Source organism: Brachycentrus maculatus, unplaced genomic scaffold (genome assembly GCF_059751285.1).
Source record: "Brachycentrus maculatus isolate JH-2025_06_01 unplaced genomic scaffold, ASM5975128v1 h1tg000261l, whole genome shotgun sequence".
Classification (NCBI taxonomy): Eukaryota; Metazoa; Arthropoda; class Insecta; order Trichoptera; family Brachycentridae; genus Brachycentrus; species Brachycentrus maculatus.
Genome location: NW_028281012.1, coordinates 2436819 through 2508907, shown reverse-complemented (window position 1 = coordinate 2508907; position 72089 = coordinate 2436819). Strand labels below are relative to the sequence as shown.

The window sequence follows — 72089 nt, the reverse complement described above, 5'->3', positions numbered from 1 at the left end:
TTTCCAAATACTTGTTCACAAAATCTTGATTATATCCAATTACAGGAGTTATTTTCGTATTATTTTTTGACATCTCATCAAAGACGAAGAAGAATATGGAAGTCTGGGCATTTTCGGGGCTGACGACCGTCATAGACTGGTTAGGGTTGTTCACTTAAACCAGCCTATGACGGTCGTCAGCCCTGTAAATGCCCAACTTCCATATCCTTCTTCATCTTTGATGAGATGAAAAAAAAAATGATAATACTGAAAATAACTATTTAGTTTGTTATTTTTTCGCATATAATAATAAAATAAATGTTGTCATAAGAGTACAAAAAATTTAACATCGTGGATATATTTGGCATTATAGCCTTCAGTTACGGACTATTTAAAGAATATGTCGTTTTAAAAGAATTTCCATACTGCACAAGCATCTAAGTAGAACTGTTTTTTAGTGATCAATGTAAAAAAAAATGCATCAACAAAACATGTGAAAATTTTCATTTACAGCGTAGAAAACTAACTAACTAACTAACGATCACGCCGCTTCCCCGCAGGGGTAGGCAGAGAGAATCGAACGCCACACCACTCTGTCCTTACAAACATTCTTCGCCTCTTCCACGTTCATTCATCTCCTCATACATACCCGCCGATTGTTACGACTCCAAACCTGACCGCTTTAAAGCATTTGGCATACCTGATCGTGCCATGTTTTTCTCGGTCTTCCTCTGCTTCTTTTCCCAATAACATTCGCCTCATAAATTTGTTTTACCGTTCTTTCCTCACTCATTCGTTCTACATGTCCAAACCATCTCAACAAACCTTTCTTAATTTTATCGATAATTCTTGTCTCAGCTTTGCATTCCTTCCTTATTTAACTATTCGCACGTCTATCATACATCGTTTTATCTCACATTCTTCTGAGAGATCGCATTTCGACTGCATTCAGTCTACTTTCATCCTTCTTTTGCCAACTCCATGTTTCACTTCCATACATTAGAGTTGGAACCAGGACTCCGTTGTGCACTGCCAGTTAAGCTTCCGCTTTTCCATGTATAGGTTAAAGAGCCACGGTGACATTACACATCCCTGTTTAACACCTTTAGAGATGCTAAGCCACGATGAAAATGAACCACTTACCCTTATGCATGCAGTGCTATCCTCGTACAAGGATGCAATGCCTTGGATAAGTTTACTGCTTACCCCATACTCAGATAACACCTTCCATAGTTTCGTTCTATCAACTCGGTCATACGCTTTCTGCAAATCCACAAAAGCACAGAAAAGCTTTTGGTTTTTGCCCAAAAACTTTTCCGTAATGTTGCAGCGTATATATGTACTTTTCACGCAATACCGTGTGAAAAAAGTATGCTAACAAATAAATAAATATGGTATATTACTTACTTACAGCACTGGGTGGTAAATACATGCGAGAGATGTAGGAAATTCCAAATTACTGTTAAACATTGTTCAACGATTTTTTTTCTTTTTTTTATGCATCTTGTTATTTCGAGATCACGTGAAATAGAGTTCAGTGTGTTTAAATATTATTTATAAAATATACTTATATGATTTATTTCTCTCTAAAAACAGCAATTAGGTATTTTTTCGAAGTAATTAGTATTGTATGTTATTGTAAGGCAATATCGAAGGCTGCATAATAACAAGACATAACACATGTACAGTCAACCCCTCTATAAATTTGAGATAAGTACCGCGTTATCAGAAGAATCGTTTTAGGGGGCTAATGTTTTATATTACATTTTAATTTTATAATTCCATTTAATTAATTTAATTCTAAATAAGTAATTCATTAAGTCATTTCCACTGGTTAAAATATTAAAATACAATTTAAAACATTAACCGCTTATAACGTTTCTTCCAATAATACGGAACCTATCTCAACGTTATACGGGGGTTTACTGTACATACGTATGTTACATACTCGTAGCCTAGCAACTGTTTAGAACCGCTACGCGCTGCAGACAAAGTAAACATGATAATGATGATATTCAACCTAAAGCGTGGAGTCGCACAATGAGAAAATAAAAGTTTTTTTTATTCGTTTTATCAACAAGTAATGCAAAAATATTCTTATGATATTAAACAAATTTTCCAAACGCGTTTGAAGTATGGACATTTTAAATTATTGTATTTCCAAAATATTTCTTTAAATTCATATTTTAGTGCGACTCCGCAGTGTAATGGTCAACACGCTCGGCTTCCGTACTGGAGGTATCGGGTTCGAATCCCATCAAATTAAGTGACTTTTTCACTGTATCTTCCCCTGTCCTCTATACCATGTTTCCCTGGACTGGTACCTGAACCGGAGGGATAATCACCTTTCCTTGATGTAAACGATTAAGAACACTGCGTTTATATACTGCAGTGCCCTATGCACCATCGGGTACGGATTAGGATTTAAAGATATTTATAAAAATTGTATTGTAAAATATAAATTTTATATGCACAAACATAGTAGCGTAGTAACTACTTAGGTCATTAGTTAGATTCCCTGAGTCCAGGCGGTCTCTCAAGAGTGAGTTTCGCGATTTTTCAATCAAATACTTATTTCAAATTATCCTGGGCTGGTTCCTGAAGCACAGGGCTCATCACCTTTCCATCGTGTATTTAACGATCAATAAAACACTGCCCCTATACGATGCAGTGCCCTATGCATCATTGAGTAAGGGTTGTAAAGAGAGACAGAGAGATCTCCGCCAAAGTTAATCCGTAAAAGTGTACTATCGTGTTTAACATACATGCATATACACGTAAAAACTGGACATGGTGAACATATCGCTCACTCCTTTCAAGAACGTCATAAATCAAAAATCGTCAATTTTCAGTTGTGTATGTTTTCGGAATGCTCAGAAAATTTACTATATCCCAGCAAAAGCGGCATATTTTGAACTTAGTATTTACCAGCTACAGGGCAGAAAGTGTTGTTTTTGCATTTTGAAGAAAAGGTATTGTTTAATTATTTTTTTTAATGTACGTAATATTTTTCAAATGGAGAAAAAAAAAATCAGGTTTTACCTAAAAAGATCTGTTGCACAGTAAAAAGTTCAATAAGTTGCTTGATATTTATTCTTAATAAATTGTATTATATTTTAAAACTTCAAAAATGTCCTCCTGAGAAATCAAGTTTTTTTATTTATGACGTCCTTGAAAGGAGTGAGCGATATGTGGCAGCATAGGGATTGCGTTTTATATTGTAATTTTATCACACTTTTATGACTAAGAAAATATATGTGGCGAATGTGAGAGGGAAAACAGAACGTGGACGACCGAATAAGACTTGGCACGATCAGATCAATCAGAACCTAAAATCTGGCGGTGTCAAAAGTCTGCGTAATCGGAGGGCATGTATGACTAGATGTATGGATGTGAAGGAGGCGAGGAGTGTATGTCAGGACAGAAGAGTGTGGCGTTCCATCCTCTCTGCCTACCCCTGCGGGGAAACGGCGTGATGGTAGTAGTAGTAGTAGTAGTTATCACACTTCGTGTGGTCCCTATTTTATTTTTTCGGTCACTATTTTTCTACTTCTTTTCCCATTTTCTTACATCTAGATAATACTGCTTCTATACGATGCAGTGCCCTATGCACCATTGGATACGGATAAGGATTAAAATATTTTACATACATGAAATTAGGATGTGAAAGAATTTTTTTTTAAATGGTTCTACTAAGTATTTTAATGTACTGCATATAATTTATCCGTGAATAAGATATTTTCATAACTTGAACTGAGCTATCTCTGGGTTATCTACATTCTGCATAATAATAGCCGTCATAATCGGGATGGCGCGGGGCATGCGAGGGGATGCGGCCAACACTCTGGCGCCTCGTGACACATCCAATGACCAGATGTTATATACATATACCGCTACTACTACCATCACGCCGTTCCCCAGCAGGAGTAGGCTGAGAGGATGGAACGACACACTCTTCTGTCCTGACACACACTCCTTGCCTCCTTTACATCCATAAATCTAGTCATACATGCCCTCCGATTACACTGACATTTGACCCCACCAGATTTTAGGTTCTGATTGTGCCAAGTCTTTTTCGGCCTCCTCGTTGTGTTCTCCCGCTCAGATTCTCCACACATATATATATATATATATATATATATATATATATATATATATATATATATATATATATATATATATATATATATATATATATATATTGTATATATATATATATATATATATATATATATATATATATATATATATATATATATATATATATATATATATATATATTTTGGGTCAAGGGATCTTGCATCCCTTATGTCACTGCGACCATATTAGGTCTATTGTGACTCTCCTCTGTATTACAGCTCACTGCCAAGACCTACATGAGTCATGTAACTCACGACCTGTCTATCACGACCGGTAGGAGCTTATTTATAGAATCTTATGTTTTCTTAGTCGTTCTCTCGTTATCCATTCGCTCCACATGTCCATGCCACATGAAAGAACGCTTCTTAATATTTCCAACTATCCCTAGTTCAGCCTTAGGGCGTTTGTCCACTATACGGAATTACACAGAATTTTACCGTCCGGCACGTCAGTTAGCGTTTTAAAACGACGATTGGATTGGATTGACTTGTGCTTTTGTACATCTTTTTTTGGATCGGTGCTCTTGATCGGTGCGTGAACACGTTTCGTGTAAATTCGAAAAATCGCGCTAAACTGTCGTAGTCGCTTTCATTTTACAAAACCGGACTGCCGGACGGTGAAATCCCGTGTAGTGGACAAACGCCCTTAGGGCGCAAAGTAACGTCGTAACACCTCTCGCGGCGAGCATCAGCGAGCATCCGAAACTATGGATGGAGCGCTCGCTCGCTGTACGGACTATACGAATGCTCGCATAGTAACGTGTTACATTACGACGAAATGGCTCCGGTCAGTCATCACCCTTTCATTTCTTTCTTTTATCTTCGTTTATATACAATGACTTTCCACATATCCGTCTGAAGGAGCGTATTTCAACAGCGTTCACTCTGCTTACATCCTTCCTTTGCCAGTTCCATGTTTCGCTTCCATACATCAGTGTTGGCACCAGCACTCCGTTGTGAACCGCCAGTTTGGCTTCCATGGACATAAATATTTTTATTTTCAATAACTGCTCAAAGCACCATTTATTATATTCCCTGCATTCACTCTTCTCTCAATATAATATTATAGAAAGGTAAAATAATAAAAAAAATCATGATTTTTTTCTAAATTATGTATAAAAAAATAAAAAGGTATTGTTTACCATGTCCGCCTCCGTAGTGTAATGGTCAGCACGCTAGGCTACCGTTCTGGAGGTCCCGGGTTCGTTCCCAGGGGGGTCAACAAAATAAACGTGATTTTTTCACTCTAATATTTATTCAATATTACCCTGGTATCTGCAGCGGAGGGCTGATCACCTTTCCTTAATGTGTTAACGATCAAGAAACACTGCGTTTATCTGATGCAGTGCTCTATGCACCATTGAGGTGCGGATAAGGGTTTGAATACTGTTTACCATACGTATTAAAGTTTTTTTTTCCAGTATTATTTCGAAATTGACTTTTCGGAACATTTTTTTAGTTTTTGAAAAGTGTATAATTGAAGGCTATGTTTTCTAGGAACGGAAAGATTGATATACATATGTAAATTAGAATGAATGCTGATTGCAGAGTAAAAGGTGCACTGAAATCAGTTATAGCAAATAAAAATCGAGCTAAACTAGCAGTACACAGAGGAGTCCTGGTCCCAACCCTAATGTATGGAAGGCCAGCTTGCAGTTGGCAAAAGAAGGATGTTGTAAACTGAATGCAGTTGGAATACGATCCTTCGGATGAATGTGAGGCAAAACGATGTATGATAGATGCTCGAATGGTGAAATAAGGAAAGAATGCAAAGCTGAGATAAGCGTTATCGATAAAATTAACAATGTTGTGTCAAGATGGTTAGGACGCGTGGAACGAATGAGTGAGGAAAGAAGGATAAAATAAATTTATGAGTTGGAAAAAGGAGCAGAAGAAAAGCGACAAAAACTTGGCACGATCAGGCATGCCAAATATTTGAAGGCGGTCGGGTGGGGAGTCGAAATAATCGGCGGGTATGTATGAATGTGGAAGAAGTGAAGAATTTTTGCAAAGCCAGATAGGTTCTATTCTCTCTGCCTATCCCTGCGGGGAAACGGCTTGATTGTTTGTTGGTTAGTTAGCTAGGTGTAATGCAAAATTATACACGGTATTAAATCTAATGATGCCACTATTCTTATGACAAAATGTATACATTTATATAAATTATTAGTTATTCCACGAAGTTAAGTAATGTAGGAACTACACTTAACGAATTCCGGAAAATTTCTCTCGCTCAAAGTTAGCACGTACGTTGCGAAATAGCCATCCCTACAATAGGGAAAGGTGTTCTGGAACTATGCAACTCGAATGCATTTGCATGGAAATTACGTTTTAGTGGAAAGGAAACTAGTCAGAGAGATCGTTTGATGTTACTGTGAAGATAGTCATAAAGTGTTAGGTCGGGTCAAGTCAATGCTTACCTGACTTGAGAGCAACAGTTTTCTAACGTACAATAAACCCTCCTATAACGTAGAGATAGGTACCTCGTTATAGGATGGAACATTATAAAGGGTTAATGCAGAGGTTCCCGACCCCGTGCCCGCGGGCACCATGGCGCCCGCGGAACAATTCCTATATACCCGTCACTATTCGATAAAAATGCGAATTATTTTGATTTATTTGTTAGTTTTTTTTAGTGCCTAGGTTTATTAAATACGTTCGTATGTTTGCGATATTGTATGTATGAGTGGTTCCTTTGCTGACAGTACTTAAAAATAAGTCGATTAAAAATGGGTGTTGCTTGCCACCCTACCGATATTTTAGACCAAAGGTGGCCAACCCGCGGGCCGCGGCCCGCATGCAGCCCGCCGGGTGTCTACTTGCGGCCAGCGGAGCAAATTACACATTTTTTCCTTTGGTGTACACAAAACCACCAAAAGAACATTCCATTGTGCGTAGTTCGTATAATATCCCATATATGGGAGTATTTCACTATCCTGGCAATTTCAAGGCCCATAATGGCGTCAAGTAGTAAAGACGTTGGACTAAAGAAGAGAAGAGTTATAGAAGAACTGAGAAGTTTTTAATACATTTTATGGACTATAAACTATTTTTTCGTGGAATTTACAACAAAACCAGCATGTCTGATATGCAACGATTCTGTTTTATCTTGAAAAAGTATAACATTAAACGGCATTACGAGGCTAAACATGCAAATAAGATTAAAAAGTACCTAATGTATGTGTATATATTATATATATATATATATATATATATATATATATATATATATATATATATATATATATATATATATATATATTAGCCATTTTTAAATTAAATTACAATTTAAATATTACAGTATTATTGTAATAAATTTATACAGAGTTGATTTCGCATTTTTATGAGCAATTTGTGTTCGATTCATCGATAACATAGAGTTTGTTTTTTCACCTATTGATGAGAACACTGTAGTTCTCGAAACAAGTCGTGATTACATTCTAGTAGATTACTTAAAAGAGGACTTATAATAATGATCATAGCTTTTTTAAACAAAAATGTCCCGAACTCATATCATGTTAAGCTTTTTAGAAAAAAATGACATTACATATCCATATTTTATCATTTTGATGAATTATATATAAGTATAAAGATTGTAAAATTGTAAGATCAAACATCATTCTGTCTAATTGATTTTAAAAAATTTTAAAAAAATCCGTGATAAAAGGTGCCGGAACGCCGTTCCACCGAGTTACATGGAAAAAAGCCCTGATAATAAATTTAGAAAATTTATAAAGCGCTATTTTCGTAAAATACTAAATTATAAATATCACTATTTTTATTAAAATCATAATATTATACCATAAAGTAAATGTCAAATCAAAAAATAATAACATTTTATTTTTATTTTTCGTAACTCCTTTTGTTAAAGCCAATGTGAGCGGTGATAGGGCTGCCATCTATTGAAAATACTGATAAGCTTTTACTAGTCGTTTTCTAAAATGGTTTCCGCTGCCTTCGTTTGCTTTACGATCCATATTGATTATTCAGTTCTTCCAACGTACCAATAGATGGCTATAACGTCGTCTAAACAAGACAAAAAAGAATGATATTGTTTTTCGAAATAATATGCCAAAATCGTAAAAAACCATTTGTCAATTATGTAAATGTAATTTTAAGCTTAATTTTTTAGATATACGAGTATTTGCCAAGTCATGAATTGACGTGGCAAATACATCTTAAAAAAAATGAAAATACAGTTAGGTTTATTATATTCTTCTAACCCTTATCCGCACCCAATGGTGCATAGGGCACTGCTTCGTATTGACGCAGTGTTATCTTGATCGTTACTTACATGAAGGCAAGTCGATCACTCCTGCGCTTCAGGGAACAGTCCAAGGTAATGTTAAATAAATATTAGAGTGTAAAATCATCAATATTTATTTTCACTCCTCCCTGGGAATTGAAGCCGAGATCTCCAGCACGGTAGCTAAACACGCGAACCATTACACCACGGAGGAGGAGTATACCATAATTAAGTTTTTAATGATACCTTGATTTTTTTTAAACATGCAAAGTACAGTTAGCACATTTCGATATTTCAAATGGTCATAACCATAACAATCTGTTCAAATAAAAATATAATGTTAGTTTGTTTAAAATTTAAAATCTCAAGATAATTTCCGATTTCTTTGAATATCTGACACAGGTTGCATTCAGACACGCGCTTATTTTTATATCTGTGACAGAAGTTCTTTTTTTATATGAGAAAGACAACCTTACGTTTTTAAACAGCTTTTTGACGTCAATGGCGGCGCCATCTGTTGAATGTAACAGCAACACACCTTATACTAAACATTGTGTTTGGTAAACAGCGTTATTTTAACGTCTAGTCTCATTTTACATTTTCGATGTATATATTTTTTTTATTTATTTAATAAAGTTATAATTTTTATACAATTTCTATACATTTCTTCGTAATGCAATCTTATAATTTCAGTTGCGCTGAGCCTGAGAAGAGTCTGAGCCCTTGTGCTTGGAGAGGGAATAATTATTTCGTGATTTTTATTTTTTTAGCCTCTCACAATCATTGCGAAATTAAAAACATAAAAAATGTGTGCTTTCTATTGTCCAACTATTCCATTTAAGCAGACTGAGCCACAGCAACGCGTTGCCGGCCAAAGCAAGTTTTAACCGCTTCTGTGCCAAGAGCGAGATTACTCGCATTCTTGGCCGTGCCCAGCAGGCCGGCTATAGAAAAAGAGCGAGTATTCTCGCTCTGGTTTGAGCCTCTGTGTCATGTCACGTCCCGTTTTTTTGGTTAATTTAAAATATGGAAAACACAGAGACATCTATTGGGATAATTTTGTAGTACTTCACTAAACAGACGAAATTACAGTTTTCTGATATTATCGATTTTACAGAGATCTACCCACGAGCTTCGTTTGACAGAAGACAGAGTCACTAAAATAGGGTTGTCAGTTTTCGCGGGTCTATTGTCGATATCTGATGCGCGTCAATAAGTTTATTATAATTTATTGATTTTTTTTAGTTTTTGATACTTGTGCGGAACAATTATCAATTTTTTAACTTGTTTGTGTGTTTTCTGTGTTGTTTGTACATTTGTTTACCGTTTTTTTCGTGTTTCAACTCTGCTCTGTGTGTTTTCTGTGTTTTTGATTTACGTAAATTGGGACATTTATTTAGCCGACAATGGAGAGTGAACCAAATACATCTGGACATGAACAATTGGATGAAGATTTCATGGAAGATGCCGGCCGTACTCCGGATTCCGATGACAGTGATGTTGATTTTGAGATTGGTGATGACGAACAAGATTTTCCTGATATATCTCTGATCGACGAATCCACGCCAGTTTTCGATTGGAAAACTGATGATTTTATTCCCAAAATTAATACTTTCGATTGTGCAAGTTCAGGTTCCAATATTGAAAATGTTGGAACAAGGGAAGTAGACTTCTTCAAACTTTTCATGTCTACTACCCTAATGAGTTACATTTGTGATGAGACAAATAAGCAGTACCAATATGTAAAGAGCAACTGCAATGAGTTGACTTGGAGGCTAAAACAATGGACTGACACAACAATTGAGGAACTATACATTTTTTTGGCTTTGTGTCACTTGATGGCCTGCAATTCGAGAAATAAAATTCAAGACCACTGGTCAACTGACATTCTACTTTACTCCCCCATATATTCAGATACCATGTCTCGAAATAGATTTCAAATAATCCTTCGCATGCTCCACTTTAGTGACAATACTCAGCAAGCAGGTGGGGACAAAATGTTCAAAATAAGGTACATAGTGGATAATTTTAAAAAAAAATTTGGAGAGTACATGTTTCCTTACATGAATATTTGCATTGATGAAAGTTTGCTTCTATTCAAAGGCAGACTGTCATTTAGGCAATATATTCCATCAAAAGCAAGCCGTTTTGGGATTAAATTTTTTGTACTGTGTGACTGTGCTACGGGATATGTTCTGAACTTCATTATTTACACTGGGAAAACGACAGAATACGTACCACATCCACATGTAGGCATATCAGGGAGCTTAGTCATGACACTCATGGAGCCATATTTAGATCGGGGACATACACTGTACATTGATAACTGGTACACTAGTCCTCTTTTACTCCAAAGGCTCCATGATCGGAAAACGAATGCTTGTGGTACTGTAAGAAGAAACCGAAAAGGTATGCCAAAGTTCACTGAAAAACTGAAGAAGGGGGAAATGAAAAATTTTCATACCGACACCCTTTCGGCCCAAATTTGGAAGGATAAAAGGGAGGTTTGTATGCTCACAACTCTTCATCCACCTATTCTAAGCGAAACAGGCAAAACCACATACCGGAATGAACCAATAATCAAACCTGAAAGTGTTCAAGACTATAACAAGAACATGGGTGCAGTTGACCAATCTGATATGGTTTTGTCGAGTGTCCACTCATCGCGGAAGACAATGAGGTGGTATAAAAAAATATTCTTTCACCTAATGGACCTAGCATTACTGAATGCCCATTTACTTCACCGACAAAAAACAGGAAAACGTATGCCGCTAGCACAGTTTCAGATGGAGGTGATAAGGCAACTGATTCAACAACATAAACCTAATATACCCTCGAAATGTACCCATAGGAAAAGAAAGGCGGATCTGCCATCACGTCTAACCGAAAGGCACTTTATGGACAAACTACCTCCAACTGCAAAAAAAGCAGCACCTACGGCCAGATGCGTAGTATGCCTATCAAAAAATAAAAGAAAAGAATCGAGGTATCACTGCAAGCAGTGCAAAGTGGCTCTCTGCATTGAACCGTGTTTCGAACAATACCATACATTAGAAGACTTTTAATTTTATTTTCAAAAAAAAAAAAAAAAGAAAAAAAAAAGAAAAATATATATATATATATTTAGTTTACAATTTAAAAAAACAATCGATCTTAATAATAGAGTCTTTTAATTAATTGTTAATATTTTTCTAATGCAAGTTCCCATATTTCTGTGACAAGTTGTGGCAACCCTGACATTTTCTGAAAAATTAAAGTATGTTTATCTAAGTGAAGGGAAGCAAATACGTCGTACATTGAATAAATTTGGTAAGTCATTTAAATATCCTATCAAAGTGTAATGTTTTTAATTGATAAAAATAAAATTTAAAAATGATTTATTTTGATTAAAAATTCACGGCCTGCTGTGCACAGCTACAGTTCTACCTACTGGCATTTAAAAGGTTAAAGAGTGACATTTTGTTGCCAAGCGCTCATTTTAATGCATATGTACCTACTCGTATTTCTATTCGCGGTGGCAGTATGGCCACAAAGCACATTTCAGCGCTCTAAAACCGTATCAGTAGCGAATGTGATTAAAAAATTTAAATGGACCTTAGACACTATTAAATTAATAAGAAAAAATAGAAATGATAACAATTTGTTAAACTAGTAAGGTATATATATATATATAAGGAATACAAAAGGTACCCTGACTCGGACGGTACCTGCTGCGCAGTCGTCTTCTTCTGTACCTCACTTGTGAACCCCTTTCTGGGCCTCCTAGAACTAGTGGTCTTAGTAATGTTAGTATATAACTACTCACCGAGATGTTTTCGAGACGTGTCTGTCTCTTCGTCCGGACAATCACTATAACAGCATGCAAGCACACGTCACAATACTTACAACTACTAAGTGTATGAATGTGTAGTATTGTTCCCATGCTGTTGTAGTGATCGTCCTGAAGAAGAGGCGGGTACGTCTTGAAAGTGGTAGATAAAAATCTCAGTGAGTGGTTATATGTATTATATTAACATTACTAATATTTTAATGAAAAAGTAAAAACGAGTAACCACGAATTGAATGATTCAAATGAATATCAATAATAACGTAAAAAATCGTTTTTATATACAAAGTTTCATGATTTTCACATATCGCCCACTCCTTTCAACTACGTCAGATATCAAAAATCGTCAATTTTCAGTTGTGCATATTTTCGGCAGTGTTCTTTTTGCATTTTAAAGAAATGGTATGTTTTAATTATTTTTTTTAAATATACTAAATATTTTTCAAATGGAGAAAAAGCCTTCTGCTTTTATTACCTAAAAAAATCTTTTGCACAGTAAAAAGTTCAATAAGAGGCTTGATATTTATTTTTAATACATTTTATTATATTTTTAAACTTTAAAAACGATCTCCTGAAAAATTGATTTTTTTATTTTATTTATGACGTTGTTGAAAGAAGTTAGCGATATCTCAATTCGTATTTCCAATGAGTTAATCGTTTCAAAAAATATAATGCAAATATCACTTTGTAATATTTTGAATATTTTTTAACTTATCAACTGATTTAGAATTAAGGGAGATATGAAGGTTTAATCTTTAGATATTTGAATAAAACGAATAACATGCTTTCGCATACGTCATCAAATTTCCGTCATCGAACGTTTTATGACGTCATATGGTGTATTGTCTATGGTTTATACAGCTGTTATAGTAGTAGTGTGGATTGTTTATTTACCACTACACTACTATACGAAAATAACCTTTTTTAAGACGAATTTTCCAAAAGAAAATGATAATGAAAATATTTATTATATCGACTGTTATAAACACAAAACGAGTAATACAATCCTTTATAGGTTGAGTATGTTAAATTAGATATTCCTCCCGACTGACAAAGATCAATTACTCAGACTTCATTTACTGCAGGTCGAACGTTACATCCACTGCGATTGTAGTGGCTGGTAGGGTTAGACACCAATCAAGAGTACATATAATAATATTATGACATCTTTTTACGCAATATTTAAACTTGTTTGACAAGCTAACATTCGTTTATATTACTTTCTTAAGTACCTACGAGTATGTTGGAGTTGTTGCTGATTATAGAATGTCTCCGTAGGTAGCTATACTATCTATATTTTTTTATTGCTACAGTCAATGTGACATTGCATATTGTCGATTTTTTAAACTTTATTTCTCTATGAATATAATAATATGTATTCGTACCAGGGGCGTGCGGTGACTTTTTTTTAATGAAGGGATTCTCATAATAATAATAAAAAAGGTAGGTATTTTTATACGATATAAATGGTACAAAATACATATTCAAAACTCAAGGGCAGTGTCAATGAACCAAGTGACAATAAACGTAAACATTTTGTTGTACATTGTAGTCGATTAGCTATTTTTGGATTTTATGAAGTGTTATAAGAGTCGGTTTTGCGACATGGATGCGTTATAAAATCTGCATATTTAGGTTTGCAAGATATCCTCAAAGCTCAAAGCGCATGCGCAGGAGAGTTCACTTTTTTTTCACAAAGGATCGGATTCGATTATGACGAGAGCATCTATCAGAGTGATCAGCACGCTAATGCTGAATACAATTTTAATTTATTTGGGAATTTAACAGGACAGTTACTTCCAGTAATACAAATATACGAGTATTACAAAACAATTACTTGTTCCGTTATAATTACAAAATTCCACATTTGCAAAAATACCCGAAAGAGGGAAAAGGGGGAAAGGGGAAAGACGAAAGTTAAAGACAAATTATAGAAAACGAGGAATATACTATAATATACATAAATATCGACTTCAGCACTGACAATGTCGAGTTGAGCTTATCAAAATAAAGAATTTGAGGATCTATAAATATAGGTATTTTTTCCATTCAATTTATGATTAGATTCACGGTATTTTTAAATATGAGGTTTTAAAATTTATGGGATGCCTTATATTTTGGATCATACATTACATACGTGAAACATCAGAGATATTCACTCATATTTGTCATAATAATTATCTCATATAGGGTGAAATTCTAATATTTACATTAAAATTTATTTTAATCTAACGAACAACTATCACCTGCCCCAGTTAAGACGACTTATTATTTACAACATATTGAGTGTGTCCAAATAGTTATTCACAAATCTGGATCTATCTAGAGCTATTTTTATATTTGATTTATTGGGTTGTGAATCAAGGGTAAAATTGGTAAATGTTACACGTGTATAAAGTGATGGCTTAAACTAGCCTATGACGGTCGTAAACCCCGTAAATGCTTAGACATCCATATTCTTATTCACCGTTGTTGCGATGTCAATAAATAATATGACTTATTATTTATCATATAAAAAAATGCAATTGCGTTCGTTTTGTTTTTATTATTTTTTTACTGTTACTTGCAAAATTGATTGTAAATTGTAATTAAATTGAATATAAGATAATACTTCCACGGTATCTTGGCCGACTATACAAGATGTGACCTCGCACCGCCTAAGGTCAATGGATACAACCCATTTTATAAAGTCAATTACATTTTATACACTTATACGAGATATGTGCTGACACTGCTGACAATTCCAATGACCCCAGTGTTAATAAACTGTTGACAATATAATCATTAAAAAACGGGGATAGCGTTTTAAAAACACGGAATATTTAAAGCGTATTTTTTTTGCGAATTTGACTTTTCATATTTAAGCAATGAGTATGTTAGTAATAATAAAATAAAAAAATAATAAAATAAAATGAAAATAACTCCTGTATTTGGAGATAATCCAGGTTTTGTGAACACGTATTTGGACACACTCAAAATGTTGTTAATAAATTATCTGGTCAAATTATAAACTTAAATAATAAAAATGAAAATGGTATTTTCTGGCGTTTCTCATGTGTGTGATTATAATACAGGATTCGGACCTCACAAACTAATATAAGAGTTTCTTCTTTACATCTCACCAATAGATGTTTCTAGTGAAGTTCTAGTGATTCAAGAACAAGGTTTCTAAATTGGTTCATATATACAGAACTTCCAAGAATTTGAGTAATGTGGTTGTCAATAATGGGTAGAATTGGTGAATGTTACACGTGTGTAAAGCCACGTGTTTCAGCCCCGTAAATGCTCAGACTTCCATATTCTTCTTCATCTTTGATGAGACGTCAAAAAATAGTATGTAATAGTATCTAATAGTAGTAGTTACAAGTATACAGTGTAAAATTTTTACTCTAGTCTTTATGTTACTTTAGTTTTTAGTCATTATCTTTATTCGTAAGTTTTGCAAATACTTTTTTTTGTATTCTTTTTTAATAGGCATAGGGGTCCTGAGGGGTGGGGACGAAGTGTCGGTCTCTGTCCTTACATCCTCCTCCCCCCTCATTAATCTGCATAGTTTTTTTCCTTAATAATGAATTAAAATTGTTCCTCTATGCGCAGCTGACAAAGAGTCCCCCAGGACTCTATAACCGCTGCGGGTGGATAGTGGGTTTAGAAGAAAAAAAGTACACTGGGGCATATTTTCAAACGCATAAATGAGATTTGTTAAACGTTTTATTTATAAGAGACTGGGGCAATTTATCCGCATTATTTATCGTTTAGCTATCCTCCCAAATAACTTCTTAAAATCAGTCATTTTTAATACGTGCACAGAGAAATAACAGCAATAAACAATAATATAATACACGTGTATGACATAGGTCATGGCTCTCAAACTTTTTCTCCCCGCATACCACTTGTAACTTTTTTTCCGCGGACCTGCCTAACGTAATACAACGCAAAGCAGATAGATACTTACATATAATACAGTTACTTCCTTATGTGAAACTTGCGCCACAAAGCGAAAATTACTCCTAAAGTACGTTCCTATAACGCATTCGAAAGCACGGGATCTAACGTTTTTTTTAGTTAAATTCAATGTCAATCAGGCCTAATTTTCCTTCGACCGCTCCATCGTCGCAACTCAGCGTGAAAACTCTTTTCCGAACGGCTCATCTTTCTTTGGGCAATCTTCAGTGGCCAACGCGGTCGCCTTTCTCAACACACCTTTTTTTTAACTTTGTCGATAATACTTATCTCGATCTTGCATTCTTTCCTTATATCACTTTTCGAAAATTTATAACAGATATTTTGCCGACTCTTTGCTTCACTTCATACATTAGGGTTGGAACCAGGACTCTGCCAGTTAACTCGTGTGGATCATTTACATTCAGTACTCTCCTATTTGATTTTTTCGGTGACAAAAGCGAGTCGAAATTGTCCTTTGGGGATCTGTGTAGAACACTTTGGGAAACTATGATATACTTATGTACTTATGCTCTTCGCGTTTATGCATGTGTTGACAGAGCACTGCGCAAAACGTCTCAGCTTAATTGGTGTTTGGGTTACGAATCAATTTTATGACTCAATGTATGTGTTTATGTCAAATAAAAACCTTAGTGGGCTCTAAGGTAACAACTAAACTCGCTGTATTTTTTAACATCGGTTTTATCTTCAAGATATGTGAAATGTAAAATTATAAGAGATTCTTAGTAATCTTTTATATTATTATTGTCATCGTCACAGTAGACGCTAAACACATATTATCCAACGCTAAACTCAGTACTCGTATAAACGAAAAAAAAAATTCACACGTTTTTTGTAATTAAAAGTCTTCAATATAAAAGGATTCAGCTTTACTCGAAAATCTGAATCAGAATCTAATGATCATAATTACTACTATCACAACGTTTCCTGGAGGGGTAGGCAGATAGGATTGAATGCCACACTTTTCCATGTCCTGACATACAATCCTAGCTTCCTTCACATCCATACATCTAGTCATACGTGCCCTAAGATTACGCAGAATTTTGACACTACCAGATTTTAGGTTCTGATTTATCTGATCGTGCTAAGTCTTTTTCAGCCGTCCTCGTTCTGTTCTCCCGCTCACATTCTCCACACATATTTTATTAGTCATTCTCTCTTTATCCATTCGCTCCACATGTCCATCCCACCTTAAAGAACACTTCTTCATATTATCAATTATCCCTATTTCAGCCTAACACATTCCATTCTTATGTCTTCGTTTGTCATACAATGATTTTTCCACACATTCGTCTGAGGGAGCGCATTTCAACAACTTTCCTTAGCTTTCATCCTTCCTTTGCCAGTTCCATGTTCTACTTACATCAGTGTGGGTACCAGCACTCCATTGTGAACCGTCAGATTGGCTTCCATGGACATTTTATTTTTCAATCACTATGTTCAAAACACTATTAATTATGTTCTCTACATCCACACTTCTCGAATTATCTTTTTCCGTCCCTTATGAGCTTCATGATATGTAATAATATGTAATATAATTTAAAGAATAGCCAATTGATTCTTTGTACAAAAAATTGCTTCAAGAATGCTTAATAGTGTCTCCAATCACTCAAAAATCGGTTAGACATACATATTGTTATTTTTTATTGACTACCTACTATTTTATTTCATAAACTCAAAATGAACTTTGAAATGATTAATATTGTGTTAAATTGTATTATATTACATTACAGATATTATTTAAAGTTGATATTACTAAAATGAAATTGTAATGATTGTATGTACAAAAATTGCAATGCCTACTTGATATATATATTATGCACTGTTCCATAGAGATGCGACACGGTTTTAACGTTTTTGTGCGGCCGGTTAATCGCAGGCGGTTTGTGACGACCGTTTTAGCGCAATCTAAAAGCCTTTTGCATACTCTATACCAGAGGTGTCAAACTCATATTATGTACATAAGGTATTTTGACACAAAAACTCAAAAATCTTATTTTCATTTTTATCTAACTTTAAGTGAATAATTTATAATCAAATACAGTCATATAGGGTACAGGAGATCCAACTTAATGATTTTACAAAAGAATATATCGCTCACTCGATATTAGCCTGTACAAAAAATTATTTAAATGAAGGCCGTGAGTTTGACATGCCTGCTCTGGACTGCAAATGATATATGTGATTTTTTTTAAATTTTATTAACTAAAAATTGATCCATATATTTTTTGTGATGTTCTTTTAGTACATTATACTGAGTACTTCCATGTAAATTTTATTAAATTATTGAATTAAAAACTTTAAAATACTCATTTTATGTCACTCATTCGTTCCACGTTTCAAAACCATCTCAACACACCTTTCTTAATTTTATCGTTAATGCTTATCGATATGTATCGTTTTGCCGTCGGAGAGATCGTATTTCGACCGCATACTTTCATCTATCTTTTGCCAACTCCATGATTCACTTTCATACATTAACGTTGATACCAGAACTTCATTGTGTACTGCAAGTTAAGTTTACTGTGTTATTTAAATTTGAGATTGTACATATTTGTATGTTTTATATTTATTATAATTATATGTAAAATATATATTGTATAATTTAATGTAAAATTGACATTTTTCTATAGTTTCAGTAACTTCAGTTTTATTTTTGAAGTATTAAGATATATTATTATTATTATTCTACCTTAATATTATTGCTGTATCCAGCCACGCCTTGCGTGGCTCAGTCTATTAAAATTTTAAATGGAACTAAAAAAAATACACATTTTTAATGTTATTTTCACAACACTTGTAGGTATACAATAGTTTGACAGCTATCAAAATGCATGCTGTCTGCCATAAGCAAATGTTGAGTATTCCTTGTAATGCGTTAAGAGATGGGTTGTTTGTAATACGGTTAAAAGGTTGTATTTCCAATAGTGTTCCACACCCACACTTCGTGATATAAGTAACGTCTCGGCTATTATATAACAAATGTATACAACAGACAATGGTGATCCAAGAACATGTGCTTACTTCGACATCGATTTGTGCAATTTATTACTGAGCTTCTTGGAAATGAGGATTATTGCAACAACATTACACTGAAACTATAAGGCGTCGTCCTAATACAACGCGATAATGCAAATTTTACTCCACGAATCCGCGATTGAACATACAGATCTCGAACAAGTATCCTAATTGGCATTCGCGGGATGCTATCGCACGACAAAAATGTTTGATAATCTATTCGCACGAACTAAGTTTGTACGACCAGTTAGACAAGCACGACTCCTAGTTATATTAAATAAATAAATAAATAAAAATAAAACGTTTAAAATCCTTAAACCCTTTAGTTTGAAATCTCCATATTTACATTTTGAGGAGGGATGGGGGCGCTATCTCAGGGTCCTATGGAACACTTATGCCAAAAGTTAAAACTATTTTGTTTCATTAACTGGGGACAATTGAAAAGATTAGAAGAGTTCTTTCAGGTGGTATGGACATGTGGAGCGAATGGATAGCGAGAGAATGACTAAGAAAGCATATTTGGCGAATGTGAGCGGGAGAACAGAATAAGGACAGCTGAAAAAGACTTTAAAAAGACTAAAATCTGTTGTTGTCAAAAGTCTGCGTAATCGGAGGGCATATATGACTAGATGTATGGATGTGAAGGAAGCTAGGAGAGTATGTCTGGACAAAAGAGTGTGGCGTACCATCCTATTTGCCTACCTCTGGGGGGAACGGTTTGATGTTAGAAGTAATAGTAGTAGTTGTTTCATTAAATTTACTTTTTGTACTGACATTTCTTGTTTGAGTTGCATTTTTATAATAAAATAACAATTACTTATATAGTTTATTTCCACAAATATTTAATAATGTGGAAAAAACTACATGTAAAGTCGTTATGGTCTTTGCCGAAAATATTTATGAATGGTTTGGTTTATAGGTGGCAGTGAATATCAGCGCCAGTATTTGATTTGAATAAGCCAAGATTTGAATGTGTAAATGTCAAGGAGTTCAAGTGGATTTAAATTTATTTATTTATATGTGTAGTCTGGAGATGCTTATCGATCGGAGACAATTTCATAGCGTAAACTGAAAAACCTTTAACCTGACAAATTTTAAAGTAAGTTAACCCTTGATTACTATCCTACGAATGGCGTTGTTAGTAAATATTCGCAAAAAAACGTAAAATATGGCATAGAAATATAACGGGAATAAATACGATAGTTAAAAAGTATTATTATTTTGGAAGTAAAATTATTATTTACTATTGTAACATTCTTTGTATTTAAGATTCTTTGATCACGTATTAATGAAAAAAAAGTACATTAGAAAGAAACTGTGAATCAGGGAACGCAGGAACGACACGAACATTGTTTTTATCAGAAATCGTCGTATTGGCGTCGTAATTTTTACGATAGTTTAATATTCTAGGGTTAAGATATCAGTTTTTATGGACAAGAAAAAACTACATTTAACTAACAAACTAACTAATCATCACGCCGCTTCTCCGCAGGGGTAAGCAGAGAGAATAGAACGCCACACCACTCTGACCTTGCAAACATTCTTCGCCTCTTCCACGTTCATGCATCTCCTCATACTACATTTAAATTTATAATATTATGAGTGTCCAAATACTGTTCGCGAATCTGGATTATCTCCAAGTAGGGGTTATTTTTTGCTTTGTTTTAAAATAATGTGAAAAATAACTTCCAATTGGAAATAATCCAGATTTGTGAACAATTATTTGGACGTACTCAAAATGTTATAAATAAATTAAGTGGTCAAATTATAAGCTTCAATAAAAATTGAAAAAAGACTTCTTTCAGAAAAAGAAAAAGAATTTTCAAGCGTTTCTCAAGTACGTGAATGTAATCCAGGATTCTGACCTCACAAACAAATGATAGAGTCTCTGCTTAATAAAAAGCTTTCCTTATCCCACCTAATAGACGCCTCAAGTGAACTCTCGCATACTGTGTTTCGTGTTTGATAAATACATCTAGAAGTTTCATGATTTGTGTAGTGTGGTTATCAATCATGGGTAGAATTGGTAAATGTTGAAAACTTGTGTAAAGTGATCACTTAAACCTGCGACGCTATTGCCGTATAGCCAGTAATCTAGCGGTCGCCAAATTTAGACATTTCCGTATGAGAGTGATCTTCGCCAAATGTCCACATTGGGCCATCTCCATCATATTTTCATGTGCATTCATTATCATATTGGCAGATGTAGATTCTGCATCGTCCGGTAACAAAGTTTTCTTAAGATCTTGATGATCAACGTATTTCCTTTTAGCTCTTGTGAGCTAAGAAGATTGGGATTGATAGCTACAGGGATTTTTTTAAACATTCAAGCTTTTTACTAAAAAATATATATTTTCAAATATCATTTGAATATTCATTACAATACCAAATTTTATAATTTTGACGAATTATATAATATAAATGAAGATTGCAATTGCGTAAATACAAACATTGTTTCGTGTAGTTGATTTTGAAAATTAAAAAATATGTATCAGTGAAAAAAGGTGCCGGAACGCAGTTCCACCGCGTTACATAGAAAAAAGCTCTGGATGGCAGTGATGAATAGCTTATTGCATGCATCAATTTTTTCATATTTTTCTAAATCTTTTTTTAAAAAGTTGAAACAGAAATATTTGTGATACTATTACTTACAAAAATACTTAAATTCCATGCTATTTCTGTGAGCCTAAGCGGCTCATTATTAAAACTACATTGACCTTCAAATTGTGGTAGAGTTGGTTCGAACCCAGAAACTCTGACTCAAGAGTCCGTGCCACTTACCACGAGACCACAACCCGACACAACTTCTTCTGTCTTCTATAGTTTTGAAGGTCCTCACCAAAACGTTACATTTCCATTATAAATTCTAGCTGGTAAAATTGTTACGTTTTGGTGCGATTTAATCATTTCATTTTGGTTTAACGCAGGATTGGTCACGTTTTGTCGCAACATTAATTAAGATTTCGATAGAATACAGTAAACAGAAAAGATTTGCATTTAAAGGATTTTTGTGCAATATTGGAAATGTACCTTTTGGTGAGGATCTCCAAAGTTATATAATCATGTTAATTCAATTTGAAATCGCGCTTGTTGCATTGCTATACTTACATATGTTGATTCATACGACATGTCTCCAGACACATTTATCATATATTGTTATGGCGTCTGCGAATTGGAATATTTAGGATTCATTCGTTGAGCATACGTGTTTAAGGTGGCTGAAGTCGATAAGCAGGCATACAGCTGTACAATAAATAAAAAGAAATAAAGATTAGCTTCAGTGCGAAGCCATAATAGGGGGCACATTGACGATTTTAACGCCTCACTTCGCCAGTCTGGACGGAAGAGTAGGTATGTCTGTAAACGTCATAAAATCCAAAGCTTGACGCTGGAGTCGAGAGTTCTAGGACCACGTGCTATATGTTCTTCCATTTCCTTTCTTCATCATACATTGTTGCTACACAAATTGATTTAATATGCTTATAAGTTAAAACGGAAAATAATAACATTTCTTTATAATCGTTTTCAATATTCAGTTTTTCTCTTTCGATGATATTACTGTTGAATCATCAGACATATGCTACAAACAAAAAAATAAAACCTTTATTTGACATATCAACATAGATAAATAAGAAATATATGGAAGCCTGGGCATTTACATGGCTTACGACTGTCTTATGCTATTTTAAGTGATCACTTTACACGTGTTACATTCACCAATTCTTCCCATGATTGACAACCACACTACTCAAATTCTTGATCAAATCCCACCGTAAACTCACGCATACTGAATTACGAGTGTCATCAATACATTCTATTTTAATGTTTCAATATTTCATATTGTGCTATGTTTATAAATTTTTAAGCCAAAAATTTTTTAATTAATAAAATTAAATGTATATATTTCTAAAAATATACGTAAGTTATAATGAGGCCATTATCATTTTAAATCAAAGACAAATAAATAAATAAATATGTATGTGTATACATACAAATTTTATTCAAGTATCATTTGAATAAATTTTAAAGCAACTTTTCTCATCATTTTGACGACTTTTATAAATACTTGTATTTACGTAAGCGCATTTTTTAAAATTACCGTCCAAGTGATCCTAAAATCTAGCTACGACCTATGCAACACCGGTTATCATGTCCCTACTCATTCTTCAACTTTATAAGTTAATAGCCTATGCCTACTCGCGAGTGGATTTACTCTTTATGTTTGAAGTTACTGTAATTTAATGTAATTCATGAGTGAAAATTCTAGGCAAAAACACTCGCGACGTAAGCGCAGACAACGATCCATTCATTATCTAATTGACGACCCCTGTACTTACAAATTATAGTTTGGATTTTGTGATAACAATTTTGTTTCTCATAGAATTAAAAGTATTTGAAGCATTGGTCGAGATATAGAGGCTAAGTAAAGTGATTAAAAATAGTGCTTTCCTTAAAATTTTAATTTAATCGTTAAATTATTATTAGCTTCTCGGAAAAGCTTCGGACTTTCCTTGACTGAGGGAATGACTGATGCGTCGTTTCTCGTTATTATATTACTATAGCAGGGATGGTAAACTTTTTTGAGCCTGAGTACCGGAATGATTCTGATTACGTTTTATATTTTGATTTTATTGTATTTTTTGCTGTCTATATTATATATTTTCATTCACTTTAGATGTTTTCCTTCTCCTCCAGTTTTCTTATATGTACACCTTCCTTCAAAGTTACTTTTAATAATAATAATAAATTATAAATGTCCGCCTCCGTAGTGTAATGATTAGAACGCTCGGCTACCGTTCTGGAGGTCCCGGGTTCGATTCCCAAGGGGGTCCAATAAATATATGTGATTTTTCACTCTAATATTTATTCCATATTACCCTGGACTGGTACCTGAAGTGGAGGGCTGATCACATTTCCTTCATGTGTTAACGATCAAGATAACACTGCGTTTGTATGATGCAGTGCCCTATGCACCATTGAGGTGCGAATAAGGGTTCGAATGAAATTATAAATAATTTTTAATAATAATAATAAGAAATATGCGAGATCGAAGATGTCGTCAGGTGGGGAAAGCAACGAAGGAGACAATGGTATGCGCATGTGAGGAGAATGGAACCATCCAGACTCCCCCACATCGCACTGTACGGCCAACCCCATGGTAGACGACTCCCGGGCAGACCACCAAAGAGATGGGTCGATAGCTGGGAATCGACATCGCAGGAGGCTAATCCCTCTTAAAAACAAGGCCACAAGGACTACAACAAAATGGAGAAGAAGAAGAAGAAGAATAAATTTGGATAATTTAAATAGCGACATTTTCTTGTAAAACTACCTCAATTTTAAACCCTTTTTTTTCAAAATTACCAAATAATAAAGCGACAACAGTGAAAAAAAAACAAGTAACAGTAATTTGAAATTTCTTACATCCCTCGTATGTGCCTACTTGTTACATACTACGAGAGGTACGGGGGGCTAGGTGAACAATTTTTGTTATATTTGTTTTATTTAAAAGAATTCCTTAAACAAAATTGCAATAAGGTTTAATATCCTAAATAAACTAACTAACTAAGCATCGCGCCGCTCTCCCGCAGGAGTTGCTAGAGAGAATAGAACACTACGCCACTGTGTCTTTACAAACATTATTCGCCTCTTCCACATTCATGCATCTCCTCATACATACCCGCCGATTATTTCTACTCATAACTTGGCCGCTTTCAAGTATTTAACATACTTTTTCTCGGTCTTCCTCTGCTCTTTTTTCCACTTACATTCGCCTCATAAATTTGTTTTACCGTTCTTTCCTCACTCATTTGTTCTACATGTCCAAACCATCTTAACACACCATTCTTAATTTTATCAAAAATGCTTATCTCAGCTTTGCATTCATTCCTTATTTCACCATTCGGACATCTATCATACATCGTTTTGCCGCATATTCGTCTGAGAGATCGCATTTTGCCTGCATTAAGTCTACTTTCATCCTTCTTTTGACTACTCTCTGCTTCACTTCTATAAATTATGTGTACTGCCAAGTTTTTATTTGCTATACCTAACTGATTTCAGTGCACCGTTCCCCCTGTTCCCAGCATTTATTCTCCTTTCCATATCGTTGAACCCTTATATCCGGAATTTATTTTTATAAAAGGAAACTTATCCGCTTTATATTTCATTTTATTTAAAAATTTTATTGTATTTTAAAACGCATGTATAATGTAAATGGAGAGTTAGTGTGTTGTGTCTTCAATATAATTGATCGTAAACAAAATATCGAAGACTTAGTATTGCACCCATAAGCCAAGGATACATAAACTATTACTGATATGATTATACCAACAAATGCTTATTCCAATCTATCTTTGCCCTTGTCAGTGACGTAGACCTTTATTGACAAGATCCAATATTTTTTTATACCTGGATATATGGTAGTCAACAACAGACTTTGACCCGACCATATCCTTAGAGCTGATTAGCTACTTACTACTTAATTCTAATTACTTCCCACTAAAATTGTTAGTTATCGCGTTCAAAGGGATAAACCCATTTCTTTATTATCCAACAGGGGTAGTAAAACTTTATTTCATTTTATTTTATTTCGAAACACATATTCAAAAAGTGACCTTCTGTTGAGTTTATTCCTTGGATAATATGATTGTTACATATAAATATATATATATATATATATATAAATATATATATATATATATACATATATATATATATATATACATATATATATATATATATATATATATATATATATATATATATATATATATAAATATATATATATATATATATATATATATATATATATATATATATAAATATATATTTATATATATGTATATATATATATATATATATATATATATGTATATATATATATATATATATATATATATATATATATATATATATATATATATATATATATATATTTATACACACATATATATATATATATATATATATATATATATATATATATATATATATATATATATATAAATATATAAAAAATCTCCTTTTACATGTCTAAGTTATTGTATTACTAAACTAAAAACTAATCAAAACTCACCAGTACGCCACTTTACTCTGCAAACATTCATAGATCTCCTCATACAAACCCGCCTATTATTCCGATTCCTAACTATTGTAAAATGTTTTTGTAACAAATATTATTTGTAAATGTGTACTCGAAAATTATAACCTAAATTCATCATTCCCCTTTTCAGCATTCAAATACAACAGCTGGAGGCGCGTTGCAGGAGCCTGGGTGAGGACCTATCCGACTCGGATCCGTGATAGTTCATAAGGAACTGTCACGAGAGGTGGTATCATACATGATGAAAATAGTGAAGGACATTGGTGTCATAAACCAAGCTAGGACACAAAATACCGAACCCTCTTCTAGTGGAATGGAAGGTCTGCTGATGAGTCAATAGTCCACCTTCTCCTGTGGAGTTTTACATGGTTTACCCTCGGCAATGAGCAAATGCCGAGAAGTTCGTGATAGGCCCATATTAGATTATCCCTGCTATTCCCAACACAGAGTTAAATAAAACATCTTTATTTAGTGAGAAGAAACAAAAATCCACTTATTATCTATTGTATAATTATTAATTTTCCAAAGATATTTAATTCGCTGTCCGTAACCATTAAGAATTCCAGTAGTGATCATGTCTTTAAGAATAGTGTCCGTCGATGGTTGCTTCTCATTGGAAGGGACAAGGTAGAAAGTGATTTACAATAATTAAAGTCCAGTTGTAATTATTTTATTTACAACCTTTATACTATAAATTGTTATTGTATCTATTGTATGTAATGTATAGAATCTAATAAATAATAATAATAATATTAATAAATTGTATTTACATGTATTTCGGCTCAACACAGGCCATGCCTAAAGAGCTGTAATACATATACTGTAGTAAAAAAATGTATGTATCCATGAAATAAATAAATATAAATAAAAATAAATAAACCTTGTAAGAGATAAATGCAATTCCCATCCAAAATAATAATAAAAAACCTTAAATCATCGTCATGTTTATTATCAACTGCCCCAATTTGAGGCTAAATAAGTTGAACAATTAGAAGATGTTGATCGTTTATTAGTATAACTCGAATAAAAAATCCAAATATGGCTGAAAAATCGTCAGATTTCTTTGACGTCTCGAAAACATGGCTTCCACCTTAGCATAGGTACTAAAATAAGCAAAAGTGAATCGCTGACGGTTGAAGGGCAAAAGTAATATTAAAATAAAATAAAAATCAAAACATGGCGAGACGCAAGTGTGGAGCGATAAAAATCGACGGGCGCGCTGGTCAACCGAAATGTTTTTGTTTTATATTTTTTTAATAATTTAAAAATCGTTCGGCAGTTGAACAAACAAAGACAAAAATAAGAGAAATCAACCAACAGCCGTTGAAATTCAGCCTAAAGCCTAAGTGTTTGTCGCTTACCGACTGGCGACGTGACATATTTGGTAGGTAGGTATATTTAATTTTGGAACTGACATTTCTATAATAGAATGGAATGGAACTGCATTTTATATAATAAAATAACAACTACATATTTAGTTTTTACAAACAAATTTTATTTTCATATTATATTTTGACATCTCATCAAAGATGAAGAAGAATATGGAAGTCTGGGCATTTACGGGGCTGGCGACCGTCAAAGGCTGGTTTGTGTTATCACTTTACACACGTGTAACATTCACCAATTCTACCCATTATTGACAACCACACTACTTAACGTCTTGGAAGTTCTATATATATGAACCAATTTTGATACATTGTTCTTTAATCACTAGAACCTTACTAGAGACATCTATTGGTGAGATGAAAATAAGCTTTTTATTGAGCAGAAACTCTTTTATTAGTGTGTGAGGTCCAAATCCTGGATTATAATCACACACATCGCTCACTCCTTTCAAGAACGTCATAAATAAAAAATTGTCAATTTTGAGTTGTGAATGTTTTCGTAATGCCCAGAAAATGTACTATATCCCAGCAAAAGAGGCATATTTTTAACTCAATATTTACCCGCTACAGGGCAGAAAGTGTTATTTTTGCATTTTGAAGAAAAGGTATTGTTTGATTATTTTTTTCAATTTACTAAATATTTTTCAAATGGAGAAAAAATATTCAGGTTTTACCTAAAAAGATCTGTTGCACAGTAAAAAGTTCAATAAGTGGCTTGATATTTATTTTTAATACATTGTATTTTATGTTTGAACTTTAAAAACATTCTCCTGAAAAATTGAGTTTTTTGATTTATGACGTTCTTGAAAGGAGTGAGCGACATGAGAAACGCCAGATATTATCATTTTCATTTTTTATTATTTAAGCTCAAATTTTATGAAGAAAATTTATTTTAAAACAAAATTATAAATAAAACAAATAAATTTTATTTAATCAGCGACCGGATCACATCATCAGACTGATGATGTCGGTTACGACGAAAACCGGTCGCTGGTCAAATATTTTTATGTAGAAAAAAAAATTGGTTGTCATTCGATAATATATTAATCATATATTTTTGATCAGTTGACACTTGTAGACGATATTGGTATAAAGTTAGGTATTCAAATAAATATTAGCGATTTTACACTCTAAAAAGTACTTTTTTAATTTCACCGTGGACTGGTCCCTAAAGCGCAGGAGTGATTGCCTTCACGTAAGTAACGATCAAGATGCAGTGCCCTATGCACCATTGGGTGCGGATAAGGGTTAGAAGAAGAATATTCTAATTTAGTGCAGACACCCCTCTTTTTGGAATTACCTAAAGTCAAAGTGACTTTGGAATATAGCTACGGCTTATGCAACACCAATAAGGTATCATATTCCTTCTTAGGCTCCAAATTAAAAGTTTTCTATTTCTGAGTAGGTTCACTGTCTATGATTACTGTTATAATATTATAATTCATGTAATTCTTGAGTGAAAATTTTAGGCAAAACTCCTCACTACAGTAAAATTGAAATTTTAGAACTAGACTACTACTACCACTACGCCGTTTTCCCGCTGGGGTAGGCAGAGAGGATGGAACGCCACACTCTTCTGTCCCATACACTCGCTTTCTTCACATCCATACATCTACACGCCCTCCGATTACGCAACATTCGGTTTTAAAAATTCTGCGTCGAACAAAATCTCATAATGTATGTACTCAAAAAATTATAAAATTGAAAATAAATTTAGATTTAAAAAACAAATCGTTACATAAAAGTTTCAATCGCCATTGAAACTGCTCTATTTCTCGTCAAAAATTGCAACGTTTCAATCGACACTTGCAGATTATAAATTATAATATTATAATTGATATTAAAATACGGAACATAAATACAATTAGTCCGTGTAAGCGCAATATTATACCATAAAACATATACGTATAAGAAATATGTGTTTCAATGTCAAGGACGCGTGAAATTAGTTTTCTGCCATAGCGACTGTTTTTTTCAGTGAAATGACCTCTTCAAGCTGAATAAACATTCTAAGAAATTCTAGTTGTACGAGTTGATTTATGTATGTATTTTTGTGGATATTTTGAATTATATCCAAGTTCAGGATGTTATGTCGTTTGGTGATATTTCGTAGGTAGTTTTGGCTTCGGCGTGCAGCGGCTGCGAAAATTATTGTTGCAAAAATTAAAGTCCAGCATTGGCGGCAGAACATTAAATTCACACGTTTCAAAATTTAGACGTCTAGAGAACGTGAGTTAATTTCAACGCGTACGGGAGGTGTATGTACAGAAATAATACAGGCTCTGCTACAATCGGACATAATTTGGAATATAAATGTTAACTTACTACGCTAAGAATGGTTTTGTGCTTTTTACTCGTAAGGTTTACTTATACTTGTTTCGCCGAGCCACCAAGTTTGTGCGCCTGCGCAGACGCGATTCTTCGGCACTCGCTTCATTTCGCTTCTGTCGGTTGCGGGTTTTGGTCTTTGACCTAACGCATTGTGGCGCGAGCGGCTGCAGTGAGAATTTGCGGATCGTGGATAAATATGTCGCTGAACCGTTTTATGTTAAGCTGTCATCTGAAACATATCGAAACAGTGAACTCTTATTAGTTTTAATGTGAACAAGTGATTAAATTGTGGTACGTAATTGGTAAGTGATACATGCTTTTATATTTTTTTTCTTGTTATTTGTCTGGTCTCCAATGGCGTTGATTCTAGATAGGCAATCGAGAGTTTTGTCAAGTATTTCTGCGTGTACGCCGATAACTGTCACCGATAATAGTTCTTAAACCCTCGCGCGATAGTTCAAGCTGACCGCCACCCACGTGGGCTCATTTCTCACATCTATTTTTAGACGAAGAATTTTTGCGATCTCTACTGCATAGTCCGTGCCGCAAAATAACAGCTGTGCCTTGTTCCGCCCTCCACATCTTCCTTTTTTTAATTGCCAATATGAGTTAATTACTTTGAATTTTCGTAAGTAAAACACTCGATTGTTAATGTCCCATAGCCGCTGTGATATCAGAGTTGATATGTGAAGGATAATTTGGTCACGCTAAGAGAAAGTCATTTGGCTATGCATACGATTTAATTGATTTCATTAATTTACCAATGCAAACCATGTCTTAGTTACAATCACAGTGAATTGATTAAAAAAGTTGTCAATAACACCCTGGCTTGTACGAGAACATTATGCCCGACTACAACTTTTAGGTTATAATGTAATCGTTTTCGTTTTAAAATATCAACTCACAAAGGCTCTGTCAAGCAGTAGAACATAATTCAGCTATATGTATAGTTTGATTTAGCGAGTTTATTATAATGGACACTGCAACTATGTCCAAATCCTCGGCAACAACTTCTGATAATGATGCCACAAATGCTTAGAAGAGCGCTCTCAGCGTCTGAACCGCCGTGAATATCTAAAAAATCTCTAGTTATTAATTTATTTTTCTCTTTTCTTTCCAGATAAACGGCAAGTGTAATCCAATAGACTTATGTAAAATAATATTAAATAACCAAATTGCCAAATTCAGTTTGCTCAAGGAAATAACTGGTTGTGATATCGTTACTTGGGGGAGAAAATAAATATTAATTAAGTGTCCTTGTAATAAAGACTGCCAGTCGAGGTCTGAGCAGTGCATTACTTTTTGTGTGTTGACGCAAGTAGCTACGCTTGCGTATTGAGACCACAAATTTGTAATAATGGAAGGTGCTGAAGAAAACAATGTCATTGGTAAGTAATTTTGTCTTTATAAATGTTTTTGATGTCTGGAGGGGAAGAGAGGGAGAGGAAGATCCCCACACTATGGACCGATCAAGTTAAGACAGCAGCAGGCACCTCGGTGGTTGGAGCGCTACATGCAGCGCAGTCAAGGAGTAACTGGAGAAGAGTCATTGCTATGACAAGGGTCACAACCCTCAGTAATGAGGAATGATGTAGATAGAGTTTTTTATCTTTTGAAATTTCCTAGGCAGCAATTTAATAATGGATAATTGGATGAAAAAGGAGAGTGAAATTTCAAGAACGCATCAGTTTATTAGGCACATTTCTTTACACGAGAGAGAGAAGAAAGATATAACAGAGAGAAGGAGAAAGAGAACTATACATTGTAAGCCACTGGAGTAGGCAGAGGATGGAATGCCACACTCTTCTGTCCGACATACACTCTTATCTTCCTTTATATCCATATGTCATACATGCCCTCCAATTGCGCAGACTTTTGACACCACCAGATTTTAGGTTCTGATTGATCTGATCGTGCCAAGTCTTTTTCAGCCGTCCTCGTTCTGTTCTCCCGCTTACATTCGACACATGTATTTTCTTAGTCATTCTAGTTATCCATTAACTCCATGTTCATATTACCTTAAAGAACTCTTCTTATTCTTTTTAATTATCCCTTGTTCAGCCTCACATTCCTTTCTTATATCTTCATTTTTAATTCTGTCATACAATGATTTTCTACACATTAGTCTGCGGAAGCGCATTTCAACAGCATTCACTCTGCTTTCATCATTTTTTTGCCAGTTCCATGTTTCGCTTAGTGCTGTCGGTACCAACACTCCATTGTGAACCGCCAGATTGGCTACCATGGACATATTTTTATTTGCAATCACTCAATATATGTTCAAAGCACCATTTATTATATTCCCTGCATTCACTCTTCTCTCAATATCTTCATCTATTTTTCTATCCCTCTTGAACTTGCTTCCTAGATATAAAAATTCTTGCACCTGTTCCAGGCATTTATTTTGTATGATAATCTTGCATTCTGTTATATCTTTCTCTCTTTCAAATACCATGACCTTTGACTTTGACTTTCGTTCATTGCCAGATCATTTTCTATACATACATTATACATTCTTGACACTATTAGTTGCAAATCCTCCTCGCTGCTCGCTAGCAGTACGGCTACATCCCCATACAGCAAGCAAATAACAGACATATTCATCATTTTCGCTCCGATTCCCATACTTTCAATCTCTTTCACGCAATGGTCCATATACAGATTAAACAAGCATGGTGACATTACACATCCCTGCTTTACGCCTTTTGATATTGCTAACCATGATGTTAGGTCCATATAAACTCGTACACTAGCTGTGCTGCTCTCGTAGAGGGAAGCAAATGCTTGTATTAATTTATTGTTTACTCCGTATTTTTCCAGCTCCCTCCATAGTTTCATCATATCAACCTTATCATACGCTTTTTGCAGATCCACAAAAGCACAGAACAGTATCTGTGATTTTGTGATCTGAAGCGTTCATTTTTAATGTAGTGTAATTTTGTTGGGTAATATATCCAAAATAAAACACGGTTTTTGTTGGATTGAATTCTACATTTATCTATCTATATTTTAATATGTGACGCGTTTCGTCTTCTTAGGACATTATCAAACACATTATCATGAGTGTTTGATAATGTCCTAAGAAGACGAAACGCGTTACGTATTGAAATATACATAAATAAATGTAGAATTCAATCCAACACATTATCATGAGTGTTTGATAATGTTCTAAGAAGACGAAACGCGTCACATATTAAAATATACATTAATAAATGTAGAATTTGATTCAACCAAAACCATGTTTTATTTTGGATACATTACCCAACAATTCAATATGGAATTCTACCAACTGTCTGCAGTTACAATAAAAAAATTGTGTAATTTATTAATAATATTTAGATCAGAGTTCAGATCTTACATTAAGTTTAGTAAATAAAAAAATGTACAGCGACCTTGAGATAATAAATGATATTATATAAATGGCACTATGTAAATTGACCAAAATTATTATTATTACCTGACAAATAAAAGACATTCACATATCAACGACAAAATATCAACAACACCATTTAATTAAAGATCACTTTGTTATAGTAAATCTGCTCAAAATAATACACATCATCTCGGTCGTACTACTTTGAGTTAATTTGTAAATATCAGGTGTTTCTAATTTTTTTTTTCTTTTCAGATACAGGAGTACCGGATGAATCTAAAGTAGAAGATTTGACCAACGATGTCGCCAAAATAGATTTGAATTCAAATGAAAAATCAGCAGGGAATGGAGAAACAATGAATGGGAACGTTGAAAAGAATGGAGAAGAGGCGGCCGGAGCTAGTCAGAATGCCGAAACTGATAAACAGGACAAAGTGCCGCCTCGCAAATATTCCTACTCAGATGGTAAGAATGAACCCATATCATCATTTAACAAAAATTAAAGTATTTATACCATTTGGTTATGTTGTTGCACATATGAAATCATCCTTTTACTTTGAAAAATTGGTGTGATCACGTAAAGTAATTGTTAATTCTTCCGGATACTAAGAGCATATTGAATATTACATTTAAGATTATGTTTATTAGTTGCAAATTTAGATTTCTACAATGAAGATATTTGTATAATATTCATTAGTTAGAATTCTTGATTTTTTGCCAGCAATAGAACTATATCATCAATACAAAGTCGCATACCGGTTTTCTTATAGTTTTGTTCAACAATGTGATAAACAAAGACAAGTAAGATCGCGCTTAAAGCGGGGAAAATGTTACAATAATTTTCAGCTCTAAATGAAAAAGTTTTTCATTTTACAGATCAATGGTCACCCCAGAATGTAGAAGGGAAAAAATGCTATGACATTGATTTTCTAATGCAATTTAGAGATGATCCAAATGCTTTGAAAATGCCGAGCAACATAGCCATCCCCGAATTGCTGCATATCCCATCCAGAGTAAGAAATATTTTGATGTACTTATTTTACGTGTTCTATTGTACTTATACGTGGCCTGTTCAATTACATAAGTTTTAGACTGGCATAAAATAAAATATACTTTATTTAAAAGTTACATGTCTGGTTCATCTTCCAAGTATTCACCTCTTCGACACACACACACTTGGACAGTCTTGGAATCTTTCTTTTGTGATGTCCTTCAGCTCCTTCGTTGCATTTGCGCTAATCTCAGGAATCCTCTGAAATCTTCTTCCTTTCAAAGGTTTGAGTTTGTGGAACTAGAAAAAGTCAGAACGAACGCGATCAGGTGAGTAGGCTAGGTGGGAAAAAATAGTGATTGTGTGTATGGTCAAAAACTCATGAGTTCTAAACCTGAATGGGCTGATGTGTATTCAGGTTTCAAAACTCACGAGATTTTGGCCAAACACTCAATCACTGTTCTTCCTCACCCTCCCTACTCACCCGATCTCGTTCCTTCTGACTTCTTCTTGCTGCCCAAACTCAAAAGACCTTTGAAAGTAGGAATTTTTCAGACGATTCCCAAGATTAAGGCAAATGCATTGAAAGAGCTGAAAGACATCACAAAAGAAGGGTTCCAGGACTGATTCCAGTAAAACACTGTTGGAATTATTTGTTTGTTTTGTGAAATCAGTCTACGTATTAATTTAACATGCCAAGTATTAGATGTTATTGTGAATATTTGCCACTTCAATTTTTACATTGTTTTATTCATGCAAATTTTTGCTAGTGGAAATAATTATAACAATATGAAATAATTATACCTCTGAATAAGGTAACTGCCCTCTCCGGGACTAGAAACAGGGATCTTTAGATGTCCGGTTTGTTGCTTTAACCATAATTCATTTTTAATTTAAGTTTTACTTAGTAAATACCACCACTTCTTAAAATGTAGTGGATTTAAAAAAATAGCGATATTTATTAAGTAAAACTTAAATTAAAAATGAAAGACCTTTACCACAAAGTGACTGTCGAATCAATTAGTGAACTTATTTTATTAATTAACATTCATTTCTGGGATATAATGATTTCAGAATATAACCTTTCCCCTATTTGTAATTTAATATTCCTCTAGTTATACTAATTATCAATGGTTAAGTGAATTACAAAACTATGTACATTAAAAATTAAAGTTGTATTAGTATAATGTATAGTAGGAAAAAAAAACATGTTGAAATCGCACTCGTGATTGCCATTGAGAATTCACACATTAGCATTTTGAGCAGTGCGAATAGATATTTTATTAGATTTATATTATCCACTGACACTTCGTGATGGAATTGCATTTTTAATTTATTATTAGATTAAAACCAATATTTTTAGCTTTTCCACTTTTTTATTTGACCAGCGACCGGGTTTCGTCGTTACCGACATCATCAGACTGGTCTATTTTATATTGAAAATGCAAAATACCCAGCTCTGGCAGCTTGCCACTGATGACCTCAACTACTCAAAGGTGCTAGTCTGTTTTTGCACGAAAGCTGAGGTAGGAGCAGCCTGACACGAAGTGCAGGAATTTACTTAGCATAATTCCTTCAGAGCTCAGTCTCCGATCATTTTCACATCTGATTTAGTTCTCTTCTGACAACAATCCAACGTGTTTCACTTAACAGCGCACATCATCTTTATTGCTAATTTTTTTCCTCAGGCGTATCAGTTGAAAACCTGTTTATCGGTGACCGCAAGGAAATGGCGATCCATTCCTTATATTTAATTTTTAGTTTTTTTGTTTTGTTACAAACGATAGACATTCATACCCTTAGCAGAGAATCCATAGTAGCAATTTTAAACCACCAAAGTGTCACTAATTTACATAAGTAAGCTCAGTTATTCGTTTTCAAAGAATACGTTGTGTAGTGATGGTCAGTGTGTAGATTCTGGAATTATTTTCTCCCTAAAGGGTTTCTGTGTTAAAAAAAAATATGCAGATGGAAAAAAAAAATCACCCAAGAAAGTATAAGCATTTTTGTATTAAACATATAATAATTTTATTTTTATTTTATTAAAATAGGTTTCATCGATGGATGGTTCTCGTGGACTTCCCGGCATGATGAAAGCAAACGATTTACTACCTGGATTTGCACGTGGTGCCCCACGAAACCCGCTCCCTAGTAGAAGATCCCAACAGGGTAAAATGTTTTATCCATTTATATATATAAATTACTTCAATTTCTGTTGCTTGTAAACGATGGTGTACATTTTAATTATTTTTTAGGTACTAAACCTAATGGCCGAAACAGTAGCCAGAACTCCACCGGAAACCGTGGAGTTATTCATGTCAGTCTCTCTTTGAGGTCTGAAGTTAAACTCAACGAAACTGAGAATGCCTGGAAGCCATCTCGCATTCGACCAGTGAACGCGGAGCAAGAGGACATTGAGACTCAAGTAAGTAACTTTGTATGTTTAAAATAAAGAAATGTTTTTTTATATGTTATATTTTTAATCTTATACGTTTTATAACTAATTTGTACTATCCAATGTTAAAATTAAAACCTAATTTGTAGGAGCTGTATAAAAAATTCAGGAGTATTTTAAATAAAATGACTCCCCAGAACTTTGACAAACTCATGGTACAAGTCGGAGAAATGAATATAAATAGCGCTGAGAGATTGTCTGGCGTAATCGATCTTGTATTCGAAAAGGCCTTGGATGAGCCCCATTTTTCTGTAACTTACGCTTTGATGTGCAAGCAGTTGGAGCAAATTAAGGTAAATAATTTCAAGAAGCGACTAACTTTTCATTTGATTTTAGTTGTGATTGATTTGTGTGATGTTATTTTTATGTGGGTTACCATAATTTACCCACTTGCGGGACAGTTGTTAATTCAATGGTGTGTTTTTATTTTTTCTTTAGGTGAAAGCAGCTGCTATTGACACCAACGAAGAAAATTATGTGCATTTCAGGAAGTTGATTATTTCCCGCTGTCAAAAAGAATTTGAAAAGGCTGATACAGTAAATGTGGAAAAAATTCAGGAAGCTGAAAACTGTACTGATCCAGTGAGTATTATAATAAAATTGTTGATTGCGTAACTGCGTATTTTCCATGTAATTATGCCGTGTCTCAGAATGGGTTAGGCAGAGAAAAATATATGTTTGCACAAGAATATCGGGTATCTTATGTTTTGTATCATTTAAATTAATTCCCTTTAAGTTGGTCAATTATTTAAAAAAAAAAAAATATTTTATGTTATTGAATTGGAGTTAATCGATTAAAAGCTTGATGTGTAGATCTTCTAAATGTACATTACTACAGCATATGTATTATAGCAACAGCATCTGTCTTTATTGCCATCATTACAAATTAAATTTGTGGTTTATTCCATGCCATGTGACTGTCGTGAAACAGCTGCCACAAAAAATAAATGAATTCAGTGATCTCGTAAATTCTCTTTTGTTTTGAAATAATTATACCTGAATTGTAATTGAAATTCATAATGTCTCCCCTTTCACTAAAATTACTCCCCCCTTACAGTAAATGTTATAAAAAATAACTCAATAGTTTGAAAGATTTTTTCCTGCTGAATAATACATGTGCATATTTACCCCGTAGATGTATTACGTCTTGGAATACTGTTGATTTTAAAATAGGCCGTATAAACTCAATAAAAATTTACATTTTATCTCCAGATCACATTCAATGTCATCATGAACTTGAACTTCTTTTTACGATTTGTGTATTTATAAATATATTCTCCCTTACTCTTCCATTGTCAAGTTGTTCTCTTCATTCATGAACTCGAAGCCAGTCAAAATATTCCTTTTACATTAGATATCGCAATACGTATTTGACTTCTGCCTTATGTTTTTCACACGCGGTTCGACATAGATAACCCATTTGAATTTCAGATATACCAACTGCTCAATGTCAAAATAATGCGTTGGAGACACAATGCATATCCCTGATACATTGTTCTGACATTCAGCAGTCGATATGACACATAATTAAAGTACTGTTTCCTCTGCGATTGTTTTTTTTGTTGTTGTTTGGGTTTTGTAACCATGTTGCAACTCTGCGATGCGATCCATGCAATTAGGCGAACCAAACATCCCACTATACCTTGCAAAATTCTTTCTATTATTTTTGTTGCAATAACAACGACAACAATTTGTCCCATGTTCCATTCCATTGCATCTAAAGATATCTCTTAATAATAAATGGCGACGCTAATTAGTAAGAATAATAACTTCAAGTGTGTTAAGTATTTTAATATAACTTATGTAGTAGTGTTCATTAAGACTAAACGTTAAAAATAAATTCAACAATTTTAAAAAAGAATCGCTAGATTAGTGAAATACTAATTTTCTTCGTACCCTCTTTTGACCATCAGGTAACATTCACTGAATTCCCCACAGTAGATACCGTGTAAAATAAAGTACACCAAAATAATAATCTGATGGATAGGTTTCCTTATATTAAAATCAATTCAGGATATCAAAATATAAAATTCATTGTTTGCTAATTGTGTCCTAATTTTATTTTTAAAACTCTAAGTAGTGAGTAGTTTCCATGCAGTTTTATGCGAGGGATGTAGGAAATTTTAAATTACTGTAATTCATTGTTAAATGAATATTTGACACTGTGTTTGCACTGAGTCATTTCGAAATTGTGTAAAAAAAGAGAGTTCGGTGTATTTTATACTATCCGTCAGTAAATACAAATTTTAAAAGTTTTGATTTTTATTATTTGTAATTATAAATTCTCTTATATATTTAAATAAAGTCTTCACTCCTTTATATCAGCCTGGATTTATTTGTTATTTTAGCTTAAATTCTAAGGTAACTAGAAAGACCTTTAAAGTTCTTACCCCTGACAATAAGTATCCATGAATGTTTCTTATACTCTTCTTGTTACCCGCCCTTGCCAGAGTGGTCATGGATTTTTTGTGAAACTTTAGGGAAAAATTTGAACAGTATCTACTTAATAGAAATATGAGCAAACCTAAGAAAAAAAGTAGCAAAGAAGGACGAACCATTTTATAAATTATAGATATGTATCTTTATAATCACATTTTTGTTAATTTAATATTATCCAAATATAAAATGTAATTATATAATATAAAACATTTCAATATCAGTCCGGATGATACTAGAAACTCAGATGGCAAAATTATGAATGAAATCAACAAATATGTATTTCATTTAAAAAAAATACTTTTTCGAAGTGACTACTGGCTGATATATTCTCTCTGCCTAACTCCACGGCTTTCTGACACTGTATTTTTTATTTTATTGAAATTAAAATTAATAATATCCGTATTAATTAAATTGTCCTTTAATTGTAGAATTTCGTAATCTATTATTTGTTATAATATAAATCAAAATGTGAATTGTGTTTCTACAATTGATTAAAAAAATGTTCGCTTAAACTTTGCAAGGGGGTTATCAAACTGTATAAAATAAAAATATTCTTTCCTCGGTGAGACGTAGAAACACCATCCAATAAGTGTGATTTTATTACGATAATAGGTTTCTAACAAATTATAAGTAAAAATCGAGAGCCGACAAAACTCTGTTTATAAAAAATTGTGGTGGGGTGCGGAAAACTTGTAAACACGAGCCACGGATGTCTTGTTTTTGAGTTGCAGCAGATATCCTTTCATTTTAATGCTAAAATGAACACATTTTGCAAAGTGTCATATAAACTAAACAACAAAATGTTTATAATTCATTGATAATTTTACGCCAAAAACTTAGTTTTCATTTAAATATATTCTTTACTTCAAAAGATATGGTTATTTATTGGCTATGCCGAACCTAATTTTGTGCACGAAAATAACTAGAAATAATTGCTCGTGTTCTTGCCATAATGCCAGGAAAATACTCAAAATACAGTTTTGTTAATATCAGAATCTACCTTGTATAAATGTATATAATTTTTACAGTTGATAGTGCCCTCACAAGGAAAAACACATCTCACGAAAAACAATTACTAGAATCATAAATCATTTTGCAAATATATTAATAGTGTTTTGAAAAGCTTATTTTATTCTGTTTATATTTTTTAATTACCGCTCTCATGATACCTTTACGTTTGCGTGCTTGTATTTGCATATATATAATTTTCAAGTTTGGCATATCATTCTATATTGTATGTCTTTTTACATTAATTTTAGGAAAAGAAGAAAGAATTGTTGGCTACATTAGCAGAGGAAGAACGCAAAATCAGAATGAGATCTGTCGGCAATGTCAGATTCATTGGTAAGTAAAATATAAAATGGGTTTGAATGAGTCTGAATTACGCAAGTATGTAATTCTAACTTTTTCAATGTGTTCATGTTTTTAATATGTTTAAATCATAGACAATACAAGGAACTATAAAAAATCCTTTCAATAACGTAAACTATATTTGACAACCTATCATCTGCTTTTATTTTGCTGTAATCTGCTTTTGAATTTTTGAATAATTGAAATGGTATACGTATTAGGTGGACTAGTAATTAAACTATTATTTCGTAGTGTTCCATTAAAAATATTTTTTGTTTATATATATATTTTTTTGTTGCTAAAATCACAAAATATAATTGCCATCATTATTGATAACCTATTTTATTTTGTGAGTTTTCAATACCCCTTGCTTAAAAATCTAGTAGTTCTGAATTACAATATCAGAGGAGGTAATTTTTATTAACATCAACCACATTTTGGAATTTTTTATCTTTCAAGGAGCGCTTCATAGATTGAATAAGTTGATTGTTAGATGTAGCAAAGTCTGATGAATATGGAGGGTCAGGTATAACCTCCCACTGTAAGTGTCAGATTTTACACAAGTTATTTAGGTTGAGTGAGGGTGTGCATTTCTAAGCAGATAACTCCACTATGTTTAACTAGATTTAGGGATTTTTCTTTTAGCTTTGTGTCGAGTCTCCAATTACCAACAATAAATTCTGATGTTGTTTCACCCAGTTTTAATAACTCAGAGTGAATTTACAATGTTAATTTTGGCTTTGCTCTTGAAATTGGTGTTTAATTCTATGAACGGCATTGTTTTTTCACCTTACATTATCATAAATTAGTTATTTTTCATCCCCTGTCCCAAAAATAATGGGTTCTTTGTTGTGATAATAACGAATTGTTTTTAACGAATTTGTTAGCATCTTTAGCACTTTCTTAATCCAGTTTAAATAAAACTGCACCATCAACCAGATGATACGAGTTTCTGGCTTTTAAGTACCTCTACCTTGTACAAACGCAAACTGGTTCAAACCTAAGTTCCAACCTGACTGTTTAAAAATATGGCATAATTCCTTGTCCACCTAATTAATATATGTATGTGTAATTAAAAATAAATTCTATATACTGAAGTGTTTTGGACGAATATGGTCTACAATTTTTATATCAATCTAAGAAGCAGGTGGGAGATTTTTGTGTTTTTAATCAATACATGTTTTACATGAGATAGGGTTAACCTGTCATTTACCATACAACTCTTCCTTTCTTCTTCAGACATTTCTAGTGGATATTCACTTGTATTGTTAAAAGGTTTGAAACGGTCAATAGTCCATTTAGTTTGTCCGAGGATTGAGTTAACAGACAACTAGGAAATGTACGATTGTTAACAATTACTCATATCATAAGTATAACATTGTGTCTACAGTTATTACAGTAATAGATCACATTAAATATCGCTGAATTTACCTTGCCACATTACATTATCTGGTGGACCTGTATGACAAAAAAATAAATGCCTATTCACTGTTTACAGGTGAGCTCTTTAAGCAAAGCATCATCACTAGCAAAATCATGGTCTATTGTATCGAGAATCTGCTCTCCAAAATAGAAGAAGAGACTTTGGAGTGTCTGTGCAAATTACTGACAACAATTGGAAAGAATCTCGAGACGGTGAACAACATCAATTTGGAGCCGTATTTCAAAATGATGCAAGACATTGTGGATGATAAAGTTGGGAAAAAAGTCAGCAGCAGAGTAAGGTATGTCGTTTAAAGTTATGATTATAATATGCACATTTTGGTGATTGCACAGAACAGTAACAGATAAATTCGAAATATGATCCACGAAGCATTGCCACTTTATTGATTTCTCCTCGTGACCGTTATCTGTATTTTGGGCTTTCAAAAACTGTCAAAATTACGTATGTTTAAAATTTGTTTTAAAATAAATCTAATTTTATATCTGATAAATATAATTTTCATACAATATATAATACATAATTAAATGCAAAAAAAGTATATATTCTATTTGAGAGTATACATGCATCAATATTTTTTTATTGCATAAAAGATGTACAGAATAAACAATAAATTGTGAAAAAAAATATGTGTATGTAGGTACTATGATAGAAATAGATTAATACAGATGCAATTTAATGGAGAGTAATTTTATTGCCGCCTCCGTAGTGTAATGGTCAGCACGCTCGGCTACCGTTCTTGAGGTCCTGGGTTCGATTCTCATGGGGGGGGGTCAAATAAATATAAGTGATTTTTTTCACTCTAATATTTATTTAATATTACCCTGGACTGGTACCTGAAGCGGAGGGCTGATCACCTTTCCTTCGTGTGTTAACGATCAAAATAATACCGTGTTTATGTAATGCGGTGCCCTATGTACCATTGGGGTGCGGATAAGGGTTTGAATTGAAAAAAATGAAAATTTTATTGCTAACCCTTTGTACTCCATTTTCGCTGTCACAGCGGCATAGAAAACATTCGAAAAGTTTCGATGACGCCGCAGCGACGACATAAACAATAGATCGACAGCCCCTACGTAATGTACTCTATCTGCAAATCTGTTACTTTACAGGAGAGAGCTTAGAAGATTTTTTCAACATATTTTTTATTATTAATTAACTGTTTTATCTGAAATTCTAAAATAGTATTATACTTTAAAAATACGATAAAATAATGTATTAAATCATTTTAATACTTTATGCTTTGTGAAAATTAAGTAGTTAGCGTTTTAGGAGTTCAGTTCATTTAGAAAATTCGATGTAGATAACGTCTTATACGCCTAAAAAACTAGGCGTAATTTATTTTATACATTTTTTTGTTTATCTATATTTGTAGATAACGATCAGTTGATAACGTATACCAAATATCTCAAAATTGACAAAAATGTAGTTAGAGCACTTTACGTAGGGCACGTCGAGATATACATTCATCAAGAAAGTTGCTGAAATGGCGTTAACTCTTTTTTGTGTGGATGTAACTCATATTTTGTACTTAAATTTATTTAATAAAAATCACTTCACCTCAGGCATCAGGCTCATGGCTTACCAAACAGTATATTTTAATTTTTGCAAAAATACCTTAATTTTTCCTCACATTTTTACATACCCAATTCAGTAGCTGGTATTCCATGTAAAAAAATAGAGTAAAAAGGGTTAACGTAATTTTTTTTTGCCACATTTGTTGTAAATGAATGTTGACAATAATTGTTACAGATTCATGCTTATTGATGTGATTGAGCTCCGCATGAAGAAGTGGGTACCTCGTCAGATTGCTGTCCAGTCCAATCCCAAGACCATGGACCAAATTCAGAATGAAATGGAATTAGAGCAGGTAAGCTGAAGATCAATGGATATATTTTTTTGTTGCATAAAAGATGTACAGAATAAACAATAAATTGTGAAAAAAAAATGTGTATGTAGGTAGTATGATTGAAATAGATCAATACAGATGCAATTTAATGCCGAGTGATTTTATTGCTGCCTCTGTAGTGTAATGGTCAGCACGCTCGGCTACCGTTCTTGAGGTCCTGGGTTCGATCCTCAGGGGGGTAAAATAAATATAAGTGATTTTTTCCTTTTTTTAATTTTTTATTATTATTTTTCATTATTTTTTCTTTTTATTATTTTTTCACTCTTAATTTTTTGGGTGCTTTGCCAAAAAAAACTTTTGGATCTAATTTCATGTCCATATAATAAAATTCAAATTTAAAAATAAGATAACGCTTTTGTTACTAACTAACACTAACAATTTTGTTAAATAATTTTTGCCAACTTGAAGTGAAAATGAAGTAAAGTTCACTAAAATGTGAAGTAACGTTAACTAAACAAGAAATATTTTTTTTAGTCTTTGAACAACTACGGTTCCCAGTCCAATACTCCTCGTCGCGAAGAGCGTCCCACTAATATGAACAAGAGAGGCGGGTCTAAGAGTGCCACCGAGGATGGATGGACAAACGCCCCATCCAAAAATTCCAGATCCAAGCCTCAGCCGTACACCGTGGACCCTGGAAAACTCAGCAAAATGTTTGCGGTAAGTATGCAAATGGTACATTTGCAGCTCTCTTGACTAACTCATACATACCGGTGTTTGCACAATTTTTACAAAAGATAATTTTTTATGTTAGTCCTTATTTTTATCTGAAATGGTGCAACTGAGAGCACTCTTTAAGATTCATTTTGTCTTTGAATACCCATATAGAATAAAAAAGGGAGATTTTGAAATGTCATTATTAAGACTGATGAAAACTATATGCCAATTCCCTAATAAATGATATACATATCGCTCACTCCTTTCAAGACGTTCACGTCATAAATAAAAAAACTTGATTTTACAGGAGAACGTTTTTAAAGTTTAAAAATATAATACAATGTATTAAAAATAAATATCAAGCCATTATTAAACTTTTTACTATGCAACATATCTTTTTAGGTAAAACCTGAAGGTTTTTTCTCCATTTGAAAAATATTTAGTATGTTTAAAAAAATAATTAAACAATACATTTTTTTCAAAATGCAAAAACAACACTTTCTGTCCTGTAGCGGGTAAATACAAAGTTGAAAATATGCCGCTTTTGCTGGGATAAAGCACATTTTCTGGGCATTCTGAAAACATGCACAACTGAAAATTAACAATTTTTGATTTATGACGTTCTTGAAAGGAGTGAGAGATATGTGACTTAATGCACACTTTGAAATTTTTGAAAAGCATTTTTTAACTAAATGAGGGTAGGATTTAGGGTGTGCCAACTGTATATTTTTTTGTAACGAGTTTTTATTATTGTGCCAAATACATAATAACAGAATTTGTGAATACTGGTATACGTCCCCAATCATTTTATCCCTGTTATGCAAAGTCTTTAACTAGCAATCGCTCATGTATCAGTCTTTTGTTATGATGATTTGGCATTTGTAAATAATTTTCCAGACATTGCCAAATGGGTGTGGTACTGTGTAATGTATATTATTTTGAACATGTTTGTCCAAATCCTTGATCACAATACTGGAATTATTTGTCAGAATCTCTTATACATAATATCAAATACGGTTTCGATTCCATGATTTTGTAGAAATTTTAACAAATGGTGATAAGTCCCGTGGGAATGGTTCGTGAATGAATCACACTAAGGTTAGAATGAACACGCCCAGAGTAGTGAATAATACACATCGAGATATCTACAACATATTATAGTTAAAATGACACGATTTGAAAGCTTTATTTGTTTGCAGCCCCCTGTAACTCAAATATCACTCGGACCACCGACATATTCATGGGGTAAGGGTTCCGCTACCAAGAAGGACACCCAAACTGTTCAGCAAAGCTCTGTCAACTCCCCGGCTAAGAAAAACACTACAGAATCGTACAACGTGTACAATGCGCTGAGAGATGCAGAAGATGAACCGCAAAACAGACCAGGTAATAAATATGCAAACTCGTAAACTTTTCAATATACATAACGTAACTGTTATTTACAGGAATTCATACCTTGTGAATACAGTTACAACTCGTTCATTTGAAGAAAAAAATCTAATTTTAACAAAATTATATTTTTCTTCATCTTTTATTCTACTTGTTGGTGGAGGCCTTGTACCTGTGTTTAAGAGGAATTAGCCTTCTGCGATGTTGATTTCCAGCTGTCAATCCATCTCTGGTGGTCTGTCCATAAACTTTTCAAGATACATAATGTAACTGCTAAATTTACAGGAATTCTAACCTTGTGAATACAGGTACAATTTGTTAATTTGATGGAAAAATCTAATTTTAACATACCATTTTTTTCATCTTTTATTCTTCTTGTTGGTGGAGGTCTTGTACCTGTTTTTAAGAGGGATTAGCCTTCTTCGATGTTGATTCCCAGCTGTCAATCCATCTCTGGTGGTCTGCCGAGGAGTCATCTACCTTGGAGTTGAGCGTGCTGTGCGGTGTGGAGGAATCTGGATGGTTCCATTATTCTTACATACAATTTTTTTCCATTGAAGATTCTTTACACTAAATTATTGATAAAAAAAATGAAAAATTTAAATAAATTGTCATTAAAATCAAATAACGAGAAAAGCAATAATTAAAAAAAAATTGTGATGCAAAAATACAATGAATTTAAATATCTGATTTCATTTGCTGCTTTTGTTATTTTGCTACAAAAATTCAAATTCTTTGAAAACATTTTTTAATCTTTTGTAAGCGGAAAATGAGTATTTTTTTCTTTGAAATTTGCTATTTAATTTTTTTTAATGAGAACTTGGGGGAACGATTCCACTCAACCATTTTTCTCAAGCAGCTAAGTCATGTTCAAAATTAAACGTTATGTATCGTTTTATGTTTTATTTTAGGACGTAGATACACGCCCAAAGGTAAATCTATCGAAAGATGCACATTTAAGAATCATTTTGAAGGTGAGGTTTCGTAAAATAACATAAATCTAATTTAATACTAATTAACTAACTAACCATCATGTAGCTACATCATTGGGGATTGGCGGAGAGAATAGAACGCCACACCAATCTGTCTTTGCAAACAATCTTCGCAAAATAACATAAACTTACTTACTACTAACTACCTAACTAACCATCATGCCGCTTCGCTGCAGGGGTAGGCCGAGAGAATAGAATGCCACACTAATCTGTCTTTGCAAATAATCTTCCGTATTCATGCATCTCCTCATACCCGCCGATATGACTCCTGGCTCCTGACTTTCAACGACTTTACATCTTTCTAGTATTTAAAATACTTGATTATGCCAAGTCTTCCTTTGCTTCTATTTCCAACCACATTTGCATCTTAAATCTATTTTACTCTTTTTTTACTCATTCAATTCACATGCTCAAACTATTAAACTATTTCATATCTTTTTTTAATTTGATCAATAGTGCTTATCTCAGCTTTAATACTTTGGTTACTATGACTTTTGGGGTTACTATGCCAGAAATACTCAATATTTAAAAAGTAAAATCTGTTAAATTATTTATAAACACTCATTGTTTTATCTTCGGTGTGACAAAAATATCTCGCGGAGTTTAGTTAACTAAATGTACGCAACATTATAAAAAATGCCTTGCGCATAACACTGCAAAGCTAATGAGTTCCCAACCTAATTGAAGACATCCAGTGTTTAAAGAAAGAAAGGGGTGCGAGTAATTAACAAATAAAAATATTAATAATTTTTTAGTTATGTAATATATGTATTATATTTGTATCAATTTATTGAATATTGTCAATTAACCTTAGCACGTAAAATGTATCTTTTTGAATAATATCACAGCTTAACACAACTTACTTTTCGCGAAAACAACGTGGGTTTAACATGCTTTGTTTTTCTCGTTTCTTTAAGTATTTTAGTAAATTGAATTTTTGTAATATGTATAATTGTGAGATAAAAATGATCATTTCTATCTAAATGTCCATGTATAACTTACTTACTTTTTGCGAAAACAAAGTGGGTTTAACACGCTTTGTTTTTCTCGTTTCTTTAAGTATTTAAGTAACTTGAATTTTTGTAATATTATATGAATTGTAAGATAAAAATTATCATTTCTATCTAAATGTATAACTTATTGAAGGAAAAAAGAAAACATAATATGCACCAATGATTTTTACATAACCCCGAAGGCATCCCCAACATACTTTCCAAAATGTATCTGATACTTTTATATATCATTACATCAGATCCGAGTATCGAAATCCGATATATCAGATTTTGGGTAACCAAAGGGGTGTGTAAAATAAGAAAATAACCTTAATCCCGACAAACGTTGTTTTTTATTGTACAGTTTGAATTACATCTCTCAGCGAGAACTTCCTCTCTTTTAGGCAACTATATTCGTCAGGGATAGCATAAAGTGGTTAATTAATCAAATTTTTATTTTTATTTTTCAGAGGGTCGTATTAGGAATGACCCGTTATCAACATCCTTGTGTGAATTCTTCTATGATACACCTATTCGAGTCCAAGCCATGATGGACCGGTCTAAAAATGACAAGCCGTATGGACTTTTAGACAAGATTCATAAGAATTTCCTAGTTCGTGGTATGACGCCCGACTCCATTATTAAGGAAGTTATTTTGTGGGGACTTGAATAGTAAGTACTCTACTCTTTTCAGTTTTATATAACTTTAGACACACGTACATTCTGCAATGGCAGTGCCATCTATTGAACGTTTAGCAAAACATGCAAAAATTGCTCACAGTGTCACAGTCTCACAGTTTCCATTTAACCAAACTGCCACAGCAACGCGTTATACGGCTTGTTGATAAATAATAGTGGTTTTTGTGTTCTAATTGAAATATAACTATTTCAGCAACCGAGTCAAGAATATGCAAGTCATTGGAGAAGTAGCCGGGCGAATGGTAGATGACGAGACCATGACTCCCGAAGAATTCCTCGAAGTCTTCAAGAAAATCGTAGACTCTTCAATCGACCTGTTTTTGGATGGTGACCAGGGGATATGGAAACTGCTTTGCACCTTTGTATGGGCCAGTATGATGAAAAATGTGAGTTTTTTTGTAACATTTTCTCTTTGATTTCTGCTATTTTGTCTCTACGACTATGTACTTTGTTTAGAAACAAATTGGGGATTAAAAGTACCATCGAAATTATCATTAATTGAGTATTAAAAAGTTTATTAATGATTCCTCGAAAATATTTCATAAAATAGTGGAATATATTTAAAAATATATAGAATGATTATGTATTGTGTATTAAAATGTTAATTAATTATTGATTATTGACTGTTTTTCATATCTGTTACATATTAGTTTGTTTTTATTTTTATACAAACATAAAATGTACTTTAGATGTTGAAAAGTGGAGAGAAATATTCCTAATCATTGTGTATTTATACTGTCTTCCTTATAGCCCCTGACTCTGAAGGAGATTCACTTGGCTGTATCCAAGATAATCGAAGTCGGAAAGGGATATGAATTTTTAGTAACATTGTTTGCCATGAAAGCTGATGAGCAAAGAAACAAGGTTATCACACTATGGGAAAATTCAAACATGAAACTCACTGATTGGTTCGCAGAGGAGAAGGTGAGTGTTAAATTAGCTATGCCAACTCTGGAGATTTATGTTTTGAGAATCATTTGATTGAAAATTGGTCGCCTGATGGGTTTATTATAACTATTTCTTTTTCTTGTAGATTGAAGAATTCATCAATGTTCTTCCTATGGAATGCTTTGGCAATCATCTTATTACAAACCCACGAGCCGCACTCAATGAAATGTTAGTCCTTATGAGAAACAAAACCCCTCGAGAGAGTATGGATAAATGGATTAAGGTAATAACTTCCTCATTATCTTGCACATATGAGGGAATATAACTTGTATTTGTGGTCCGCTAAGTGATATTTTTTTTTACAGAATCGAATTGGCGAATCAGTTAAGAGCAATTGGTTCATCAGGGCTCTAACAGAGGCAGTTTACACGTATACATTGATTCCTGTAGAAAATACTAAACCGAGACTGGATGCTGAAGCCCGTCAACGACTTAGTGTATATTACCCATTGTTAGTTACGCACGTTGCCAATATTCAGAAATATGAACTGCAATGTCTATTTGCCATACAACATCTCATGACCAAATTGGAGCATCCTTTGGGTATGTGTATAATTGATATCAATTTATTAAAAATGTTTATTAATTTAATGTTATTAAACTGATATGATTGTATAGTAGAAACTTATTAATTTTTAATTTTAGATACCCAAATTTCAAGTTCTCAAATTTGATACCAAAATTTACACCATATTTATTTATAAATATATACAGTAGAATCGCGATATAACAAAACGCAATATAGCGAAAAATGACAGAAAAAAAAATTTACTCCCTAAAACCAATTTTTTATAAAAAAAATGCATTTATAAAACGAAATCCCGTTAATATGTATAACAAAATCATTTTTGTCCTGTATGAAAAAATACCAATACACAGTTATGTAAATTTAAATTAAATTTAAAAAAAAAGATTAAAAATATTATTTCTCACTTTGAAAGCCGCGCCGCGCTGCATCTGCGGTTTCATGGCCTTCACGGCAGCGCGGGGTGGTTTGTCGACACCCAGAATTGTCAAAGCTTCTATTAAAGATTAACTAATTTGTATAAACATCGCTGACTCCGCCCAAAATCAAAGAATGGATTTGACGTACAGGCGCGGCAGAATGTGACGTAACTCCCGTGTAAGAGGTACTTAACGCCCAGCCGGGTAGCTCCCAGCTACCTCATAAGTACCTCTTACTTCGCCGCGACGGGAAGTCAAATCCATATATATATATATATATATATATATATATATATATATATATATATATATATATATATATATATATATATATATATATATATATATATATATATATATATATATATATATAAATTGATCATGTTTTGAAAGACCTTTATTTGTGTTTTGAGTTAACAAAATAACAAAAGCAGTCAATGAAATCGTTTTGTAATTTTAAATATTGCTTTTTGTGTATTATGGTATAAGGAAAATTAAATATTTTTTAATTTAGCCAATCTCTGTCACGACATCCACATATATTGAAAACTTTCCTTTTCAAAAACATGTATTTTGTTGAGAAGCATTGATTTTTATTACAATAACTGATTTATATGAAGGTCACGGACCTTGTTGATTATAAATTGAGTTTTAAAGAAGATGACATCAAATGTAATACGTAAAAAAATCAACATTAACGCCAGTTCAATAAATAGTAGAACAAGCACTGAGTTATCAGGTTCGTGAGCTTACATTGAACTGTAACATTTTATTATGTTTTCATAAACAGTTATCTTTTTCTTATATATGAGTTACATCAGAGTCACTTTAATTATAATTTTGTATTTTTAAGGTTTAACCGTTCAACTGTTTGAGCACTTGTGGGACTCCGGGGAAGTGATCACCACCGAAGGATTTCTCAATTGGGAAACTAACACTGATATCGCAGAACAAGAGGGCAAAGGTAAAGAATACAAAATAATTATACAACGATGCTCTCTACAATTGTATTACATTATTCTCTTCTTACGAGATGTCCTTGCTGCACATAAATTATTTCCTATTTTCAGTTTCATTATTTTTCAAATGAGAATAAAATAGTTTTTTCTTTCTTTTGTTTTAAGGTTTTAAAAATATATTTGACTCATTTCTGATACTCTTATTTTGACATATCGCTCACTCCTTTCAAGAACGTCATAAATAAAAAAAAACTTGATTTTTCAGGAGAAAAAAGTTTTAAAATACAATACAATGTATTCAAAATAAATATCAAGCCACTTACTGAACTTTTTACTGAGCAACAGATTTTTTTAAGTAAAACCTCTCGTTTTTTCTCCATTTGAAAAATATTGAGTTTATTTAAAAAAAATATTTAACAATACTTTTTCTTCAAAATGCAAAAACAACACTTTCTGCCCTGTAGCGGGTAAATATTAAGTTAAAAATATGACTCTTTTGCTGGGATATGGTACATTTTCTGGGCATTCCGAAAACATGCACAACTGAAAATGGACAATTTTTGATTTGTGACGTTCTTGAAAGGAGTGAGCGATACATGTCAAAATAAGAGCATCATTTTTGAAGACGCTAGAAAGGAGTCAAATATATTTTTTAAAAACCTTAAAACAAAATCATGTCACAAAATTGACAGTGACAATACAATTTGAATTTTTTTTATTTGTCTTATATTTTGTTTTTTTTTTTCAGGGGTGATGTTGATGACCTTGACATCATTTTTCACAGCCCTAAAATCATGTGAAGGATCATCCGATGATACCGGTTCTAATGACGAAGATATTTAAACTAGGAAAGACTAAGTGTGTATTTTAGTTCATAAGTAGTGAAGAGGAGTGTTCTACTTATTTTATTTTTTAATGTCATTATGTTTAGATGTAATATGTTCATTCACTCTTATGAACAATGCAAGTATTGTATTATTTCAGCATATACGGGCGGTACAAGAGATTTTGGAGTTTGAATAGTCTAAACGATACCTGATTAAAACCGCAGCTTCTTCAAATAAGTTCAATATAAAGTTCATCTAAAAAACGATTGCCTGAAAAATTAAATCTATTCATACCCCTTAATTAATTTTGTGCCACCTGTATTATCAGGGTGATACTTTTATGGAATAAAACCATACACTGTCTCTCAGATAATTCAATTCAATCTTACGATTCTTTATACTTTACTTGTAAGTGCGATACAATAGTAGTCACACGTAAGTATTCCGATTATTAAGGAAATTATAAAAAAAACTGTACAATATACTCATACACAGCAGCTGACACAGTGTAGACCATACACAGAATTTGACACAAAAGACACCGGACCATTCTATTCACTGCATTATATGACAGTTGTAAAGATTGGTTCATTATTATTTTTTAAAATTATCCAAATATTAGAAGAAAAAAAATTTACATCTTGTAAGTCTTTGAGACTTAGTTGCGTTTCATTAAGGTCAAGATATGAATATATTTTAACTCGTCAACAAATTGTTTGGTTAAATAATAATAATTTATCACCCTGTTTTTAGCTTATATGTTGTTGCTACTACAAGTTGTTAGATTTTTCTTCACAGATGTTTACTATTCTTTTCTACTAAAGGAATTTGTTAATCTATATTTTAACATATTTTATATACTTAAAATACATATTATATAGTTTGACAAAAAAATATATTTAGTTATTTTGCTTATTCGCTGATAGAAGAAAGATAACTGAAAAATGACTGGTGCTTAGTTTACCATGAGGTTTGAGCATTGGTTGCATGGTTCCAAGCTAAATATAAAAAATAAAATTAAAACATTTTCATATTCATTAGTCATATTGTAAGAAATATACTACGATATAAGTACGAGGTCCACAAATCCTCGCAAACTTTTCATTTATATTTTATATTCTTCATCAAGCACTTGACCAATATTAATTGCCTGATTCATACGCATTTAAAAAGTGATGGAATGTAATAACCCCCTCATAAAAGTTGTTCTTTTTTAAAAAAAAACTTTTTAACAGATAATCACTTATATATACAAAATATAAGAATATACAAAAATTAAGAAATCTTTCAGAAATAGTTTTGTATAATACTGTTAATTTTCTTTGTCTTGTTAATTTTAATTTGGCGATTGAGAAGAAATAAGATTTAGATTAAAAGGGTTTTAAATAGTGCTCTTATTATAACTCGTTGAGTCATTATAAAGTCGTAAGGGATATGTGAACTGGATGTTCCTATATCATTATTATTCCCGAATTAAATTATTCTGAGTTTTACGAGAGTTTGTGTTTACAGATATTTAAAAGGCAATTACTGTTAACTTGTCAAGAATTAATCATTTTGAACTTAAACTATCGTAAAAGATTATAGAGAAATATATATCGCGTTAACCTATGAAGTTGTTGTTTTTTGTTTTTTTGAAAATGTGAACTCAAATCATACACATTCATCTGTTTCGAAGGTATTTTTGATATATATATATATTTCATACACTATTCAAAATAAAAATAGTACATATAGTAAAATCTGTGAGTTAAATGTATTTATTTCTCTTATATAAATTATAAGGTATTTTATTTCCTATTTAAAGAGCAGCTTACATTGCAAGTTATGACAGAAGGGGTAATCCCAGTTCCAGGTAGATAAGCCAAAGCCGCATAATTTTTTCCAATTTCCGAAACGCGCGCCTTAATCTTTCACTTCTGGTAGCAGTATATAAATACTCATCTCGACATAGTCATGTATCGCACAAAATGGTATTGTCTACACTAGTAAATATCTACCGCTAAACATAAGCCTCTCATGGTCTTCCACCCAATGTGACTAGGCGTAGTCTTCCACCAGTTGTATTTTTAATGTTAATATAAAGGTAACTTGTACTTCCGATTTCTCGTTGCCATATTGGTAAATTGTCCAGTTGTATTTGTTGTTTGATCACATCTACATTACATCACATATACATAAAATATTTCATTAATTTAATGAAATACCAATATTGCGAGTTTGTTCAGCCATGTAAAAATATTATTAAATAGAACATTTGAGCAAGAAACTGGCTGTAACTATTACAATAATGATTTATCTATATCAGTCCAATAAAATGTAGATTGTTCCTGAAATATATATTCTGTCATAATTATAAAAATTAAACCATATATAATTGTGTTACACATTTGTACTTATATAACTTTTTGAATTGTTCCTATGATATGGAACTATGTATTTATTATTAAAAACAAAAAGAATTTGACAATCTATCGACAATTAATTTTTGCTAGTCATTTGCAAAGTTATGCTTTGTGATAGTGGCTACATATATATATAATATACAATATATATATACAATATATATTTTGATTTATTTGGAAATTAGAATTTATTGGAAATACAAGCGCAACACTCGACGAACTGTGATCATGCTCTTCCTCACTCTTTAGTCTTGTTTTGTGTTGTGATGGTATATGACTGTTCACGGCACATTTACCAAATTAGAAGCATTACACATGGTACTTCACTGTTTGTAATAAAGCTGTGCTTATAACTTTTATATCTTTGTAAAAAAGCCTTATTAAATATGGTTTCTCTCGTGTTATTTACATGTGTACAAGTTTCGCATTCCTACCCACAAATTGGCAAATATCTCAAGCGTGTAGCATTCTTTCCCTTAATTACTTAAATTTTGCGTTTTAACGAGTTACTTTTATTTTTGCAACTCATTTCTGGTTCTGATTTTTATGCTAAAGATAATATTAGCAGTCGGTGTAAGAATGCGATAACTGTTTATAGTGGATTGCCTATGCTAAAAATTGTATTTTCTATGTTCCGTTTGCCATTATGGTACACATTCATAGTTGATTATAATATTTTCCAATTTTATCTTGATTAAATATATTTTCATTTATTTTTATTCTTGTTTTATGTTAATTTTCACTTTTTTTAATTCAAAATGTTCTGGTACGTTAAATTTGGTATTTAGTTAAGAGGTAGATAGATGTTGTATATAATATGTCCTCAATTAACTTCATACATATTTCTATAAATTATTATTGTGTTTTTTAATGCACCCTTGTTTAAATTTCTATTGGCATCACATTTAATGTAGTGTTTACATTAAAGATTAATCATGATTGTTCTCTTAGTTTTTAACCAAATGCTCTTTTTCTTTTCAAAGTTTCTTTTGATTACTATCGCTAAGTACGTTTATTTCACATACTGATGAAAAAAAAACTTTCCTATACCATTTTATAAAAAATTATGACAAAAGTTTCAAATGTAAGTTACCATCAAGCTTTTGTTATTTACATGTTTCTTAAGCATCTTTAATTCTTATTTATAATTTTTGTACTCATATTTTAAAATACCTATACAATAAAAAGCAAAACTACGATATTTGAATTTTTATTTTCACAATTTTATTTCACCTGATTTCAAACATATTATTTATTTACTTACAAATGAGCTACTTCTTCAAACAGTCCCTAACGACGTTAATTAATATTATTTCAATATTAATTGTAAATTTTCTGAAGTACTTGCCAAATTGAGTTGAAATAAACAATATGTTTTGAATTCCACCCATTTCTTACAGGAGCTTTCCAACAGGAAAACTGTCCACACTAATGACAATGCAAAACTAAGTTATTATTTTATCTTATTTAATTTAAATTGAATCATTACAAATGTATGTAGAAGGTGATATCGCAACGTATTTCCAGAAGTTTATCATCACATTAAATCACTTCAAATTTATAAGATAATTTGAAGTGACATCTTAAAAAAAAAACACATTTTTTTTATAACATATAAATAATGTTAGGTATAGAAGTACTTGGCCTTTTCAATTAATACGTAGACTGACATCATAAAGCAATTAAAAGTTACATGTCCCCTTCTATGTATTCACCTCTTCGATGCACAGCACTTATCCCAACAGTGTTTCTACTTTTGGAAACAGTCCTGAAACACTTCTTTCTTTGTCCTTCAGCTATTTTGTCGTATTTCAATCTCGGGAATCCTCTCTAACCTTTCTTTCAAAGGTCGTTTGACTCAAACCCGGAAGTCTCCTAGTATGCAAAATCATTCGGAAAGAAGCTTACATACATTTCATGAAGGTTTCTTCTACAACATCTTAAGTGTGTACAAATACTTGTTCACTAATCTGGATTATCTCCAATTATAGGAGTTATTTTTCATAATATTTTTTGACATCTCATCAAAGATGAAGAAGAATATGGAAGTCTGGGCATTTACAGGGCTGACGACCGTCATAGGCTGGTTTAAGTGATCACTTTACACACATGTAACATTCAACAATTCTACCCATTATTGACAACCATTCTACTTAATTTCTTGGAAGTTCTATATATGCTATATATGAACCAATTTAAAAACTTGTTCTCTTTTTAGCACTTCACTAGAAACAACTATTTGTGATATGAAAATAAGCTTTTAATTGAGCAGAAACTCTTATATTAGTATGTGAGGTCCAAATCCTGGATTATAATCACATAAATGAGAAACGCCAAAAAATATCATTAATAATCCAGGATTCGGACCTCATACTTAATATAAGAGCTCAATAAAAAGCATCTTTTCATTTCAACATCGAATTGATTAATGTTACATGTGTGTAAAGTGATCATTTAAACCAGCCTATGACGGTCGTCAGCCCCGTAAATGCCTAGACTTCCATATTCTTCTTCATCTTTGATGAGATGTCAAAAAATAATAATGTATTAATTTTAAATCAAACACAGATTTTTTGAGTCTACTAAGTTGTATTTTATTAACAAAATTTTATGTGTTTTTTGTTAATAAAATACAACTTAGTAGACTCAAAAAATCTGTGTTTGATTTAAAATTAATACATAAATTAAAATGGAGTTCTACAAATTAAACGCCAAGTCAATAAATAAATAATAATGTTTCTGCTTATAAAAAATCACCAAAGTAGCACACAGTCTTTTCAATTAAAGAATAAATATAACTGGTATTTCAGTTGTCGATCATGGCTAGAATGGTGAATGTTTCAAAAGTATATGAAATGATCATTTAAACCTGCCAACGACAGGCAGTAAGCCCTATTAATCCTCAGATTTCCATAATCTCCTTCATCTATGTTTGGGATATTATAAAATATGTACTTTTGTGAATACGAGAGTCGATATTTTTTTGTTAAAATAATTACGAAACACACATCTTCAAATTCAGGACAACTAATTCAAGCAATCTACTTAACAAATATATATTTTTAAAATTTAGCACAGATAAGAAATAATATATATACTATGAGAAAATTGAGTCAATTATTATCTTAATTTGTCTCTTTGGTAATTTAAATGGAGTACATAGTACGTAAACATGTTTATAAAATGATTACTGAGTCGAATGTGACATGTTCTTGCAATCCATGTTTTTATAAATGTATATATAATATATATATATATATATATATATATATATATATATATATATATATATATATATATATATATATATATATATATATATATATATATATATATATATATATATATATATATATATATATATATATATATGTGTTATCTTGATCATTAACACATGAAGGATTAGCCCTCCGCTTCAGGTACCAGTCCAGGGTTATATTGAATAAATATTATTATTATTATTATTAATACATATTATAACAGTGAAAAAATCACCAATATTTATTTGCCCCCCCCCCCTGGGAATCGAACTCGGGACCTCCAGTGTGGTAGCCGAGCGTGCTGACCATGTCACTACGGAGGTGGACAATATCGATCTTTATATATATATATATATATATATATATATATATATATATATATATATATATATATATATATATGCATATGTATGCATATATTTATATATATATATATATATATATATATATATATATATATATATATATATACATATATATATATATATATATATATATATATATATATATATATATATATATATATATATATATATATATATATATATATATATATATGTGTGTGTGTGTGTGTGTGTGTGATATATGTATTTGATGCGGCATTGGAATCCTGATTGGTGCGTGATGGTTAGTTAGTTAGTTTTTATAGTTATATAAGTTAAAGTGACGAAAAATCTAACTTTTTTAGAATTAATTTAGTTAAAGTTGGTTTTGTTAAGGAAACGTTAGTTTACTCATTCAACCTGGGAGGTCCCGGGTTCGATTCGCAGGGAGGAGAGGTCAAAATAAATGTCAATGATTTTTCACTCTCATAATTATGTAATACTACCCTGGACGAGTGTCAGTCTGATTACCTTTACCTTATGTACGAGTATTTAACAATCAAGATAACACTGCTTCAATATCATGCAGTGCCTAATGCACTGTTGAATGTGGATACAGTTTAATTTTTTTATTATTATTATTATTTAACGAGGACGGCCGAAAAAGACTTGGCACGATCAAATCAATCAGAACCTAGAATCTGGTGGTGTCAAAAGTCTGCGTAATCGGAGGGCATGTATGACTAGATGTATGGAAGTGAAGGAGACGTGGAGCGGATGCCAGGGTAGAAGAGTGTGGCATTGCATCCTTTCTGCCTTTCTCTGCGGGGAAATGGCATGGTGGTAGTAGTAGTAGCAGTAGTTTATTTAAACCATATCCGCTCCCTATGTGGAGCATATGGAGTTCACAAACTGTCTCCAGGCTTTTCTTTCGGCTGCCAGCTCTTTTGCATCCTCCCAAGTCAGGTCCGCGTCCCGAATATCTGACGAAAACTGTCGACGAATTGTCAGCAGTGGTCGTCCCGGGCGGCGCGAACCTGATGCCTTGTAAAGGAGGCAAGCCTGATTAAGGCAGTCATGCGGAGTACATGGCCAAGCCAACTGAATCTCCTCTTCTTGACGACAGTTGTGATCTAGATTACTATTATTATAGTACTGTAAAATAAGTTTTTTTTTTATGATCTGCGGTTTATCGAGACGTTGTTTCGAGGTTTTGAGGAGAGTCTATTGCAGAAGGCAACTGCTGAAGGAAGTTAAAATCCGTAAAATCTCATATCGCTCACTCCTTCCAACAACGTCATATATCAAATCGCCGAAATTCAGTCGTTTATGTTTTCATATAAAAAATCGACGAATTTCAGTCGTGTATGTTTTAGGAATGCCCAGAAAATTAACTATATCCCAGAAAAAGCGGCATATTTTTAACTTAATATTTACCCGCTACAGTGCAGAAAGTGTTGTTTTTGCATTTTGAAGAAAAGGTATTGTTCAATTGTTTTTTTTTTAATATACTAAATATTTTTGAAATGGAGAAAAACCCTTTAGGTTTTACCTAAAAAGTTTAATAAGTGGCTGCATATTTATTTTTGATACATGTTATTATATTTTTAAACTTTAAAAACTATCTCCTAAAAAATCTAGTTTTTTATATATGACGTTGTTGAAAGAGTGAGGTCACATTCTGCTGGGGAGTGAACAGTTTACTTCAAATAATACGGGGAAATATATGGGGAAAATTGAGGAGCAGTGTGGTCCTGGCAGAAGGCAAACATCTTGGCTGCGTAACATAAGAGATTAGACCGAGATGAGACACGTGAGGAAGCTGTTCCGGGTCGTGCAAGATAGAGAAGCCTTCGCCAAAGTGATTGCCAACGTCAGGGGGCCCTGATACGGGACAAGAAGAAGAAGAATAATGTTTTTATGATTTATTATACCAACAACATTTTTAATGTCCAAATACTTTTTCACAAATCTGGATTATCTCCAATTATAGGAGTAATTAAACTTTTTTTCATCTCAACATAGATGAAGAAGAATATGGAAGTATTATAATTATTTTTTTTCATATTCTTCTTCCTGATGTCCAAAAATAATATGATAAATAACTCCTATAATTGGAGATAATCGAGATTTGTGAGCAAGTATTTGAACTCACTCAGAATGTAGTTAATAAATTATCTGGTCAAATTATAAGCTAAAATAATTAAAATGAAAACGAAATTTTTTGGCGTTTCTCATGTATGTGATTATAATCCAGGATTCGGACCTCAAATACATACATAAGAGTTTCTGCTCAGTAAAAAGCTTCTTTCATCTCACCAATAGATGGCTCTAGTGAAGTTCTAGTGATTCAAGTACAATGTTTCAAAATTGGATCCCATATATAGACCTTCCAAGATTTTGATTAGTGTGGTTGTCTATCATGTGTAGAATTGGTGAATGTTACACGTGTGTAAAGTGATCACTTAAACTATGACGGTCGCAAGCCCCGTAAATGCCCAGACTTGCACATTCATCTTCATCTAGATGTCAAAAAATAATTATTTAATTCATAATTATTAATTGAAAAATACTATTTTGATTTGTGGTTTGATTTGTGTTGTAGTTTGATATTATTGTGCGAAAACAAGACTTTTGGATTTTTGCAATTTGGTATCTCAAACAATTAGTTTGACTCTGAATCGAATAGACTGGTAATGATCGGGTGTAATCCCCGGTCGGTACATTTCCGTATCCTCGGGTGGGCATATTTTAGCCTCTTTCTTTAATAGGATGTTTTTGTTTGAAGAATTATTGTCTGTTTTTTAATAAAATGTTTTCATCAATTGATTCGGGTCTCACTTTATAATATCTATCTATATTTATCTACAACATTTTGAGTGTGTCCAAATACTTGCTCACAAAATCCGGATTATCTCCAATTACAGGAGTATTTTCATATTATTTTTTGACATCTCATCAAAGATGAAGAAGAATATGGCAATATCTCACCAATAGATTTTTTCAAGTTTCTGCTTAGTAAAAAGCTTCTTTACATCTCACCAATAGATGTCTCTAGTGAAGTTCTAGTGATTCAAGAACAATGTTTCAAAATTGGTTCATATTAATAGAACTTACAAGAATTTGAGCAGTGTGGTTGTCCATAATGGGTAGAATTGGCGAATGTTACACGTGTGTAAAATGATCACTTAAACCAGCCTATGACGGTCGTCAGCCCCGTAAATGCCCAGACTTCCATATTCTTCTTCATCTTTGATGAGATGTCAAAAAATATTTATCTATATTTTTAAATACAATTTTACTTACAATTTACTATCAGCATCGTATACATCCGTATATATGATCCTGAATACATCGAAACAAGTGTTACAACTGATTTTGAGAAATAGTGGTGTTAATAATAAAACCCTTATCCGCACCCCAATGGTGCATAGGGCACTGCGTTATATAACCGCAGCGTTATCGTTCACACATGAAGGAAAGGTGATCAGCCCTCCGCTTCAGGTACCAGTCCAGGGTAATATTGAATATATGTAACAGTGAAAAAATCACTTATATTTATTTTACCCCCCTTGGGAATCGAACCCGGGACCTCCAGAACGGTAGCCGAGCGTGCTGACCATTACACTACGGAGGCGGACTAGGCGGATAGTGGTGTTTATCAAGTAAAATATACAATTTTAATATTTTTTCTCTCTAACGATCTATGTCGGAGAAGTGATGACTATTTTCCTGATCTTTAACCGTATTCACAATATTTAACCTAGTAACGAAAACTCCATACAAATAAGTAACAGACCAATACTTCCCTGTATTTACCTTCATAATTGATTTTTGACACACGGCGATGGGATCTGGAGTACAAAATATTTTATTATTATTTAAGTTTTACTTGGTAAATCTCAAAATTCTTAAAATCCATTGTGACACGTGTTTCGATGCATTTCGCATATTTTCCAAACACCGTATGTGAAATTAAAAATGGATAGATTCCAGAAAATCAAGAATTAAATTGTAATAATTTAATAGTTTAATACTTTTCTCGTATGGGGTTTTCGTTACTAGGTCAATAATATCAGGATTTATGAATACGAAAACTAAAGAAGTTATACGAGTTCGTATGTAGTTAGTCCTGTGTTAGAAAAGTATGGCACGCTTACTTTCAAAGTAAAACTTCACAACGTAGGAAACAGTATATAACTCATTGTACAGTATAAAGTATTTATTTTTGTATTTAACTATTTTTGTTATTTTAATATTCTAGGTAATTTTTTTCATTCTTATTTTTTATCCGTGCTCCTTTGGTGGACCATATGGCCACTACAAGTCGTCTCTAGACCATCCTGTGTCTTCCTCGTTCTGTTCCCTCATTTGCATTTGCATATAGCTATATGCTCTTTGTCACGCATTCGATCCACATGTCCGAACCACATCAAGAAATCATTCTTGATATATTTTATCTCCATCTTAGCCTTACATTCCTTTCCAATATATTCATTATGAATTCTGTCATACATCGATTTTACATGTGATAAAAATTTATTTCCTAGTTCTAAATATCATCTTTTAGTAATTAAAATTTTACTTTAAAACGATAATTTATTGTAGAAAATAATAACCCGTTCAAAAATAGGTTAAAACTGATATAATTTTGCCTCGGAAATTATCTCCATCTTTTAAAGGTCAAGGTAATGGAGTTATAGCAAACTGAAATTCATTTGTAGATTCATTAAAATGATTTAATGTGTAATTTACTTGAAATTAACTAAATGTATTCTACAGATATCATATATACACATATTATAAGTGTACATTGAATATGAAGTAGTACTGTAGTAGTAGTAAGCGCGCGTATTACAAGTGTGAACTTTTTATGTATTTGGAAAAATACAAGATTTTTTCCTTGTTACTACACTGAGCTTTTATATGCTTAAGTAAAAAGCCTTTTTGGTATCTGTTTATAATCCCGTCGAATGTTTCGACCACTGAAAATAGTGAGAATCTAGTTTACGGGCCGGAGCGCTACTTTACCGACGCGCGCGGGGTCTCGCTTGGGCTCGTATCGCGCAGATGGCGGGAGGCTGTATGCGCGGGGGGGAGTACCTGTACCCGCGCTTCATTCGAAAACTTCCGAAAAGTTCCGCCGTAGACCATCCACTCTTCCTGGTACCTTGGTACTGGTTAGTTGGTTAGTGCGTTGCGCGATTTCGTCCGGGCAGCTTGTGCCGACGGATACAGACGCATCTTCCTTCCTTCATCATGACGGGAGCTGCGCTTTTGATGCTACTCATTTTATCGGCTGCCACGACCGTGAGTATTTTTGTTTTCAAATAAAAAAAGTGTTTTTCTTTAAGTGACAAAATTTTAGGATTTTTTAGTACGGCCGCGACCAGCCGAAACATTGTTTAAACAAACTGACAAATATTTACGACTTGATATCAAATTAATATAGCTTTATAAATATAATTCTGGCTTTAAAAATATATTTTTAGTAACTCTTATATGTTTTCGTTATTTCAGCCTCTGATATTCATTCAATAAAAAAATAAATGTGCAAAACAATGTATTAAATAAATTTATTTTTAAAATACGACTTTACCATTTGAAAAATACAACATTTTAACATAAGAACAGGATAAAAATGCATTTACGTAAAGTGCTGAATTTATTTGTAACCATAATAAATGAAAATTTAAAGGAACCCAAAAATGTTAGATATTTATTATTTTAATATTCCTGACATTCAATAAACATTATTATGTTCATTAAAAATGTTTTAAGTATTTTTAAAGACGTATATAAATAATTTCAAATACCAAAATTTTTAATATTTAAACGACGAAAACGTATTACAGGTTTTTATATTTTAAATAAGCACATTTAAAAAAATATATATTATCGATACATAAATTAATGTTATAATATTTAAATATATTTTATTTAAAAATTTACTATTAAATATTTATTTTAAATAATTTTGATCATATATATATTTATAATTTTAAAAAAAATCCCAACTATACCAGTGTCCTTAAAATTAAAAGAGGAAGAGAATCAACAATAAATTCTCTAATACTGGCCTCTACATTTTTCTATATTTTACCAATCAGGACATTATTTCAAAAGCCTTCACCGTGGATATTTTCTAAAATCTAATAATATTATCTTACCTCGCCTTTGGCAACCTTTCATACTGTATGCTCATGCGGGAAGTTAAGCAGATTACTGCTGGGCAAAATTTGACGACAGGTCATCGAATTTGTGATATGGTCTACATACAATGCAGAGTGTGTGGGGCCGAAATAATGTTCGCTCGTTTATCGGACATCACGTTATTTCCTATGACAATGGTTGTATACATTTAAGACCATACTGGTCGACAGATTGGTTGAGGGACGTTCATATCCATCCTAAATAAATAAAGATCCTCACAATATTCTGAGTGTGTCCAATTCTTTGTCCACAAATATAGATTTGTCCACTTAGGAGTTATTTATGTTGATATCTCAACATGTATGTTGAATAGGGAAGTCAGGGTATTTACAGGGATTACTGTAATAGGATGGTTCAAGTTATCACTTTATGCAAGTGAACTAGCATGTTAAAGAAGCTGTAAATTGAAGCATAAACACCACTTCCGATATTTGAGTAGTATGGTTGTGATTAATGAGTAGAATGGTGAAAACTATACTTGTTTAAAGTGATCACCTTAACCAGCCTACGACAGGTCGTAAACCCAGATTCCATATATTTTTTTAGTAGATATCATTATAAATAATAAAGATCTATAATTTTGCATTTGTTCACTGTTTTATTTGATTGTCAGTACTCGAATTAATTTATTTCAAGCCAATCACATTTACAATATTATAGATAAACATGCTCCTAAGTTTCTACGACTAGGAACCCACATATGTTATAAGAAAGATGTCGGTGAATGATCATATTAATTAAATTTTTAAATCGGATTCTGTATTTGGGATTTTCAAGATATTTATAAATAAATATATATATATATATATATATATATATATATATATATATATATATATATATATATATATATATATATATATATATATATATATATATATATATATATATATATATATATATATATATATATATATATATATATATATAAATATATATATATATATAAATATATGTATGTAAAAATTAATGATTAGGTACTTTATATTTTGACAAGTTTTTTTTATTATTATTGTGTGTAGTATCAAGAACACCCAATTAATATTTTATACTAATACATAAAAATTACATTTTTTCCAATTACATGTTATCTGCACGTTTGGTGACATAAGTTGACTCTTGATAAAGTGTTTTAAGTTTATCGTTTTTGTTTTGGCGGATAGTATTTTTTTTTACCATTTAATTAGTTCAGAAATAATGTATATTGCCAGAAAAATATTTTCAGATAACAAGGCACTGGATAATAATTCACGGACTTAAATATTCCTGCTTATGTAATGTACGATTTGTATGGGATATTTGTTGCTAGCGTAAGGTTCACTTAAATGTTTGCGATAGTAACGGGTCATTTTGCATGACAAAGTGATATGAATAAATTGACCTATTTTTGGCGTATTAATAAAATTATAAAGAAAATTTCTGATAAGCCAGCCTCTCGTTAAAAATTTGGGCATGAAGGAAATAATTTAACTAAACAAATTATTGTACTCTTTGTCACTAGGATATTATAAAAATATACAGTTTTGCGCAATAATAAAATAACGAATATGGATTAAAGTATTTTACCGATTTGCGATGTATGGCTGAACCTAAAAGTAGGCACTTAAAATGATTGATTCATTTCAATAGTTTTTATTAAAAGTATTACAAGGAACTGTATTTCACAATTTTTGTGTACAATTTTCATGGGATAAAACAATAAGCTTTTATGATGCTTCGAAGTTTAAAAAAATTATAACTTTGTCTTTAAATTGACTAATTACTTGGCAATGTTATATCTACCACTTATTCCCTTTTGCGTTCGTATATTAAATGTATATTCTTTCAAAGCATTTTCAATTGAATTATAAGAAAATTTTTAATGTACCCACAGGAGGAGAAATAAATATATAACTAAAAAAACCTAAATAATAACTAAAAAATCTATCAACGAAATAAATAAATATGTGATGATTATTGACTAACTAAAGTAACTAATATTATTTTAGAATTTCAGCTAGGATCTGTTTTATTTACCTATATTATTTAAGCGTACATTTGCTTTTTAAGACTCACCTTTATTTATGACCTTTTTATGTTTTGATAAATAATAATTAAACGAGTCTTACTCTTTTCGCTGTATATTAGTAAATATAAGACGAACAAATTGAATATAAAATATAGATTGCTTTCGAGCTTCAGATGAAAATAACGGTAATAGTGAAATAATCGTTTAAAAAAAAAAACAACCCAAAAATATACTCTTTTATAAAATATGTGGAAACTCAGATACTGTGAGCGATAATATTAACAATAAATATGAATTTTATTAATTGATTCGGTAGTCACTTTGTGGTAGTATATATCCATTTTTAATTAAAATTTTACTTGGTAAATACCACTATTTCTTAAAATCTATCGTGGCACGTGTTTCAATTCATTCGTCATCAATTTCCATGGGGTTTGAAAATGATGTGTAGTGCATCAAAACACGTGTCACAATTGATTTAAAAAAAATGTGGTACATACCAAGTAAAACTTAATATGAAAATGATTAATTGTAGAGTTAAAAAACATAATTATTTTAGCTTCTTTGCATGATTGTAAAATTTCAAGGTAATTAATCACTTATTATTTTGATAATAATTAAGAGAGGTTAAGAGGGTATTTAAGAATTATTTCTTTAATGATTTTCTACACGTGTTCTTGCGTGTTCTATCAGTGTTATAACATAATGATGACAGCATACATCTTAATCTCCAATATATAAATAATGCTGTAAAGCAGTCATATATCTTCCTTGCAATTAAAACAAGGCTGATACATTTTAGAAGAAATTTTTGTTTAATCACGAAGGCCGTGAATCTTTTGAAGATGAGAATCGAATTTAGAGCTGTCGATTATAAAACATCACGCCTCCCAGCAAATTCGATTTTTATAGTTCCTTTGTGTTCAGAAATAAACTAGCACGCTAATTTGAAAACAAAACAAAAAACTAAGCCGTGCGGTTTATTTGAACTCGTTTAGCATTTCGTGCCGAATTTTATCGGTTTTCTCTCAACGGAAAACATATGTCTATTAGCAAATTATTAAAATTATCTTGTTATATGTAAAACCCATTCCGCTTAAACTAGATACATAAAAGTGCGGTGTAATGATTGTTTAAAATTACTGATATATGTGAAGGAATGGAACCGGTATATTTCTACATAACAAAAGTTTTAACTAACGTACGATTAGAAAAATTATCTTTTCGACAAATCCCACTTTTCGATTAGAAAAAGAAGTTTGTAAATTTTCAATTTTGTAAAAAAAAATCACCCAATAGCTCATCATAATCTTTATCTTTTTTCCCCGATAGTTTTTAGTATTTACATATACAATATTCATCCCATATTTTTTATTAAAAAAAAAACTTATCATAATACGAAATCCATCACTTTTGGTTTTAAATTAAATTAAATTTTAATTGATTGTTTCTCGGTTACTTTATTGTGTAAAATAAGAGATTAAGAAGAATATATTATTTAATGTCTGCAATATTTTCAGGAAAAAATATAAATGAGATATGTATCTAGAGAACATTACTATGCAGATAGTTTACCTTATAAATTATTTAAAACGTTCCACTGGGGGGTTATAATTTTCTTTTTTACATTGTCATCAATCCATTGATTGCCATATAAATATTATTATCATCATATTAGAATGGTTAAAGTATAAAAAGTATAAAAGGAAATCATGGGCATGATTGAACATCTCTTTATATCAACTTATTTATAGACCTTGTATACTTATATTCTATATTAAGTATAAAAAACGATCACTTGCGAGTTAAAGGCGACATCTAGCGAGATTCTTGTGAAGTAAATAGAGCCTAAAGTTTATAGAATAGAATGAGAGAAAAGGGCTGTAAATACGTGCGTTTACCTCAAATCCGTGTCTGATTGATATAATAAAATTAAATATCGATCCGACAGAAATCAATAAAAAATCATCATCATCGAAACGACCGAAATCAACAACAAAAAATCATTAACCTAATTATGCACTAATTGCTTATGCGATACATTCCTAATTTTTACATGTGCCAAATAAAAAAGAACCTGGAAATAGGAACTCAACACTGGATGTTTTTATTTATATTTTTTATTTTATTGGTTAATTGGAAAACCAACAGAATATTTAACAAAAATAAAATATTATTATAAAATAAAATAAATAATATTCCAATCACAGGTTTTCACTTAAGCAAAATTAAAATTAAAATAAACTGTCATGTACATAAAAGTATAACTATATAATTAACTTACATTACATGTTTTTATAAAATAATAGAAATTTTCTTTAACAAATAGTCAAATAGACGTCAAAAATATTTCTCTTAAACGTATTTAAAGAAACATCATGGATGTCTAAAAATCTTAATATAAATATGTATATAAATCTATACATTAAGCATTATATTGCACATTTCGCAGGCTTGATTTAAAAATGAATTTTGGTAGGACTTTGTGTGCATTTTAGGGATTAAATTTTTTTTGGTTCGGGCTCCCGGGACTCTAAAATTAATGAGTCATAAAAGCTCTGGGCAATCTACATAATTATTTAATATTTTATACAGGAAAATAAGGTCAGCAGTGTTCTTACGTGTTACGAGCTTGGGTAAATTCATAGATTCATTGCTTGGAACCATCCGTCTAAAATTACAATATGTAATTAATTTTGATTGTATAGATTCTATTCGATTAATATATTTTTTGTATTGGGGCTTCCAGACGGGAGATGCAAATTCTAACGGATGTTTTGTAGAATGTAAGAATGTTTAAGATTTCTCTTCTAAACGTTTTAAAATTGTGAGGCTCATCATATAGAATGATTGGAATGAAACGTCCGTAAATTGAATTACGAGTATAACTTTCAGTTATATTTTGAGATCATATTTAAGATTTTATTTGAGATTTAATTAACGGGTCGGAGTAGGGACCAATGCCCGAGGATCGGTCATTTCGTGATAATTTATTATGGAATGCACAGGAATATGGAAATACGAATTAAACGTAAATTCGTTTGCGAAATTCATACGACTATTGCCACAACTAGTCTGAGGCACATATGTACATATATGTAACTATTGTAATTCAACTACTAAATTAAATGGATTTTTTTGAGATATTGAAAAAAAAGTTTTATTCCTTACTCTATACACGCAAATGCTACAAGAGCTGCTAGGGAAAACACTAGATCGTAAATTATACTGTAAGATATTGTATATCCTATATTTCAATTCCGAGTCATATTATGAACTATGAAATGTTTAAACAAATATTTTATTTAAATTATTTAAGAAATAATAATCTTCTATCTTTTCCCCATATATATGTATTATATTTTATATCGCATAATATAAAGGTATATAATACAAAACACATGGGCATTTTTGGACTGGTGTGAAAAGTGCGCTGATGTCCCCAAAAATCTGCGCATGCGTTAGCACGCCCCTACCTGTTGCCGGTCCACACACAGATTAACTGCTTACTTTTAGAATGTATGTGTTACGGGTAATGCTAGAATACGGAGTAAACCTGGGTTTATCCAGGATGATTTAGCATTACCCAATTCTGTTGGGTAAACTTCGAAAACTGAAAAAAATATAATTGAATTCGCAGTGTACCCGTGTGCACCAGGTCTACCCGATGATGGTTGGATAATGTTAGAAAAATCAAATTATTTACATCATAAAGTTTTATGTCAATAATTTAGACGACAAAATTTTAAAATTCTTAATGAAATGTGAGTAATAAACAGTGTCACGTGTTCAAAAATGACGAAACACTTAACATTACCCTACCAGTGTAGGGTAGACTGAGGGCGTTTAGCCGCTTGTGCGCTACACGGAATTTTACCGTCCGGCAGTCCGGTTTTGAAAAATGAAAGCGACTATGACAGTTTAGCGTGATCGAATTTACGGGCAACGTTCACGCACCGATCAAGAGCACAGATCTGAAGAAAGATGGACAAAAGTACAAGCCAATCCTAGCCGATAATTCGTTTTATATGCTAACTGAGTGCCGGACGGTAAAATTCCGTCTAATTCAGTGTAGTGCACAAACGCCCTTTGTGCACTACACGGAATTTTACCGTCCGACACTTCAGTTAGCGTGATAAAACGATGGTTGTCTTGGATTGGATTGTGCTTTTGTCTTTATTTCATCGTATCGGTGTGCTCGATCAGTGAGTGATCACGCTGCGCGTGAATTCGATCACGCTAGACTGTCATGGTCGCTTTTATTTTTCAAAACCGGACGGCTGGACGGTAAAATTCCGAGTAGTGCACAAGGCCCTTTAGGTATACATGGGTAAACTGCAAATTCAAAATTCTTTTTTCAGTTTTCGTTTTAGTTCTGTAATGTACAGAATAGGATTGGGTAATGCTAAGTTAACCCGGATAAAGTTAGATTTATCTTTTCTTATATCATTACTTGTAATATATATGTATATTACGTACATTGTTGTGTAATTTATTTATTTCATTTTGTTTTTGAGACATGAACATACAAACTTCTATATTTGTAAAATACTAACACAATTCCTTCTTTAAAAGTATAATTAAGCACAGTTCGGTGATATTTCAATACAAACTAATTAAAAAACAGACTGTTTTACGACAGTGTAAAATGTGTATGTATATATTTTTATATCACATTTGGCTACACGTTAAAGAGTCATGTGCACATCAAAAATGCACTTTAAAATGACGTTGAAAATCACGTTTAAAATAGGGGTGAGAAAACTAAATAAGATTTAACTTTGACTCCGACCAAATTTTAATCATAGCTGTTTTCGTGTCGTCGGTTTTGTCGATTTAAAAAAAGTTACACTTGATAATATCGTCTTTGAAAAAACATATAAATATATATATATATATATATATATATATATATATATATATATATATATATATATATATATATATATATATATATATATATATATATATATATATATATATATATATATATATATATATATATATATATATGTATTTTTAAAAAAATGTTTGGGTCGTTGCGTTGTTTGATGCGGCAGTGGAATCCTGATTGGTGCGCCAACTATCCGGCCTATATAACATCTTGTCTGTCCAAACTACGTACACAGTACACTCCTTGCCGGAAATACCGTGATATTGCACGAACGCATTCACTTGTCGGTACAGGAAGGCTCGGAGTAAAATAGTGATAAGCATTAGGTGTCAGGTTGAATACCACCCCATACGATGGAAATGCATTTTTTGCACTTTTTCACTTATACAACAAAGTTTATGTTGCTCTTACAGGAATCAGGATTCAGGTTCGATGATGAGACACGAATATTTTGCGCGAACAGGATAGAGATGGACATTAAGTTCGAAAGCATTTCAATCACCCGATTTCCCGTTAACTTCTTTCCCATAATATATTTTTTAACGATCCTCGAAATTCAATCAAATAATTTTTTTGTGTTTCTTAATTTTTGCGAAATATGTCACGAGTTTACGTCAGACGACAGATA

The 72089-nt window shown here is 32.3% G+C and overlaps 2 protein-coding genes across 5 annotated transcripts in view; both read left to right on the top strand.

Moving 5' to 3' along the window:
* The first annotated feature begins 30096 nt into the window (after positions 1–30096).
* On the top strand, positions 30097–52968 carry LOC148305837 (eukaryotic translation initiation factor 4 gamma 3-like). Of its 2 annotated transcripts, XM_088266117.1 has the most exons (21): positions 30097–30294; positions 31113–31380; positions 33621–33830; positions 34242–34378; positions 36408–36525; positions 36612–36781; positions 36901–37104; positions 37250–37393; positions 40510–40594; positions 42099–42324; positions 43794–43911; positions 44425–44610; positions 45807–45993; positions 46908–46970; positions 48451–48652; positions 48873–49065; positions 49430–49603; positions 49713–49850; positions 49933–50170; positions 51426–51536; positions 52280–52968. In XM_088266117.1, the coding sequence occupies exons 2-21, from the start codon at positions 31350–31352 to the stop codon at positions 52372–52374; spliced, it is 3030 nt and encodes a 1009-aa protein (XP_088122243.1). In that variant the 5' UTR covers positions 30097–30294; positions 31113–31349; the 3' UTR covers positions 52375–52968. The 2 variants fall into 2 exon arrangements, with proteins under 2 accessions (XP_088122243.1, XP_088122244.1); XM_088266118.1 differs by lacking the exon at positions 46908–46970.
* Positions 52969–63476: 10508 nt separating this feature from the next.
* Positions 63477–72089, top strand: part of trol (terribly reduced optic lobes) — a 278511-nt gene continuing 269898 nt past the window's right edge. For all 3 annotated transcript variants that reach the window (XM_088266065.1, XM_088266064.1, XM_088266063.1), the window contains exon 1: positions 63477–63656. In XM_088266065.1, coding sequence (XP_088122191.1) covers positions 63606–63656 — 51 coding nt within the window. In that variant the 5' untranslated portion in view covers positions 63477–63605. The remainder of the gene's footprint in view (positions 63657–72089) is intronic.

Coding starts and splice junctions, on each gene's coding strand:
- LOC148305837 (XM_088266117.1), top strand. CDS start 31,350: ATGGAAGGTGCTGAAGAAAACAATGTCATTG. Junction 33,831..34,241: donor CAAATATTCCTACTCAGATG/GTAAGAATGAAC, acceptor TTCATTTTACAG/ATCAATGGTCACCCCAGAAT. Junction 36,526..36,611: donor TAGTAGAAGATCCCAACAGG/GTAAAATGTTTT, acceptor ATTATTTTTTAG/GTACTAAACCTAATGGCCGA.